This window comes from Silene latifolia, chromosome 5 (genome assembly GCF_048544455.1).
Source record: "Silene latifolia isolate original U9 population chromosome 5, ASM4854445v1, whole genome shotgun sequence".
NCBI classification, from domain to species: Eukaryota; Viridiplantae; Streptophyta; class Magnoliopsida; order Caryophyllales; family Caryophyllaceae; genus Silene; species Silene latifolia.
Window position 1 is genome coordinate 64,044,830 of NC_133530.1, and position 72,089 is coordinate 64,116,918.

General features: G+C 34.4%; 1 protein-coding gene and 2 long non-coding RNA genes across 8 annotated transcripts; 1 reads left to right on the forward strand and 2 right to left on the reverse strand.

Annotated features, from left to right (window-relative positions):
* Positions 1 to 28,146: 28,146 nt before the first annotated feature.
* LOC141656131 (uncharacterized) lies at positions 28,147 to 30,364 on the forward strand. Its single transcript, XR_012548366.1, has 3 exons — positions 28,147 to 28,255; positions 28,367 to 28,439; positions 30,246 to 30,364. It is a non-coding gene; the product is annotated as an uncharacterized LOC141656131 (long non-coding RNA).
* An 8,604-nt stretch (positions 30,365 to 38,968) lies between these two features.
* LOC141657474 (uncharacterized) lies at positions 38,969 to 43,635 on the reverse strand. Of its 6 annotated transcripts, none has more exons than XR_012548769.1 (7): positions 43,407 to 43,635; positions 42,062 to 42,192; positions 41,848 to 41,924; positions 41,404 to 41,438; positions 41,242 to 41,318; positions 40,490 to 40,646; positions 38,969 to 40,023 (listed from the first exon to the last, which is right to left on the reverse strand). It is a non-coding gene; the product is annotated as an uncharacterized LOC141657474 (long non-coding RNA). The 6 variants fall into 6 exon arrangements; XR_012548773.1 differs by having other exon boundaries at positions 40,490 to 40,639; positions 41,242 to 41,335; XR_012548770.1 differs by having other exon boundaries at positions 41,242 to 41,335.
* A 7,540-nt stretch (positions 43,636 to 51,175) lies between these two features.
* LOC141657476 (DNA repair protein recA homolog 3, mitochondrial-like) lies at positions 51,176 to 58,455 on the reverse strand. The gene is given in 10 exon segments (XM_074464721.1): positions 51,176 to 51,984; positions 53,880 to 54,014; positions 54,797 to 54,943; positions 55,456 to 55,589; positions 55,592 to 55,628; positions 56,194 to 56,249; positions 57,142 to 57,229; positions 57,499 to 57,716; positions 58,056 to 58,113; positions 58,307 to 58,455. Coding segments are annotated over 10 exon segments (1,302 nt in total). The 5' UTR covers positions 58,352 to 58,455; the 3' UTR covers positions 51,176 to 51,600.
* Positions 58,456 to 72,089: the final 13,634 nt, after the last annotated feature.

Sequence of the window (72,089 nt, forward strand, 5' to 3'; positions counted from 1 at the left end):
AACGGATTCGAATCTTCGATTGTTCTCAAGGTGGATGTTGTTACCGCGGGCTAGGAGTTGTTCTTCCAAGAGCTTGAGCCTTTTCTCAGTTTCAGTCAAAGGCGGAGTGTTGTGTTCTCCGGTTTCCATGTTTTCTAGGGTGTCGATACGGGTCTCGACACGGTACAGGGTGACCTTAAGAGAGGTGAGTAGGCTGGCTAGCTGAGCAGTTGTGACGTCTCTGTTGTCATTGTTGTTGTTGGATGATGTTGAGCAATGGGCCATGGCTCTGAGGCAGAAAAACAGCTCACGTTACATTCCAATCCGACACGGTTTAACGACTAAACGCAGACAATACAAGGGACGGAAAAACAGATCAGACTCAACAAGATGAGGATGACCGTGTGTGGTGCCTTGGTGCTGACTCGATTTAAGATGTGACAGTGTTGACCGAACTTTGACTCGCATCCAACATAATGGCGTGACGCCGTTGAATGAGTCTCGAGGTGACACGACTCATAAGTAAAGACCCATAAGTACGCTTGCTTCGACTCGATAGACACGAGGCGGAATAGGAATGGTGGACTGAAGTTTTTAGAAAATAGAGATTTTCAAAAAGATTCGTTTGTCGCTTTATGGATGGCTCCCGAAGAATATGGATCTTCGAAAGTTGATCAGTTGAAAAGTTCTCTTAAGTTTGTTTTCAAAAGACAGTTTGAGTTCGAGTTGAGGTGGATCTGAAAATAAAGTGTTGTTTCCAAAGACGGCTTTTTTAAATTCAAAATTATATGTTTTGAAAATCGAGTTTTGAAAGGTTGTGGTCCCGCGGATGGTGTATGGTCCTCGGGGTTTAAAAAAGCTTCAAAAAGGGGTGTGTTCCTTTTCGGGTTTTGAAAGAGCCATTGTGTCGATGCGAGACGGGTTAAAATCCGTGCCTTGATGCGGCGATTATAACGGCGTAAAAAGATGTTTTTGAAATGGTTCTAGAAAATCGGGTTTGAAAAATCATCATTACGACGGCCTAGAAAGGCGTGCTTTTTTAAATGGTTATAAAAAATCTGGTTTGAAAATCGTCATTACGACGGCCTAGAAAGGCGTGCTTTTTGAGATAGTTATAAAAAAACCGAGTTTGAAAATCGTCATTACGACGGCCTAGAAAGGCGTGTTTTTGGAGATGGTTATATAAAAAACCGGGTTTGAAAATCGTCATTACGACGGCCTAGAAAGGCGTGCTTTTTGAAATACGATGGTCGGCGAAAGACCGGGGTTTGAAACGGCCATTATAACAGCACAAAAGGGTTTTTGAAATTTTGAAATGACACGGAAGGACTTATGATTACATAACACATAAGCACTCGGAGTTTCAGTATATTATGCATAATGCTGACAATGGTTTTGGCTTAAGAGGGTGGGTTACACACCAAGGGATCAAACCCCGATTTTCGAAAGGGATACCAATCCAAACAAAATGTGTAAGGAGGGTGCCCTAGCCTCGTACTCGAAGGAAATGAAAGCCTTTTGACGAAACAGAAATGTGTAACGTCAACGGTATGCTTGACTCAATCGGGATTCAAACGCGGGGATGAGAAAACTCACGCCGTCAGGACGAGCCAATTGGTCGAAAAGGGTTATGTTGTGGGCCCGAAAAAGAAACTCGACTTATGACCGTAATATCAATTAATACATTTCAACCAAGACCTCGCTCGAGTCTCACCATCTAGGGATCACAAAGGCACAACTGTCCTAGTTTTCCCCAGCGGAGTCGCCAATCTAGGGACGTAGCCACCTGCACGGCCAGCCGATCTGTGGATATGCAGCGGTCTCGTTGAAAGCCACGCTCGACGGCGTAAAAATGCTTTCGACCGTATCGTTTTAGATCGCTCGGTTTCGTCTCGGCAAGGGTCTCGAAACGATGCAAGAGATGTTCGGGGTCGCCACCAAGCATTTGTGGGATGTTTAGGACCCGTTCGAATCCACTTTATACCTAGGTCAACCAAGTCAAAAAGCGGTGTTTGACATAGGTACTAAAGATAAGGAATCATCCCTCTTTAGCATCCTATCTCTAGAATGGCTCTCGTACGCTCTGGATAAGGCCGTCCACTATCCAAAGTTTCTTAGTAAGAGGTGAAGATACGTATTGGAAAGCCCTTTAGTCGGAAACCCAATCCTTCCCGCGGTAGCGGCCTCTAATGATCGATCTTGGTTGGTTAAATGCAAAAGTTGATAAAACGGGTAAATGCATGAATGCGCATCCACAGATTTATGGTGCATAACGTGATCCATTTATCTTAGTAAAGCGTTTTGCAAATACGGTGTAAAAGAGCAGATTTATCATTTGATCCGTCCTATATTCGGGTTATCCGAAGTCGGGATCGTCCTAGACAAATGCTGGAAGGAATCAAGGTCTGCATCAAGCAGTCTATATAGGCGCGAGCCAACCGGCGATGCAAATAGACATGTCCTGGTTTGAAAGTTGGAAAATGGTTAGCCTATTTAGGCGCGGGTCAGGAGACGGTTGAAGGGACATCTTCTGATTATTAACCGGTTTGTAAAATGGCTTGAAAAGATAGTGTTTGAACCCGTCTTGGTTTGAAAAGGTCGTTTAGACAGCTTTTGTATTAATATGAAGAACGGGACTTGAATAATCATCATTGTTTTGACGATATTCGATGTCGGGTTTGGTTTTGCAAGCTTGACATAAATTGTTTTGAAAATGATTATGAACTAATTGTTTTAAGTTCATTTGTTTGTGATTAGTCAATGTTCATCATTGTACTCGGGTTAAATCCGACATGGTATATGGAACCAAGGATGATTTTTTATTTATGACTAATGCATTTGTTTTGAAAATGTAAAGAAATGAAATAAAAAGGTTTTAAAATACCTTTTAAAATGCATTTAACCAAATATTATCACCGAAACACGGCTTAAACCGTCATGGTATTAGGAACCAAGAATGGAAAATGTTTTATGGTTAAAAGTTTGTCATGAAAATGATTTGAAATATTTGAAATGGTAAAAATCGATTTACAAATAAGAAATGAAATAAGGGGGAAGGTGAGACCAAACACGGCTGGATTAAGGCCTGAGAGAGGGTTTAGGCGCGAGCCACCCTGGTATACAAGCAGCCCCTGTCTCCGGCGAAAATCCGGTTTCGGATCATTTAACACATGTTATGCATGTTTTAGCATGTTATAGTCATAAAACAGATGAAAAACATGATAGAAGAGGATTTTTACACCCCCCCCCCACACTTACATCCTAGGCTTGAGACGGGAAATCGACGAAAGTGTATCAACTTGTTTGGTCGGAAATCTCGGTTTGAAAACCGTTTTAGCAATGTAAAAAAAGTGTTTTAAGTTTAGTGATGGTGTAGTTGGTCTAGATGGTCGGTCAAGTGATTTAATGCATGATGACGATACCAAACAATGTGTAAGGCTTGTGTTTTCGATCAGTAGGTCGAAAACACGTGTCGGTTTGTGACTTGAGAAGTCGAGTCTAGAATTTTAAGGGAGAAATGAGGGGGCGGACACTCGCGTAATCTCAAATGGTGCCATTTGAGGGGTATTTATAGAGAAATGGGTGGTTGTGTGCGTTCTGAGCGACGTGGCCGCATGGGCTGCTTGAAGAGGCGCGAGCCAATTCGCGGGTCTTCAAGGTGTCTTGTCACTATCACGCAATTGTAATCATGATTTGTTCTATCCTAGGTTTTGGATGACATGATTTGTACTTGACCATGAAGCATTCCGGGAATACTTAACATGGAAGCTTTGAAAAGTTTTGTTTTTTGTGTTTGACTCGGTTTGACTCGTTGTTGGAGTCGGGATTTGAATTTTGAGTCGATTTTTGGTCCGGTGTCGGTTTTGACTCTAGTTAGTGTCATTGCGACCCCGTCATCATGCATTAAACACTCCAGGTACTTTTGAAAAGTTTTGAAATGTTTTATTTTCGAAATCGTTTTAAGTTTTTCGACGTATAGTTGTACAAAACTGTCGATTAAACGCTGCGATTCCTAAGCATGTTGTAGTCCGATAATCATCGTGTGTTTTTGGAGACTCGACAGATACTGGTTATCCACATAAGCCAGAAGTTCATTGGCCCTTATGATATTTTGGATCATGTGGGAGAGGTTGCTTATCGGTTAGCTTTGCCACCAGCTTTGGATCGTGTACACAATATGTTTCATGTGTCTCAACTCCGGAGGTACGTGAGTGACCCTTGTCATATGTTAGAAGTTGAGAACATTGAGTTGGATGAATCCTTGTCTTATCTTAAAGTACCAAAAGAAATTCAAGATCGCAAGGTTTGCAAGACTAGAACTGGGGAGACAGTGTTGCTAAAGGTTTTGTGGTCCAGTGACTGTTAGATTCATTAATCTCATTACTTAACATATTCATATATGTGACATTTTAATTTAGTCATAAAATTAAAACTAGATCTTATGCATGCAAACTAAAGCAAGATAAAAGAAGAATCGTCATTCTTATATTGATGTTTCGGATTAAAGGGCACAAGTAAGATCTCCTTCTTACTTGTTCTTGAGCTTCCTTATAATGGAAGAACAAAGGATCCAAAATACAATCCCTCCCAAAAGTGAATACCCAAAGAAATCCCTTAATAACTAATATTATTTTGTACTAGAAATAATACAAGTCTCACTTAAAATTTGACACAAAATAAATTTTGTTCTCTGTTGTGTATTTCGGCCTAGAGAGGAATGATTTAGAGAGGTTTTTATTTCTCTAAGTTTCACAATGTGTAGAGAGAAATTTTTCTATTTTCTTACACTAGAAAATATGTTAGATGAAGTAGTGAATAATGGAGGAAAAACTCTATCTTTTTCTCTTAGAAAAACCGATGGGGAGGGGTGTGGTGAGCCAATGCATGGTGCTCATTTTCTTCCCAAGAAAGTAGGCTTGCATGGCTACAATTAGGTAGCTAATCATTTTGTTCTCCACTTAAATAATTAACACAATTTAAACATTATACTCCCTCCACCATTTCGGCACTTTTAACATAAAATGGATGGTCCATTTTATTTTGTCATTTGTCAATTGTGACATATGTGACATGTTACTTGACTTATGAATTTGTAATGTATTTTTAACATATTAAAAATCAAAATACTCATAAAATATGTCATTTACAAAATCGACTAGTAATTCATAATTACTTGTACCAAAACGGTTTATCAAATTATAAATTACAACGTCTTGTATAATAAATTATTCATTCAATTTCAATTTCAAATTGTTTCGTAAACAATAATTTTATCTAAGTAATAAAACAATTCAATTACTTAGACCATATCTAATTTAATCGAATTATAATAAGACACGTTAAACTCACTCACAAATCATCCATCAATTTTAAGCAATTTAATTAACTCGTATCGGCATACGATTAATTAAATAATCAATTAAGGGTATTTCCCTATAGGTATGACCTAAGCGGATCAACTGATCACCACCGTCGCACGACAGTAATGTCAAACTCTAGTCAGCCAATCATTACCGATATGTGTGGACCAGTTGACTGTAAAATATTACATCCCACATGTATTCTTAAAATGAGATTTAAACATGTGATCATCATGATCAACAGTTGTGATCGCATTATTGTCGGAGGACATATATTCCAACAATCTCCCACTTGTCCTCGACAAGTGTGCGTCACCAATTCTCTTGTCCTATTACTATCTCCCACTCAATGCATGGTGTCTTTCAGGTCGTACTTGCAACTGATCATATCGAGAGTGGTTTTCTCGATCTGGAGAATAACTGATTGACCGGAATTATCTACCATAGATACCTTCCGAGTGTGGCCACGCATTTCCAGTTCATTATTCCTCGAGTGGCCCTGAGATATTGTTATAACCCTGACAAGGGGTGGACAATTCCTATCGCACTTATTCCCTTCGACTAGCCACAGCCATCATAACCCAAAATATGCCCATTTGACCCCATTTACGAAGGTCGTAGTAACATAAATCAAAGTTAATCTGAAACTGTGCCACCTTAGGCGAACAGTCTTTAGTCAAAAGAATCAACTCATTAGAATACTATAGTAGCTCTCGCCACGACCAGGCTATATAAATTTGCCAGAACTCTATAAGCGGTCATTAGCCCGACAAAGTGTTCCTAACAGTCTACCTATGTGATCGACTAGTCATTCTCATATGACTCTATGGCACTTGAACTTGCCATCAATAGCATCACACTCTAGTCACTTCGAGACGTCACCTCATACAAGTGACTATGGGCGATTTCTATGTCAATTTAGTTCACTTTAATGGGGTTCAATCTTGTCTCTACAACCCATTTGAATATGACGAAGTAATGGAAAAATAAAAGACAAATGTGATTATGCATATGAGCAAATAAAACAACTCTTTTATTTCATATCAAAATCTAACATAAAACTGGCATGCATTTAAGTCTCATGGACGCAACATGTCCATCATGCTTAGCCTGCGATAAAGGTTTGGTGAGCGGATCAGCTATGTTATCATCCGTCCCAACCTTACATATCGTAATTTCCTTTCTTTCAATGAAATCTCTAATTACATGATATTTTCTAAGTACATGTCTAGATCTATTACGAGACTTTGGCTCATTAGCTTGGAAGATCGTCCCACTATTATCACAATAGAGAGTGATGGGATCATTGACGGTAGGTACTACTCTTAGACCTTCCGTGAATTGCCTGATCCACACAGACTTCCTTGGCGCTTCCGATCGCAATGTACTCACCCTCCGTTGTTGAATCCGCGATCACGACTTCCTTGAAGCTTCTCCACCTAACAAACACCACCATTGAGCATGAAAACGAAACCAGCTTGTGATTTCATGTCATCTCTATCCATTTGGAAACTTGAGTCCGTGTAACCATTAACACGGAGCTCGGTGTCTCCTCCAAACACTAAGATAGAATCCTTAGTTCTTCTCAAGTACTTAAGGATGTTCTTGATGGCTATCCAGTGACTCTAACCGGGATTTCCTTGATATTTACTCGTCATGCTCAAGGCATACGAGACATCAGAACGTGTGCATATCATGGCGTACATGATTGATCCAACAGCGGAAGCATAAGGGATCAACTTCATGCATTCAACATCATAGGGTTCGGAGGGCGATTGAGACTTGCTCAATATTGTCCCAGTTACCATAGGTACCAATCCTCTTTTTTATTTGTCCATGCTGAAACGTCGAAGAATCTTATCAACATAAGATTCTTGACTTAGTGCCAATATCCTCTTGGATCTATCTCTATGGATCCGGATACCTAATATGCGTGTGCCTCTCAAAAATCCTTCATTTGGAAGTGGTTACCTAGCCACTTTTTAACTGAAGACGACATTGGAATATCATTTCCAATGAGTAGTATGTCATCGACATACAAGATTAGGAACACAAAATTGCTCCCACTAAATTTCATGTATAAACATGGTTCCTCAACACTTCGAGTGAAACCATTCTCTTTTATCACATGATCGAATCGATGATTCCAACTCCTTGATGCTTGCTTAAGTCCATAAATGGATCTCTTAAGTTTGTATACATTGTTAGGATTTTTAGAATCAACAAAACCTTCGGGTTGTATCATGTACACCTCCTCTTCTAAATGCCCATTTAGAAAAGCGGTTTTGATATCCATTTGCCATATTTCATAATCATGAAATGCGGAAATCGCTAACAAAATCCGTATGGATCTTAGCATGGCTACGGGGGCGAAGGTTTCATCATAATGAAGACCTTGGACTTGGGTAAATCCTTTTACCACTAGCCTAGCTTTGTAGACATCATCATGTCCTTCTATGCCATTCTTGACCTTGAAAATCCATTTGCATTGAAGAGGTCTTGCCCCTTTAGGCAAATCCACCAAGTTCCAAACTTGGTTTTCATGCATTGAATCCATCTCGGACTTCATGGCTTCAAGCCATAAGGAGGAATTTGGACTAGAGATTGCGGCTTTGTAGGTGGCGGGATCGTCACTTTCTAAAAGCAACACATCGAGTGTTCCATCTTCTTCGATAAGTCCCACATATTGATCGGGATGGCGAATAACTCGGCCCGTTCTTCTAAGTGGAGGAGGGACAACCGCGTTAGACGACGAAGGAACATCTTCTTGCGTCTCTACCTCGGTTTGTGGCTCTTGAACTTCATCAAGTTCAAAATTTCTCCCACTCTGTCTCCTAGAAATAAAGTCACTTTCTAGGAAGACAGTATCTCGAGACACAAACACTTTGTTTTCTTGAGGCTTATAGAAGTAATAGCCTCGGGAGGCCATAGGATATCCTACAAAAATGCATTTTTCGGATCGTGGTGCCAACTTATTGTCATTTTTAATTTTGACATAAGTATCACAACCCCAAATTTTCATATGGGATAGAACTGGAACTTTTCCTCTCCATATCTCATATGAAGTCTTTTCAGTTGCTTTGGTTGGACTAACGTTCAAAGATTTTATTGCGGTTTGAATCGCAAATCCCCAAAACGAGTTAGGTAACTCGGTTTGACTCATCATAGATCGAACCATATCAAGTAGAGTTCGATTTCTCCTTTCGGCAACACCATTGAGTTGTGGTGTTCCGGGTGGAGAAAGTTGTGATATAATACCACAACCTTTCAAGTGTGAATCGAATTCATGGCTAAGATATTCTCCACCACGAATGGATCGTAGTGCTTTTATCTTTTTGTTCAATTGGTTCTCCACTTCATTTTGAAATTATTTAAATTTCTCAAAAGCTTCACCCTTATGCTTCATTAAATAGATATACCCATATCTACTAAAGTCGTCGGTGAAGGTTATGAAGTAGTCATAATTTCCTCGAGCGGTGATACTCATTGGTCCACATACATCGGCATGTATGAGTCCCAATAGTTCACTTGCTCGTGTCCCTTTAACACTAAAAGGATTTCGAGTCATTTTGCCAAGAAGGCAATATTCGCATATTCCATATGATTGAAAATCAAATGGTTCAATCACATTCGTAGAAATTAATATTTTAATGCGTTTCTCATTTATGTGACCTAATCGACAATGCCAAATGAACGATTCATTTGGATCACTTGGTTTGAGTTTCTTTGTTTGAATGTTGTAGATGTCATTAGTCGGATTTGAGGTTTCTAAAATGTAAATGCCATTAATGGAAGGAGCTTGGCCTATAACCAAGTCGTTCCTTGAAATAATACAACGATTGTTTTTAATGACAAAATAAAAACCGTCCATGTCTAACATAGCGATAGAAATAATGTTTTTAGAAAGTGTAGGCACATAAAAACAATTATGTAAATACAACTCAAATCCATTAGGCAAAGCTAATACATAAGTTCCCTTGGATTCGGCCGCTACTCGAGCTCCATTTCCAAGGCGTAGATCCACATCTCCTTTGCTAAGCCTCTTCACGTCTCTTAACCCCTGTAAATGATTACAAAGGTGAGAACCACAACCGGTATCCAGTACCCATGTCGTAGTGGAAGTATAATTTACATCAATAACATAAATTTCCTTAGGAATTTTACCTTTTGGAACGATGATTCCTTCCTTTATATTTCGCAAATATATAGGACAATTCCTAAGCCAATGTCCCATGCCATAGCAATAATGGCATTCATCTTCAACTTGCTTGAAGTTTTTCCCTTTCTTTCCCTTCTTCTTGAACCTTTTACCCTTAGAAGCAAGAACTTGATTGCTTGAGATCTCACTAGTTTTGGCATCTTTCTCTTCCAAAGATAAAGATCCTATAGATTTTATGAGGTGGTCTTCTTGAGACCGGCTCACAAGAGATCTTGTAGTAGTAGGTGGTTTAGAAGAAGTGATGAAGTTTATGAATCCATCCGAACCTATCCCAAAATGAAGTTCTCTAGTAGTGTTGAAATCATTATTGAAGCAAACGTCGTCAAAAACATTGTGGCAAGACTCAATAGCTATCGGTGTAGTAGCGTTTGATGGATTCATTGTAATGAACTACAAGTATGGAGGAAAAGGAAATATTAACATTTGTCGTTTTAATATCATACTTGTAAATAATTTAACAAGATATGAACATTTATATAGTAACCTCTACCCAACTATAATAAATGATTCCAAGATCCAAATTCATATTAACTTGGGGCACGGTGTGCCGAAATACCCTTTATTAACATGACTCGGTGGATTAACTCTTTAATCGATTCTACTTTTAGAACTCTCGGTTGATAAAAATTACATTAATATTTATCTCTAGCCCGAAACACATCCGGAAATCGTCGTGAATACTTTCGTTGAGTTCAATCCAAATTTCGAATAAATGTGTCCATGATCCAAATTCATATTAACTTAGGGCATGGTGTGCCGAAATACCCTTTATTAACATAAATTCGGTGGATAGACATTTATCACCCACTTCCTCTACGTAACAAGGTTTGTACCCCGGTAGGGCCGAATGCACTCCCTCGTGAAATAGGTTTTCATGGTTTCTACTTTTTGGTAAGGCTAAGTCTCAATTGTTTATTTTAGCGAGAGGTCATGTCAATTTATTATCTATCACGTTTTAAGTGAACTAAAGCGGTTAACTACAATAATTGTAATTGACACGGTCGATAAACTTGATATAAAATGCATGTTTAGTTATGGCGATTTAGCGATGCATGCAACATATAAATAAAATGCAAAGCATAAAAATAAAATCCTAGTATGGCCTTCCTAAAATAGTAAATCTAATAAACTATTACAAATTCGGAAACCAACTCCTTTGGTCCCTTGAGCTTCGTTCTTGTCACGCATTTCGAGGCAACACTTTCTTTGATGGATCGCCTTCTCGAGTGGCACCGTCTTCAAGGTACTCCGGAATAAATAAATTACAAAATGAATTACATAATTTCCTATTATACATTTTTAATTAAAATAAAATAAATCTATTAAATTACAAAACGGTGATACGAGATCACAATAATTACAACCGAATCGATATTCTCATACATTTCGGGTAATATTAATTAAAACTAAGGCCATACTAAGTAAAATTACATAATTCAAAAATTATATAAAATTAAAATTTGACAATCATAAATAAAATGCAGCATTATAATATGTATGAACATGCTCAATTTTATGCTAAATCGCCTTTAAAGAGCCAATATCGTATATTAATCGGTTTTTACGGATTTGCATGATTTAACCTTTTAAAATCACAATAATTACATAAATTCATATTTATGTACAAGTTAATTACCCTAAACATCTTAGGACTCAAAATTAGTATCCACTAACATTTTGACAATAATTAACCTAGATTTCTTAATATTGTTCATAAATGGACCTAAAAATTACAAAATTGCTATAAACTTCAAATTAAATCATAAAAATTTCAAATAATTTCGAAATTTGAAATTTAAACTCATGAACATTCTGGAAAAATACCATGACACTCATAATGTTCAAAACTTAGGTTAAAAAATTTCGAAAATTTATCGAGAAAAACAATGTTGCGGTTTATCGGTTTTAACAATTATGACCATAAAAATATGAGAAAAATTTTATTCATCAAATTTTCACTTTTAGATCTGAAATATATGATAAAATGCAACATGTGACGTTTTTCCTTTAGTCATGAAGTATGTTTTAGCATTACTACTAATTATAGTCACTATTTATGTGATTTTTCATCAAAAATTCATAAATCATGCATAAAGACTTTATTATAGCCAAATATTTTACACATATCTTTTAAAATTGCATGTAACAACATACTAAATTTTCATGACCAGATTAGAAATATAACTCATATTAACCTATTTACCCATTTAAATACGATTTTAACTTGAAAAATCCATACTTCGAGCAAAACAACTCATTTTATCATGAAAATGTACAGGCCATCAGTAGATAATATATGTGAAAACATATCCAAAAACCACTGAAAAAATCGAAGTTTATCTAATTTCCGTCCAAAAATGACATTTTTATCATAAAAATCTCATTTTAATGCCTATATTTGTATAAAATGAACAATAAAATCCATAAATAAACCAAAATATCCTAAAAATCACTTAGGACCAGAAACTTTTAACATGCAAAGTTATTTTAAGGTTTATCTTCATAAATCCAAACTAATTAGTTTTGTATGTTAATCATATAACTCGGAAAAACTGTAAACCGATTTGCATGCAAACAACCTAAGGCGCTCTGATACCGCTTGTTAGACTCATTAATCTCATTACTTAACATATTCATATATGTGACATTTTAATTTAGTCATAAAATTAAAACTAGATCTTATGCATGCAAACTAAAGCAAGATAAAAGAAGAAATCGCCATTCTTACATTGATGTTTCGGATTAAAGGGCACAAGTAAGATCTCCTTCTTACTTGTTCTTGAGCTTCCTTATAATGGATGAACAAAGGATCCAAAATAGAATCCCTCCCAAAAGTGAATACCCAAAGAAATCTCTTAATAACTAATATTATTTTGTACTAGAAATAATACAAGTCTCACTTAAAATTTGACAAAAAATAAATTTTGTTCTCTCTTGTGTATTTCGGCCAAGAGAGGAATGATTTAGAGAGATTTTTATTTCTCTAAGTTTCACAATGTGTAGAGAGAAATTTTTCTATTTTCTTACACTAGAAAATATGTTAGATGAACTAGTGAATAATGGAGGAAAAACTCTATGTTTTCTCTTAGAAAAACCGGTGGGGAGTGGTGTGGTGAGCCAATGCATGGTGCTCATTTTCTTCCCAAGAAAGTAGGCTTGCATGGCTACGATTAGGTAGCTAATCATTTTGTTCTCCACTTAAATAATTAACACAATTTAAACATTATACTCCTTCCACCATTTCGGCACTTTTAACATAAAATGGATGGTCCATTTTATTTTGTCATTTGTCAATTGTGACATATGTGACATGTTACTTGACTTATGAAATTGTAATGTATTTTTAACATATTAAAAATCAACATACTCATAAAATATGTCATTTACACAATCGACTAGTAATTCATAATTACTTGTACCAAAACGGTTTATCAAATTATAAATTACAACGTCTTGTATTTATAATAAATTATTCATTCAATTTCAATTTCAAATTGTTTCGTAAAAAATAATTTTATATAAGTAATAAAACAATTCAATTACTTAGACCGTATCTAATTTAATCGAATTATAATAAGACACGTTAATCTAACTCACCAATCATCCGTCAATTTTAAGCAATTTAATTAACTCGTATCGGCATACGATTAATTAAATAATCAATTAAGGGTATTTCCATATAGGTATGACCTAAGGGGATCAACTGATCACCACCGTCGCACGACAGTAATGTCAAACTCTAGTCAGCCAATCATTACCGATATGTGTGGACCAGTTGACTGTAAAATATTACATCCCACATGTATTCTTAAAATGAGATTTAAACATGTGATCATCATGATCAACAGTTGTGATCGCATTATTGTCGGAGGACACATATTCCAACAATGACAACGTTGAGGAAGCAACTTGGGAGGCGGAAGAAGCTATAAAGGAGCGTTATCCGTCTCTTTTTGATCAGGTATGTGTGGTTACGGGGACGTAACTATGTTTCTTTAAGGGGGGTAGGAGATGATCGCATAAGGTTTTGATACGGTTTTTGGTCAGTTTTGGTAAAGTTTAGTGTATGTTTTGGGTTGTTAAGTTGTGTTTTAAGTTTTGTTTTGAGTTATAGTTGTGTCGTTGCGTTATAGTTGAGTACAGTGAGTTTTTTTTTTCAGTATGGGTTTGAACTTCGGGGACGAAGTTCATTTTTAAGGAGCAAAGACTCTGTCGAGTAAGTCTATCGTGTAATACCTCAGATATTTGAGCTGTTGAGTACTCTATCGTGTAGGCCTTACTCTGTCGAGTAAGTCTTTGACGCATTCTGGAGTGCGTTCTATTTCGTAGTTACTCGATTGAGTAGGGGCAACTCGATCGAGTAGCGGGTACTCGATCGAGTATGTTAGTTACTCGATCGAGTAAGTCGGGTTTTACAGTTTTTCGGTTTGATAGTAAACGCGGTGAGCTATATAAAGTCATTTTGACAGTTTCCTTTTACTTTTTACTTTTATATTCTAAACCTTTCACAAAAGAAAACAACGACGTTAAATTCTCTTTGCTTTTTGCTATCAAATCAAGGTTAGGGTTGTCGGATTTCTGAGATCGTCATACCATTGTGATCGTCATCTTGTGGGTAAGATTTCTATATTTTTTTAATGTCAAATAATTAATGTTGGTTAAACCCTAATTGGATGATTTTGGGTTTTGGGAGTGAGTATGTGTAGATTTGTGATTATGTGATTATTGCTTATAGGAGGTGATTTCGTAGAGGAGCCTTTTTTATCCGCTGCATTGATTGTTGGTGATTCCTTCTCAGGTGGGTTTCCCTACTCAGTTGACTGCGTAAATAAGTATAAGATGGCTTGATTGTTTTTTTGCATGATTACTGTGATAGTTAATTGAAATTGGTAGGTCAACATTGGTATTGTGGTTTTGGTTGTTGTTTGTATGTGGTTCGCGAGGTGCGCCCTCGGCTGAGTGGAGTCACTTCCGGGAGTGTCTTCACGCCCTTGATTCGCCCCTTGTGGTTCCCATCACAAGGGGGATGTGCACATTAATGGACATGGGTTCGTTATTCACTCTATGGTGTTGAGCGGGGCTTAGGTGGTATGGCTGCGGTCCCCACTGGCGGTGTGGAATATCTGTTGCGATGGATATTATGACAGGGCTACACACTTTAGTATGTAGTCGGGTGATTGGTGATGAGATGGAGTTGGGGGAATGTGATTGTGTAATTGGATGTTGTTGTAGCTTATCTTGTTTATTCAGTAACTAACCCCGTTTAAATGTTTTGAAAAATATGGTGATCCATTCGGGGATGGTGAGCAGTTGATTAGCAGGTATTTCCTTGGGAGTACGTCCGGGGATCTAGCTAGGGATTTAGTCACCACTTGTCAGAGTCTTTAGTCTTCCGCTGTGTTGTTATGACACTTTTGTTTTAGTTGGATTTCAGTTTTGAGATAGTTGTATTTCATATTTCAGTTTTGGTTATGTTGTACGCACATTAAACTTTTTTTACTTAAAGTATGTTTCTTTACGGTAGCACCTCTATGTGCTAGGGTGGTCTTGGTAAGTCTCCTTGGTGTATGGGGGTGTTACAAAGGGTACATGGACTCAATTGAAAAGAAAACCGGAATGGGCACAAATAGATGCAATGAGAGTGCACATGCTCCAGGCTTGAATGTCCAATTCTCCATTCTTGTTGCTGAACTTCTGGGTGCTGCTCCTATAAGTCCAAGGCAAGAAATCATGGTATTTGATCGAGGGAGGACATTCCCTCCTACTGTTATAAGAGAATTTCTTAATGAAGGTGAAAGTATGCATCAACAAATCCTCTTGTGCCCTAAGTGTACTTGAGTAAATTCTGAAAACAGTGGCCTGAAATATCAGCAGTGGTTTGATATCCTTAACATACCAAAACTGTTGGAATATGTATCCTCCGACAATAATGCGATCACAACTGTCGATCATGATGATCACATGTTTAAGTCTCATTTTAGAATACATGTGGGATGTAATATTTTTACAGTCAACAAGTCCACACATATCGGTAATGATTGGCTGACTAGAGTTTAACAATACTGTCGTGAGACGGTGGTGATCAATTGATCCCCTTAGGTCATAACTATAGGGAAATACTCTTAATTGATTATTTAATTAATCGTATGCCGATACGAGTTAATTAAATTGCTTAAAAATTGACGGATGATTTTGTGAGTAAAATTAACGTGTCTTATTGTAATTCCATTATATAAGATACGGTCTAAGTAATTGAATTGTTTTATTACTTAGATAAAATTATTGTTTACGAAACAATTTGGAATTGAAATTGAATGAATAATTTATTATAAATACAAAACGTTGTAATTTATAATTTGATAAACCGTTTTGGTACAAGTAATTACGAATTACTAGTCGATTTTGTAAATGACATATTTTATGAGTATGTTGTTTTTTAATATGATAAAAATACATTACAAATTCACATGTCAAGTAACATGTCACATATGTCACAATTGACAAATGACAAAATAAAATGGACCTCCCATTTTATAGATATGTACCGATTTTTGGAGGGAGTTAGTGGGAAAATTGTGTTAATTGTTTTAAGTGGAAAACACAATCATGAAAGCTAACTACTAGCCATGCCACCCTAAGCTTTTGAGAAGAGCAAAATTAAAAGGCATTGGGCAACCTACCCAAGGCCTCTTTTTCGGCCAAAACAAAAGAAAGAGAGAAGGTGTTTTCTCTAGGATTTTTACTCATTCATTTTTACATAGAATTTCTAGTGTAAGAAATTGCTATGATTTCTCTACATCTTTTGAAACTTTTAGAGAAATAAAAACTACAAAATCTCCTCCTCTTGGACCAAAATATTTCAAGAGTACAAATAAATATTTTGTGTCAAATTTTAAGTAAGACTAATCCTAATACTAGATCATATTATTTTAGTCGTTAAGAAGTATTCCTTGGGTATTCACTTTTGGGAGAGATTCTATACTTAAATCTTTGTTCATCCATTATTTGGAATGCTCAAGAACTAACAAGAAGGAGATCTTGTTGGTGCCCTTTTAATCCGAAAATCATATGGTGAGAAAACGATTTCTTCTCTATATTTACTTATGTTTGCATGCATAAGATTTGTATTTAATTTTATGACTAAATTAAATGTAACATATATGAATATGTAAAGTAATGAGATATAGATTTCGAACAAGCGGTATTAAGAGCCTTAGGTTGTTTGCATGAAAATCGGTTATAGTTTTTCCGAGTTATACGATTAACATATAAAACTTATAAATTTGTGTTATATTATGATATATCACGAAATCAATTTTTCATATTAAAGTTTCTGATCCTAAAATGTATTTAGGATATTTTGGTTAATTTATGGACTTTCACTGTTCATTTTGTATAATAATGGCATTAAAAATGTGATTTTATGACAAAAATGTCATTTTCGGACTAAAATTAGCTAAACTTCGATTTTTCTAGTGGTTTTTGGATATGTTTTCACATATATTATTTTTAGATGAACTGTAAATTTTCATAACTTTATGAGTTCTTATGCTCGAAATATGGATTTTTCATGATAAAAATCGAATTTAAATGAAAAATAGGTTAATATGAGATAAATTTCGAATCTTGTCATAGAAATTTATTATGTTGTCACATGCAATTTTACAAGATGTGTGTAAAATAATTGGCTATAATAAAGTCTTTATGCATGATTTATGAATTTTTTGATGAAAAATAGCATAAATAGTGACTTTAATTAGTGAATAATTGTTAAAACATACTTCATGACTAAGGAAAAATGTCACATGTTGCATTTTATTACCTATTTCAGATCTAAAATTGAAAAGTTGATGAAAATAATTTTTCTCATATTTTTATGGTAATTATTGTTAAACCCGATAAACCGCAACATTGTTTTTCCTAGATGAATTTCGAAATTTTTAACCTAAGTTTTTGAACATTATGAGTGTCATGGTATTTTTTCCAGAATGTTCATGAGTTTAAAATTTCAAATTTTGAATTTATTTGAAATTCTTATGATTTATTTGGAGTTTATGGCATTTTATTGTAATTTTGAGTCCATTAATGAACAATTTTAAGAAATATAAGTTAATTATTGTCAATATGTTAGTGGAGACTAATTTTGAGTCCTAAGTTGGTTAGGGTAATTAACTTGTGCATAAATATGATTTTATGTAATTTATTGTGATTTTAAAAGGTTGAATCACGCAAATCCGTAAAAACCATTTAATATACGATATTGGCTCATTAAAGGCGATTTAGCATAAAATTGGGCATGTTCATACATATTATAATGCTGCATTTTATTTATGATTGTCATAATTTTATTTTATGTAATTTTGAATTATGTAATTTTACTTAGTATGGCCTTAGTTTTTAATTGATATTACCCGAAATGTATGGGAATATCGATTCGGTTGTAATTTATTGTGATCTCGTATCACCGTTTTGTAATTTAATAGATTTATTTTTATTTTAATTACAAATGTATAATAGGAAATTATGTAATTTGTTATGTAATTTATTTATTCCGGAGATCCTTGAAGACGGTGTCACTCGAGAAAGCGATCCATTAAAGACGGTGTTACCTCGAGATGCGTGCCAAAAACCAAAGTTCAAGGGACCAATAGAGTTGGTGTCCGAATATGTAATAGTTAATTAGATTTTCTATTTTAGGAAGGCCATACTAGGATTTTATTTATGTTTTGCATTTTATTTATATGTTGCATGCATCGCTAAATCGCCATAACTAAAACATGCATTATCATTAAATCAAGTTTATCGACCGTGTCAATTACAATTATCGTAGTTCACCGCTTTAGTTCACTTAAAACGTGATAGATAATAAATTGACATGACCTCTCGCTAAAATAAACAATTGAGACTTAGCCTTACCAAAAAGTAGAAACCATGAAAACCTATTTCGCGAGGGAGTGCACTCGGCCCCGGGGTACAAACCTTGTTACGTAGGGGAAGTGGGTGATAAATGTCTAATCCACCGAATTCATGTTGATGAGGGTTTCATCGGCTACCCCGTGCCCAAGTTAATGTGAATTTGGATCATGGACACATTTATTCGAAATTTGGGTTGAACTCAACAAAAGTAATTGATAAGGGTTTCATCGGCTACCCCGTGCCCTTGTCGGATGTGTTTTGGGCTAAAGATAAATGTTAATGTAATTTTATCGACCGAGAGTTCTAAAAGTAGAATCGATTAAAGAGTTAATCCACCGAGTTATATTGATAAGGGTTTCATCGGCTACCCCGTGCCCAAGTTAATATGAATTTGGATCTCGTAATCATTTATCATAGTTGGGTAGAGGTCACTATGTAAATGTTTTACTTGTTATTTACAAGTATTAATAAAACGATAAATGTTAAGTTTTCCACTAATCCGTTATCATATTGTTCTATTTCTTTACCACAATTTATATACGATATCATTTCGATTTTAGTTCAAATCTCCATTAAAACATCGTAACGAAAGACAAAATTAGAATTTTCTTCTAAAAACCTCGAATTATCCATTGCAAAGATCTCTTGTGAAGAGTATAGATAAAAGTTATTCGTGATCAAAAGGGTTTTTGATTCTTGACTAACATATCTACTTACAATAAATTGTTTCTCATTTGCTTAATTGAGTTAAGTACTTTGAAACATTACATCATTTTGGTAACTAGATTTGTTGGAAATCAAAATTGACCAAAATACCGCAACCACTTCAATGAAAGTTTTAAGACTAAACAAACGAATGAAGAGTAGTCTTCATGAATTTCAAAATTGACCAAAATAACGCAACCACTTCAATGAAAGTTTTAAGACTAAAGCGATTGAATTGAAGAGTAGTCTTCATAAGATTCAACTTTTCTTCTCTAAGTAAAGATTCTTTGAAATGAGTGGGAGCATTCTCTTAAACCGTTAAGAAAAGGACGAGGTTCAAGAAGTAAAGATTAGAATGGAATTGATACAAGGTAATGTTAAAAGTAAAGTTATTGAGAATAACGATATTAAACCTATCAATCCCGACCGATAAAGTTTCCATTGTCTTAAATGTTGGACACTAGAAAGGAAACTATCCCAAATTATTGAAGAATCAGCAAGTTAGTTGTGGGACATCTAATGAGACCTTCTTCTTTAAATGTTTATTTGATTGACATGAATTTTGCTAGTACTACTTCGTCAATATTAGAAACCAGTGGAGGTTTTCATCATTATATTTGATACATAGGATGATTAGAATATGATGACTAGCAACAATAATGTTGAGAGATAGAGTCATTGTGTACTCAATCTAGTTTTGGGTTTAAAGTTGTACTTAATTATGACTATTAAGTGCATAAACTTTGAATAAGAATATAATCTTGTTAAGATACAAAAGAGGTTTCATTTTTGTGACCCAATACACCATGATTTGATGTATTTCTAGCCCATTATCAAAGTGATTATATTCTAAACCAAACTAGAATGATATATCATGAAGATAATGCAAGACTTAAATTGGTAACCCAAGATTATACCTTAGATTCTGGAATGATGAACGCAAAGAGTTATCGAGTACTCTTGAAACCATTAGATTTTATGGTATATGCGTATCTTGTATTCAAAGCAAGATGTCTCGTGCCTTTTGGTTGAAAAGGAGATCGAGGATGTAAATCACTGATACAGAATAGGTTGATCATTTTATTTTACCAACGATTTCAGTTGACACTAATATATTCACTTAATAAGGTAAAAAGAGAAATCTTTGAAGAAGTTCAAAGAGTTTCAGGAATCACGATTTAGTCGTGATGGGATTATCTAAGTGAAGACTTTGATATAAGCCAAAGGAAATGTGATATAGTATCACAAATTAATCTCTCATAGCACGCATTATGGGATAATGTGTGGTTGGATAAAGAAATCAAAACGCTATTCGATAGGGTTTGAACTTTAATCAAGTTACCTTGAGTTACTTGATCTAATTTTGGGGATTTTATCATTTTGTCTAAGTTGTTTTCCACTAAATCTAAACGATTCATATGAGATATGAAATGGTAGGGTACCATGCTTGTAAGTTTTCACAAGAAACAAATGCTCATTTTTCCTTACAATAATCACGAGTACAACGGGTTTGTGGCTCATGAAGCTGTCTTCCTAGAATACAAGTTTATTTCTAGAAGACGGAGTGGGAGAAATTATTCAAGAGCCACAAAAGAATTGTGTCAAAAATTATGTCGCAAGAAACCGGTCTTTCTTGGCTACATGACGTTGTTTCTTTGAAACCTAGGAGGTTGAACTCATCACTTGTTTCACTTGTTGAATTAGTGTTACTTTTAAGAAAGTAAAGAGCTTACAACTTACAAAGAAATTGTTTGATTCATGTTACTTCTGGAAAGTAATGAATATATGACTTACATGAGAGTGTTTAAGTCACAACTCAATACAAGGCTTAGAGCCATGAAAATCCAAAATCAATTCCGAGTGAATTTGTTGGATATCTAAGAAAGATATCAAAGCTTGATTGGTTGCAAAGGGTTTTGCACTAGTTGAAATGCTTAAGTCTATTTGGATCTTCTTAGGGATTATGTTTCATTATGAGATATATAGCGAGTGAATCTAAAACCCACTTCTTAAATTAGAAGGAATGTATTCAATACATGTCTTGAGTTTTGTAGATTCTTGCAATCCTAAGATAAGGTGCAACTTAAGAGATTGTCTTAAGTAGGACATCAATGAGTTGGAATCAATGTTTTTATCATGATTATAAAACTTTTCTCGATAAGTCGAGAAGTTGTGTTTATACATAGAGTTTAGTGGGAGTTACGGAAATTTTAATTAGTCTTATATGTGGATGACATATTGATCATTGGGAATGATTTAAGACTTTTGAAGTAACATAATACATCTTTAATATCCATATTTATGGAGATAAATCCACATGATATTAGCGTCAAATAAGAAGTCTTATGTTGATAAGATTCATGACTAGTTCAATCAAGTTGAACATATTTGATTGATTCAATTTGCTTCCGCTGCCGAATCATTTAAATAGGAAATGATGTATAACACTTCAAATACTTTGAGTATGATGAATTGTTTCAAATCGAATTTAAGTAATAGTTAACCAGTAAGCCATAAAGATTACCCTTAAGTGCTTGCAGAAGCATTAAGGATGTAATGCAAAGTGTTTTTGATGCAATTTTATGTAAGGGTGTTACACTAATGACAATTGACAATTGAGATTGCACATGGTTTCCGACAAAACCATAATCAAAACACATTAGGATGGTTAAGAAACCATTGTGGCTATGTTATTTAAGAAATAGATCTTCTAGAATCGTTCTAGGCAATAAAGAACAATGAGAAATATTTACAACGGAAATTGAGTACACTTGCAATCATGAGATGTGCAAGAAGGATGAGTCCGCACATTAATCTTTGTGAAAACAAAGTGGGAGCTATTCTAAGGCTAGAGGGCCTATGTCTTGATTGGATCTCGACACGTACTCAGAAATTTTTGTAATGCAAATGTATACATTACAAAGGAAAACGAGTATATAGTAAGGTTGAGTAAGGTACAAGAAGTTGATAAAACCTACTAACGAAAGCCTTCTCATAGGCTTAACATGATGAGTCATGTCATTTCAATTGAATTGAGATGAACAACTACATTCAAGATCAAACTGGATTATAGAATATGAAGTGGTAATCAAGTATTAACTACTCATATGATAATCACATTTATCGTTCGAGTTTTTAAATCTGAAAACTCCTTTATATACTTTGTTACATCCAAACGGGTTGTAGAGACAATGTTGAACCCCGTTAAAGTGAACCCGGGTTAACATGGTATTCGCCCATAGTCACTTGTATGAGGTGACGACTCGAAGTGACTAGAGTATGATGCGATTGATGGCAAGTTCAAGTGCCATAGAGTCATGTGAGATGACTAGTCAATCACATAGGAAGACTGTTAGGAACACTTTGTCGGGCCTTATGACCGCTTATAGAGTTCTGGCAAATTTATATAGCCTGGTCATGGCGAGAGCTACTATAGTATTCTAATGAGTCGATTCTTTTGACTAAAGACTGTTCGCCTAAGATGGCACATTTTCAGATTAACTTTGATTTGTGTTACTACGACCTTCGTAAATGGAGTCAAATGGGCATATTTTGGGTTATGATGGCTATGGCTAGTCGAAGGGAATAAATGCAATAGGAATTGTCCACCCCTTGTCAGGGTTATAACAATATCTCAGGGCCACTCGAGGAGTAATGAACTGGAAATGCGTGGCCACGCTCGGAAGGTATCTATGGTAGATATATCCGGTCAATCAGTTATTCTCCAGATCGAGGAAACCACTCTCGATATGATCACTTGCAAGTACGACCTGAAAGACACCTTGCATTGAGTGGGATATAGTAATGGGACAAGAGAATTGGTGACGCACACTTGTCGAGGACAAGTGGGAGATTGTTGGAATATGTATCCTCCGACAATAATGCGATCACAACTGTCGATCATGATGATCACATGTTTAAGTCTCATTTTAGAATACATGTGGGATATAATATTTTTACAGTCAACTGGTCCACACATATCGGTAATGATTGGCTGACTAGAGTTTGACATTACTGTCGTGAGACGGTGGTGATCAGTTGATCCCCTTAGGTCATACCTATAGGGAAATACTCTTAATTGATTATTTAATTAATCGTATGCCGATACGAGTTAATTAAATTGCTTAAAAATTGACGGATGATTTTGTGAGTAAAATTAACGTGTCTTATTGTAATTCGATTATATTAGATATGGTCTAAGTAATTGAATTGTTTTATTACTTAGATAAAATTATTGTTTACGAAACAATTTGGAATTGAAATTGAATGAATAATTTATTATAAATACAAAACGTTGTAATTTATAATTTGATAAACCGTTTTGGTACAAGTAATTACGAATTACTAGTCGATTTTGTAAATGACATATTTTATGAGTATGTTGTTTTTTAATATGATAAAAATACATTACAAATTCACATGTCAAGTAACATGTCACATATGTCACAATTGACAAATGACAAAATAAAATGGACCTCCATTTTATGTTAAAAGTGCCGAAATGGTGGAGGGAGTATAATGTTTAAATTGTGTTAATTATTTAAGTGGAGAACAAAATGATTAGCTACCTAATTATAGCCATGCAAGCCTACTTTCTTGGGAAGAAAATGAGCACCATGCATTGACTCACCACACCCCTCCCCACCGGTTTTTCTAAGAGAAAAACATAGAGTTTTTCCTCCATTATTCACTACTTAATCTAACATATTTTCTAGTATAAGAAAATAGAAAAATTTCTCTCTACACATTGTAAAACTTAGAGAAATAAAAACCTCTCTAAATCATTCCTCTCTTGGCCGAAATACACAAGAGAGAACAAAATTTATTTTTTGTCAAATTTTAAGTGAGACTTGTATTATTTCTAGTACAAAATAATATTAGTTATTAAGGGATTTCTTTGGGTATTCACTTTTGGGAGGGATTCTATTTTGGATCCTTTGTTCATCCATTATAAGGAAGCTCAAGAACAAGTAAGAAGGAGATCTTACTTGTGCCCTTTAATCCGAAACATCAATGTAAGAATGATGATTTCTTCTTTTATCTTGCTTTAGTTTGCATGCATAAGATCTAGTTTTAATTTTATGACTAAATTAAAATGTCACATATATGAATATGTTAAGTAATGAGATTAATGAATCTAACAAGCGGTATCAGAGCGCCTTAGGTTGTTTGCATGCAAATCGGTTTATAGTTTTTCCGAGTTATATGATTAACATACAAAACTAATTAGTTTGGATTTATGAAGATAAACCTTAAAATAACTTTGCATGTTAAAAGTTTCTGGTCCTAAGTAATTTTTAGGACATTTTGGTTTATTTATGGATTTTATTGTTCATTTTATACAAATATAGGCATTAAAATGTGATTTTTATGATAAAAATGTCATTTTTGGACGAAAATTAGATAAACTTCGATTTTTTCAGTGGTTTTTGGATATGTTTTCACATATATTATCTACTGATGGCCTGTACATTTTCATGATAAAATGAGTTGTTTTGCTCGAAATATGGATTTTTCAAGTTAAAATCGTATTTAAATGGGTAAATAGGTTAATATGAGTTATATTTCGAATCTGGTCATGGAAATTTAGTATGTTGTCACATGCAATTTTAAAAGATATGTGTAAAATATTTGGCTATAATGAAGTCCTTATGCATGATTTATGAATTTTTTATGAAAAATCACATAAATAGTGACTATAATTAGTAATAATGCTAAAACATACTTCATGACTAAAGGAAAAATGTCACATGTTGCATTTTATCATATATTTCAGATCTAAAAGTGAAAAGTTGATGAATAAAATTTTTCTCATATTTTTATGGTCATAATTGTTAAAACCGATAAACCGCAACATTGTTTTTCTCGATAAATTTTCGAAATTTTTTAACCTAAGTTTTGAACATTATGAGTGTCATGGTATTTTTCCAGAATGTTCATGAGTTTAAATTTCAAATTTTGAAATTATTTAAAAATTTTATGATTTAATTTGAATTTTATAGCAATTTTGTAATTTTTAGGTCCATTTATGAACAATATTAAGAAATTTAGGTTAATTATTGTCAAAATGTTAGTGGAGACTAATTTTGAGTCCTAATATGTTTAGGGTAATTAACTTGTACATAAATATGAATTTATGTAATTATTGTGATTTTAAAAGGTTAAATCACGCAAATCCGTAAAAACCGATTAATATACGATATTGGCTCTTTAAAGGCGATTTAGCATAAAATTGAGCATGTTCATACATATTATAATGCTGCATTTCATTTATGATTGTCATATTTTAATTTTATGTAATTTTTGAATTATGTAATTTTACTTAGTATGGCCTTAGTTTTAATTGGTATTACCCGAAATGTATGGGAATATCGATTCGGTTGTAATTATTGTGATCTCGTATCACCGTTTTGTAATTTAATAGATTTATTTTATTTTAATTACAAATGTATAATAGGAAATTATGTAATTCATTTTGTAATTTATTTATTCCGGAGTACCTTGAAGACGATGCCACTCGAGAAGGCGATCCATCAAAGAAAGTGTTGCCTTGAAATGCGTGACAAGACCGAAGCTCAAGGGACCAAAGGAGTTGGTTTCCGAATTTGTAATAGTTTATTAGATTTACTATTTTAGGAATGCCATACTAGGATTTTATTTTTATGCTTTGCATTTTATTTATATGTTGCATGCATCGCTAAATCACCATAACTAAGCATGCATTTTATATCGAGTTTATCGACCGTGTCAATTACAATTATTGTAGTTAACCGCTTTGGTTCACTTAAAACGTGATAGATAATAAATTGACATGAGCTCTCGCTAAAATAAACAATTGAGACTTAGCCTTACCAAAAAGTAGAAACCATGAAAACCTATTTCATGAAGGAGTGCACTCGGCCCTACCGGGGTACAAATCTTGTTACGTAGGGGAAGTGGGTGATAAATGTCTATCCACCGAATTTATGTTAATAAAGGGTATTTCGGCACACCATGCCCTAAGTTAATATGAATTTGGATCATGGACACATTTATTCGAAATTTGGATTGAACTCAACGAAAGTATTCACGACGATTTCCGGATGTGTTTTGGGCTAGAGATAAATATTAATGTAATTTTTATCAACCAAGAGTTCTAAAAGTAGAATCGATTAAAGAGTTAATCCACCGAGTCATGTTAATAAAGGGTATTTCGGCACACCGTGCCCCAAGTTAATATGAATTTGGATCTTGGAATCATTTATTATAGTTGGGTAGAGGTCACTATATAAATATTCATATCTTGTAAAATTATTTACAAGTATGATATTAAAACGACAAATGTTAATATTTCCTTTTCCTCCATAGTTGTAGTTCATTACAATGAATCCATCAAATGCTACTACACCGATAACTATTGAGTCTTGCCACAATGTTTTTGACGACGTTTGCTTCAATAATGATTTCAACACTACTAGAGAACTTCATTTTGGGATAGGTTCGGATGGAAACATAAACTTCATCACTTCTTCTAAACCACCTACTACTACAAGATCTCTTGTGAGCCGGTCTCAGGAAGACCACCTCATAAAATCTATAGGATCTTTATCTTTGGAAGAGAAAGATGTCAAAACTAGTGGGAGCTCAAGCAATCAAGTTCTTGCTTCTAAGGGCAAAAGGTTCAAGAAGAAGGGAAAGAAAGGGAAAAACTTCAAGCAAGTTGAAGATGAATGTCATTATTGCTATGGCATGGGACATTGGCTTAGGAATTGTCCTATATATTTGCGAAATATAAGGGAAGGAATAATCGTTTCAAAAGGTAAAATTCCTAAGGAAATTTATGTTATTGATGTAAATTATACTTCCACTACGACATGGGTACTGGATACCGGTTGTGGTTCTCACCTTTGTAATCATTTACAGGGCTTAAGAGACGTGAAGCGGCTTAGCAAAGGAGATGTGGATCTACGCCTTGGAAATGGAGCTCGAGTAGCGGCCGAATCCAAGGGAACTTATGTATCAGCTTTGCCTAATGGATTTGAGTTGTATTTACATAATTGTTTTTATGTGCCTACACTTTCTAAAAACATTATTTCTATCGCTATGTTAGACATGGACGGTTTTTATTTTGTCATTAAAAACAATCGTTGTATTATTTCAAGGAACGACTTGGTTATAGGCCAAGCTCCTTCCATTAATGGCATTTACATTTTAGAAACCTCAAATCCGACTAATGACATCTACAACATTCAAACAAAGAAACTCAAACCAAGTGATCCAAATGAATCGTTCATTTGGCATTGTCGATTAGGTCACATAAATGAGAGACGCATTAAAAGATTAATTTCTACGAATGTGATTGAACCATTTGATTTTCAATCATATGGAATATGCGAATATTGTCTTCTTGGCAAAATGACTCGAAATCCTTTTAGTGGTAAAGGAACACGAGCAAGTGAACTATTGGGACTCATACATACCGATGTATGTGGACCAATGAGTATCACCGCTTGAGGAAATTATGACTACTTCATAACCTTCACCGACGACTTGAGTAGATATGGGCTCACATACTAATAATAATAATAATAATAATAATAATAATAATAATAATAATAATAATAATAATAATAATAATAATAATAATAATAATAATAATAATAATAATAATAATAATAATAATAATAATAATAATAATAATAATAATAATAATAATAATAATAATAATAATAATAATAATAATAATAATAATAATAATAATAATAATAATAATAATAATAATAATAATAATAATAATTTTCCGTCTTGAGTTGTAGTGGGCTTGAGACGTAAATTCTTGTGTATATCGACTCAATCTTGCATTTTGGGCCTAGTATGACTAATGGGCTCACATACTACTCCTTCCTCCTCATAAAAATCATGAAGGAAACCCTAACCACTTCTTCTTCCTCAAAATTTCAGCACACCTTCAACAACCATCACCATTTTTACATTTTTCTCTTACAAATCTTCAAAACACCATAACTTGCTCAATTCTTATCCGAATCAAGTGATTTTCGCGTCTATTTCTTCCTCTCATCGCCCTCCATCTTTCTAGGTAAGAAAGGAACCAACTTTCCTCCTTAAATAGGGCTGTTGAGCCATTTATACATGGTACCCTTTTTCTAATTTCGATTCTTAGTCTTAATTTGTGTTTTCTTATGTTTAGGAGAAAGATTAGTTAACCCGGAAGTGGATTCTTGAAAGGTAGACGAGTCTATTGTGGATTTAAGTGCAAAAAGGTAATGGTGATGGGTTACTCGACATTATGTCAATTTGGGTGTTTATATATGTTATAGTTTGTTCACATGTGTGTTAAAGTTAGATTCTTTACATGTTTTTACTTGTTTGTTGTTGAATGAGTTTTGTGTGGAATCTCTCTTGGTGGTTTGAAGTAGTTTCTAGTCTTTTGTATACATGGATGAATTAGTAAATAAACCGTCTTATTCATGCTTAATAATTGTGTTTAATTATGTCATGAAGCTGTTAGTTTGGAATTGTTTGAATTTGAATCGAACCTTGTGTTTTAATCCCTCTTTTATGCTTTGATTTCACCCTTATTACTTGCATGAAGTTGCTTGGGTAATATATGGTGCAATTGGGATGGTAATGGCATGATAAAAAAATGATTTGGGGATGAAGATGAATTTGTTGTGTCGTGCAAATCAGTGATTTGCGCAGGCTGCGCCACGGCATGGACCAGTTTTGGTAAAATGGCCATAACTTCTTCGTTACTTGTTTGTTTGAGGCTTATGTCCTACCGTTAGAACTGTAAGAGGATAAGCTATCACTTCCAACTGGTTTCATCTCATTATCATGTATAGAACTCAAGTTATGACCGTTTGAAGTTGACCCTTGTTGTGGTCGAGTACTAAACTTGTTGTTATAGATTGGGTTTTATGTTTCTTATTGGGTATGCATCTTAAACTTGTTTCTAATGCTTGTGTATGGTGTATTGACACTCTTTTATCATGGGAGCACCTGATATTTATTATAATCTTATACTTATACATGCTTCACATGGATTGTTTACGTTATGTTTGTGCAATCATTATTACTCGTATTTGTGATCCAAGTGTGACGATTTACATTGTGTGACGACTTGACATTCCTTATTTACCCTTTCGGACCTTTGGTTACGGACTGTGTGCCATGTTTCCGATTTGGGGTTACTCGACCTTTGGTTACGGTCTGTGTGCCATGTATCGAGTCTTGAATGCGGATAGGTCACCGCATGTCGAATCGGGTGACGTCCATCCCGAGAGTCTGGATCCAGATTTAGACTAGGACCGTATTATGATCGTCGTCCTACCAGGAGGTTGGAGTCTAGGGGTTTGTCTTATGAGTCCATACTACGTAAATGTCTTGCTTGATTATGGTCATTGAGGTGTCCTTATATACGAGAGTTCACGTCTTGTATGATTGTTTGGGAGAGTCTTGGTCCTATCGGATACTAGTGGTGAGATGCAAGCCCCTAGTTGCGATATGATCGTCGGGATCGATGTTCCCATCCGTTCTTATGGTAAGATGCAAGCCATAAGTATGAATGCGACATTGGTAGCCACGTCCCGTGCTATGGTTGTTAATAAGTTTTCAGAGTAATGGCTATGGTGTCCATCCATGCATTTTCTATTTAATTGATCCGTTATTTACCTTCTTCATATGATTCGATAACTAATCTCATATCTATGTTATATTTCCTTGAAATGCGTGTTTTTGTCTAAACGACCGTATTCCTGTCTTCCATATTATTTTAATTATCTCACATGAATAGTTGAGTCGAGTTAATATGAAATTGGTTGACTTAGTTATTCTACTCCCTTGAATGCATATTTAATATAATGTACCATGCCTATCTCATTATAAATGTAATATGCCTATCTCCTTATGATTATCGTTTATATCCCCTTGTTCATTATTATTCAAGTATGATGTATGATCAATATGTTTAATTAAGTTCTTGCTTACTTGTATTTTGACATATTGTGGCTGGGAGAACTCGAGTTACTCCCCACGATCGTATGCGTTCATGTTTACATGAATGATAGGTTTGTGATGCAGATTATATGGGGGAGACGTGTGAGCTAGCGAGAACGTTGACCCTTGGACTTTAGTTATCGTTTTCTTAGACTCACCTATCTTTAGACTTGTGCTTATTCGTGGGATATCTTTTCCCCAACGTATTTTGTTTTTAATTGTAAAACTTAATTATCTTAATTTTCATTTCCGTTTGATCACTTATGGTGGTTTCCGCACTTTAAACTTTTAAAGGTTTTAAAAATATCGTATTTTCCGCTTAAACTTAATAGTTCTTTTGATGCCTCATCGAGGGGTGTTACAGATTCAACAATGGAGGCTGAGTACGTTGCAGCATCAGAAGCTGCTAAGGATGTATGGATCAGGCAATTCACGGAAGGTCTAAGAGTAGTACCTACCGCCAATGATCCCATCACTCTCTATTGTGATAATAGTGGGACGATCTTCCAAGCTAAAGAGCCAAAGTCTAGTAATAGATCTAGACATGTACTTAGAAAATATCATGTAATTAGAGATTTCATTGAAAGAAAGGAAATTTCGATATGTAAGGTTGGGACGGATGATAACATAGCTGATCCGCTCACCAAGCCTTTATCGCAGGCTAAGCATGATGGACATGTTGCGTCCATGGGACTTATATGCATGCCAGTTTTATGTTACATATTGATATGAAATAAAAGAGTTGTTTTATTTGCTCATATGCATAATCACATTTGTCTTTTATTTTTCCATTACTTTGTCATATTCAAATGGGTTGTAGAGACAAGATTGAACCCCATAAAAGTGAACTAAATTGACATAGTAATCGCCCATAGTCACTTGTATGAGGTGACGTCTCGAAGTGACTAGAGTGTGATGCGATTGATGGCAAGTTCAAGTGCCATAGAGTCATATGAGAATGACTAGTCGATCACATAGGCAGACTGTTAGGAACACTTTGTCGGGCTAATGACCGCTTATAGAGTTCTGACAAATTTATATAGCCTGGTCGTGGCGAGAGCTACTATAGTATTCTAATGAGTCGATTCTTTTGACTAAAGACTGTTCGCCTAAGGTGGCACAGTTTCAGATTAACTTTGATTTATGTTACTACGACCTTCGTAAATGGGGTCAAATGGGCATATTTTGGGTTATGATGGTTGTGGCTAGTCGAAGGGAATAAGTGCGATAGGAATTGTCCACCCCTTGTCAGGGTTATAACAATATCTCAGGGCCACTCGAGGAGTAATGAACTGGAAATGCGTGGCCACGCTCGGAAGGTATCTATGGTAGATAATTTCGGTCAATCAGTTATTCTCCAGATCGAGGAAACCACTCTCGATATGATCACTTGCAAGTACGACCTGAAAGACACCTTGCATTGAGTGGAAGATAGTAATAGGACAAGAGAATTGGTGACGCACACTTGTCGAGGACAAGTGGGAGATTGTTGGAATATGTGTCCTCCGATAATAATGCGATCACAACTGTTGATCATGATGATCACATGTTTAAATCTCATTTTAAGAATACATGTGGGATGTAATATTTTATAGTCAACTGGTCCACACATATCGGTAATGATTGGCTGACTAGAGTTTGACATTACTGTCGTGCGACGGTGGTGATCAGTTGATCCCCTTAGGTTATACCTATAGGGAAATACCCTTAATTGATTATTTAATTAATCGTATGCCGATACGAGTTAATTAAATTGCTTAAAATTGATGGATGATTTGTGAGTGAGATTAACATGTCTTATTATAATTCGACTAAATTAGATACGGTCTAAGTAATTGAATTATTTTATTACTTAGATAAAATAATGTTTTACGAAACAATTTGAAATTGAAATTGAATGAATAATTTATTATAAATACAAGACGTTGTTGTAGATACCTCATTTATGCACCTCCTGCAAACCACCCGGTGATGATTGGGCCGCATGTTTGGTACGCGGAATGATTTGTGACAGTTCGTAAGTTTATCATCAAGTGATTTCTCAAACACTGATGTCTACCTCTTAGTTGTCATCTACGCGCCGATACGGTCGTTTTGACAGTAATTAGAGTACATTTGGAGTCTGGGCCTAAAACCGTCTTCATTTTCTGATAACCGTTAAATCCTGAGTCAGAATGTTCTGGAATGTTCCGGATATTTCTATTCCATATTTTATAAATCTTTCACAATCTTTTAATCTTTGGTAAACAATTTCCCGTAATATTCATACAAAATATTAAGAAAAATAAGATAATCCCGTTATTCCATAAATTATGCACGGAAATCTTTCTTCCGCAGGAGGAAACCACCTGGGAACAGACGCAGCAGGTGCTGCGCCTCCTTCCAAGGGACGCAGTGACTGCTGCGCCTCTTCCCAGGTCCTTTTCTGCGTATTTTTCGTATCTTTTTCATATCTTTTCGAGATTCACTTCCAAAGTCTCTCCGAAAACCCTATGCCTTCACGTGATTAGTATAAATAGGAGCCTTCGCTTCTCATATTTCTCACGCGAGTGTCCGCCCTTCTCTTCTCCCTTTGCATTCTAGACCACGTTCTTACTTTTTGGCGTCTATGTGCTTGAACATTCAACCACGTAAGCTCGGATCCTTCTGAGTACCAGCCTCGTTTGCATGACCGACCAATTTGACCAACTCCACAATCAATCAACTTAGTTAATCTTAATCGTTTTCCTCCTACGAGGGCACTTTCGTTACATTCGAGTCGAGCATCACTAAACGTTAACTTAGTTCATCTCGTTTCATCAAACATGTAAGTCTGAGGGTGTAAATCTCTCTTTTATTTATTGTTATTTACTTTTTGTATCATTAATGTAAGATTTATGTCGAAAATACTTGTTAAAACCGATTTATAAAACCATGTTTAAAAACCTTTTTACGGATTACCAGAAGATAACCGTCGAGAAAGGACGCAGCAACTGCTGCGCCTCTTCGAAGGAGCGTAGTATCTGCTGCGCCTCTTCGTGAGGCTGCCGCAGTTCCTGCTTCCTTTCTTCTTCCTTCGTCCTCTGTAAATTCGTTAGCTTTTATTTGTTTTCGTTTGTTTTCGTCAATTCTTTGATATAATAGCATAATAATTTCACATGTACACTATTTATCATTCATTAACGCATATAATTTCATCATTAATATCCGACCTTAAATCCCTTATAATCCAATATTTGCGGGTTTTCGTCATTAAAATCAATCTGGGTTGTAGAAATTCGATTCGTTCATATTGAGTTTATGGAATTCGATCTTTGATATATTTCCATCTGTCTATTGTCATATTCGTCATTAGTTCGTCATTAATTCGTCGTGTTTTAACCTGTTTAGTTCACCCATGTCACTAATCAATCTTTCATCCATGTAAATAATTCGTTTGGAGTCATTTCATCCATGTTTTATTGTTTTTATGACTCATTCATATGTAATTAATGTATTAAATCACTTCTATCCGAGTTAGTTATCATAATTAATCCTTAAAATCACCAACGAACATTAACAATTTGCAGTTCCGGCATCACAGCCAGAACTCACCCTTGGAACAGACGCAGCAACTGTTGCGCCTCTTCCAAAGGGCGCAGTCCTGCTGCGCCTGTTCCAGGTTGATTTTTGTCTCTGAACTTCCGTTCTGCCTTGACCTGATTAATTAGTTTACGTATAATTAACTATTAACCGTATTATCGCCTAATGATTTGTTCGTTAATTCATTCCTTTATTCTTTTTCTTAAATTATCCGTTTTAGAAGTATTTTCGACATAAATCACTAAACCCGATGTAATTATTTTAATTTTCTTTATTGTAATTATTGTAATTTTCCTTTATTGTATTTATCATTGAATTTTTTATCATTTGTATATTTTCACATGTAATTGAACCTTAATTTCTACTTCGACCTAATTGTATGCTAAATTAATTGTTTACCGACTTAGTATTAATTCTCACATGATAGGATCAAAACTTGGATGTTGCATTGCATGCATATAATCGACGATATATCGAGTATGAGCTTACTAATACGTACCCTCACCCCTTACTCCATATCTCTGTGAACATCTGTGTTCATTGGCATCCACGAGAGTCATTCTAGACATAGAATGCTAAGGGTAACCAGTTCTTGGTGTTCATGTCACTACTTTGTGTCTTGACATGGCACGAGGTATTCGAACGGTTTCCAATTTTCCACAATAAATTGGTGGCGACTCCACAAATGCAAACGCTTGTTTCCCAAGCGCCCCCGTGGCCCCATGTCCACAGTTGTAATTTATAATTTGATAAACCGTTTTGGTACAAGTAATTATGAATTACTAGTCGATTTTGTAAATGACATATTTTATGAGTATTTTGATTTTTAATATGTTAAAAATACATTACAATTTCATAAGTCAAGTAACATGTCACATATGTCACAATTGACAAATGACAAAATAAAATGGACCATCCATTTTATGTTAAAAGTGCCGAAATGGTGGAGGGAGTATAATGTTTAAATTGTGTTAATTATTTAAGTGGAGAACAAAATGATTAGCTACCTAATTGTAGCCATGCAAGCCTACTTTCTTGGGAAGAAAATGAGCACCATGCATTGGCTCACCACACCTCTCCCCACCGGTTTTTCTAAGAGAAAAACATAGAGTTTTTCCTCCATTATTCACTACTTCATCTAACATATTTTCTAGTGTAAGAAAATAGAAAAATTTCTCTCTACACATTGTGAAGCTTAGAGAAATAAAAACCTCTCTAAATCATTCCTCTCTAGACCGAAATACACAAGAGAGAACAAAATTTATTTTGTGTCAAATTTTAAGTGAGACTTGTATTATTTCTAGTATAAAATAATACTCCCTCCACTTTTTAATATATGACGTTTTGCTTTTTCGAGGCGAGTCTTTAACTTTAATATTTACAACAAAATATTTGGTAAAAAATTATAAAAATTATACCATTAGATTACTTAAGAAAAACTCTTTCATATGAGTATACATATCACTATATTTAAGCATATAATTTGAGAGATATTGAAGAGAGAAGTGTGTGTCTCGAAATGTGAGAAAGTCATATAAAGAAAAATAGAGGGAGTATTAGTTATTAAGGGATTTCTTTGGGTATTCACTTTTGGGAGGGATTCTATTTTAGATCCTTTGTTCATCCATTATAAGGAAGCTCAAGAACAAGTAAGAAGGAGATCTTACTTTTGCCCTTTAATCCGAAACATCAATGTAAGAATGACGATTTCTTCTTTTATCTTGCTTTAGTTTGCATGCATAAGATCTAGTTTTAATTTTATGACTAAATTAAAATGTCACATTTATGAATATGTTAAGTAATGAGATTAATGAATCTAACAGTCATTGGACCACAAAACCTTTAGCAACACTGTCTCCCCAGTTCTAGTCTTGCAAACCTTGCGATCTAGAATTTCTTTTTGTACTTTAAGATAAGACAAGGATTCATCCAACTCAATGTTCTCAACTTCTAGCACATGACAAGGGTCACTCACGTACCTCCGGAGTTGAGACACATGAAACATATTGTGTACACGATCCAAAGCTGGTGGCAAAGCTAACCGATAAGCAACCTCTCCCACATGATCCAAAATATCATAAGGGCCAATGAACTTCTGGCTTATGTGGATAACCAGTATCTGTCGAGTCTCCAAAAACACACGATGATTATCGGACTACAACATGCTTAGGAATCGCAGCGTTTAATCGACAGTTTTGTACAACTATACGTCGAAAAACTTAAAATGATTTCGAAAATAAAACATTTCAAAACTTTTCAAAAGTACCTGGAGTGTTTAATGCATGATGACGGGGTCGCAATGACACTAACTAGAGTCAAAACCAACACCGGACCAAAAACCGACTCAAAATTCAAATCCCGACTCCAACAACGAGTCAAACCGAGTCAAACACAAAAACAAAACTTTTCAAAGCTTCCATGTTAAGTATTCCCGGAATGCTTCATGGTCAAGTACAAATCATGTCATCCAAAACCTAGGATAGAATAAATCATGATTACAATTGCGTGATAGTGACAAGACACCTCGAAGACCCGCGAATTGGCTCACGCCTCTTCGAGCAGCCCATGCGGCCACGTCGCTCAAAACGCACACAACCACCCATTTCTCTATAAATACCCCTCAAATGCCACCATTAGAGATTACGCGAGTGTCCGCCCCCTCATTTCTCCCTTAAAATTCTAGACTCGACTTCTCAAGTCACAAATCGACACGTGTTTTCGACCTACCGATCGAAAACACAAGCCTTACACATTGTTTGGTATCGTCATCGTGCATTAAATCACTTGACAGTCCTAGCCGTAAACGATGGATACTAGGCGCTGTGCGTCGACCATCTCGGCCAACTACACCATCACTAAACTTAAAACCTCTTTTTACATTGCTAAAACGGTATTCAAACCGAGATTTCCGACCAAACAAGTTGATACACTTTCGTCGATTTCCCGTCTCAAGCCTAGCATGTAAGTATGGGGGGGTGTAAAAATCCTCTTCTATCCTTTTTTTCATCTGTTTTATGACTATAACATGCTAAAACATGCATAACATGTGTTAAATGAGCCAAAACCGGATTTTCGCCGGAGACAGGGGCTGCTTGTATACCAGGGTGGCTCGCGCCTAAACCCTCTCTCAGGCCTTAATCCAGCCGTGTTTGGTCTCACCTTCCCCCTTATTTCATTTCTTATTTGTAAATCGGTTTTTACCATTTCAAATATTTCAAATCATTTTCACGACAAACTTTTAACCATAAAACATTTTCCATTCTTGGTTCCTAAAACCATGACGGTTTAATCCGTATTTCGGTGATAATATTTGGTTAAATTCATTTTAAAAGGTATTTTAAAACCTTTTTATTTCATTTCTTTACATTTTCAAAACAAATGCGTTAGTCATAAATAAAAAATCATCCTTGGTTCCATATACCATGTCGGATTTAACCCGAGTACAATGATGAACATTGACTAATCACAAACAAATGAACTTAAAACAATTAGTTCATAATCATTTTCAAAACAATTTATTTCAAGCTTGCAAAACCGGACCCGACATCGAATATCGTCAAAACAATGATGATTATTCAAGTCTCGTTCTTCATATTAATACAAAAGATGTCTAAACGACCTTTTCAAACCAAGACGGGTTCAAACACTCTCTTTTCAAGCCATTTTACAAACCGGTTAATAATCAGAAGACGTCCCTTCAACCGTCTCCTGACCCGCGCCTAAACAGGCTAACCATTTTCCAACTTTCAAACCAGGACATGTCTGTTTGCATCTCCGGTTGGCTCGCGCCTATATAGACTGCCTGATGCAGACCTTGATTCCTTCCAGCACTTGTCTAGGACGATCCCGACTTCGGATAACCCGAATACAGGACGGATCAAATGATAAATCTGCTCTTTTACACCGTATTTGCAAAACGCCTTACTAAGATAAATGGATCACGTTATGCACCATAAATCTGTGGATGCGCATTCATGCATTTACTCGTTTTATCAACTTTTGCATTTATCCAACCAAGATCGATCAGTAGAGGCCGCTACCGCGGGAAGGATTGGGTGTCCGACTAAAGGGCTTCCCAATACGTACCTTCACCTCTTACTAAGAAACTTTGGATAGTGGACGGCCTTATCCAGGGCGTACGAGAGTCATTCTAGAGATCGGATGCTAAAGAGGGATGATTCCTTATCTTTAGTACCTATGTCAAACACCGCTTTTTGCCTTGGCTGACCTAGGTATAAAGTGGATTCGAACGGGTTCTAAACATCCCACAAATGCTTGGTGGCGACCCCGAACATCTCTTGCATCGTTTCGAGACCCTTTGCCGAGACGAAACCGAGCGATCTAAAACGATACGGTCGAAAGTATTTTTACGCCACCGAGCGTGGCTTTCAACGAGACCGCTGCATATCCACAGATCGGCTGGCCGTGCAGGTGGCTACGTCCCTAGATTGGCGACTTCGCTGGGGAAAACTAGGACAGTTGTGCCTTTGTGATCCCTAGATGGTGAGACTCGAGCGAGGTCTTGGTTGAAATGCATTAATTGATATTACGGTCATAAGTCGAGTTCCTTTTTCGGGCCCACAACATAACCCTTTTCGACCAATTGGCTCGTTCCGACGGCGTGAGTTTTCTCATCCCCGCGTTTGAATCCCGATTGAGTCAAGCATACCGTTGATGTTACACATTTCTGTTTCGTCAAAAGGCTTTCATTTCCTTCGAGCACGAGGCTAGGGCACACTCCTTACACATTTTGTTTGGATTGCGTCAGTTGTAAAGGGCCTTTTGCGTCGGTTTTTGACTAACGTATATCGAGGGGTCGTATTTGATATGCGTCAGTTGTGGAGCTGACGCAAAAAGTTCAGCATTTGCGTCAGTTGTGTCTTAAAAACTGACGCAAAAAAGCACCATTTGCGTCAGTTGTGTTTTAAGAACTGACGCAATTGTATGTACAACTGACGCAAATGCTTCAACATTTGCATCAGTTCTTTATATAACTGATGCATTTTCTTTATTTTTTGCGTCGTTTGTAATCATAACTGATGCAATTGATATTTTGTTTTAGGACCAATTCATTTTACTCATTTGCATCATTTCGTTCAAAAACCGACGCAATTTATTAATGCTTTTTTTTATATATAAAAATTTGCTACCGAAATTACATAAAACTCACAATTCGAATACCAACTTAAAAACCTGCAACAAGAAATCCAACCAACCAATAATACATCACATGTAAAACAACATTACATCTTATTCAACGCAACAAAAACGTTCCAAATACAATCCAAAATACAAATAATCCCACAAACGTCCTAGTTACTGAGCTAATCTATACTAAATGTTCTCTAAACATCTAGTTAACTTACATAAAACTATATTACCTGTGTCTAGATTACAAATGACTGAGTAATAAAGCTAACTTAAGATACACATATGTCATTTAACACCGGCTGAAGCGACCAGGTACAACACTCACTTTTGCGAGCGAGCTCCATGTGAACTCTGATGTGTGTTGCGTGTCCCTTTTGATTTCCTATAGCATGATTTCGTCTGGTGAATATGACATCTAAAAAATAATGGCAGAAAGGCATCACCCATACAACCTATCCTAGTAGTGTTCCCTTAACAAATCAACAGGGAAAACACCTTCTACCAAATTACAATCAGACCGATATTCATTAACAGAACAAACATTGACAAATAAGAATAAGAATCTAAATAAAACCAATACTCAAACACCAGCTCTTCTCTTTAGTCTTCATTCATATGACCATCAAAAACACCCATAATTCTTCTTCTGCAATCATCTTTAACTCCTTGAATCAAACAAGAAGGGTGAATCAGGTAGTGTTCCAGTCTAATTGTACAATGTAAGCTAACTACTATTCACAAGAAACCATCAAACAAGCAATATGTGTCTGGAAAGTAACCAATTTAACCAAACAACCTGTTTTCTGCCATACACCCAGACTGGCTTAAAGGCCAACACTAATTTTTACTCCATCCTCGTACCCTGCTTTACTGAAAAACAGAATGTTTTTAGCTTTGCAAAAGGTTACTGTGTGTTTTGAAAATAACAGCACAATGAAGTTCTCAAGTAGTTGATATGACAGTGCATTCTTCAGCATGTAATGAAAGACGATTTGGGAAATAACATGGTAAAAGTATGAGCTGGAGACATTTTTTTACCCATTTAACCAAATTTTCGTTGGACTGTAGCGAATACGAATATGTGTCTCCATAACAAAGAATCATCATCTTTCGGGAAACCATGAGAACAACTTCACCCTACAATGTTAAGAAATAACAATTAATGTCGGTTTTTGTTGGTACCAACTTTCAGATTCCCAACTTAAAAAGATATCCGAAATAGATTAGAGGCTTGGACCTTAGACTCTAACTCCTAGTAATTTTTTAGTTTGAAATCACATGCAATTTGTTACAGGCATATATTTTAGTGAAATGGTTGCGACGCAATTTTTTCCATAAAGAAGGAGAGTCGGAGAGGCTAGTCACATTTGAAGATAAATCTTGGTTGGGCTAATAGCATATGAAGATAAATCTTATCTTCATACACAACCCACACGAATACCAATATGAAGATAAATTCTCAAGGACAAGGCGGAGGCGGTTGTACCAAGATGTTATTTTAAAACTACAACACTTCAAAATCAAGAAAGACACGGGTGTATCAAAACAAATGCACTGTAAATCGTACTGGAGATCATCATGAAGAACTGATTAGTGAACTGACCTAAGGGTGAGCTGATTGATCAAGAGTCCATCTGGCAAGGAGTACTGGAGATGCAGAGATTAGCGATGGGGGTAATATGAGGAAGCTGTAATCAACAAGTATCATTACTGCAAGGTAATCTGCCAAAAACTACAGCTCAACTGAAGGCACCTGCAAACTAGAAATAAAACATTAGATTTTGACTAAAGTGGGGCTAAAAGAGCATTGGGAGAACAGGTTGCGTAAATTTTATTTGGGATAGGATATTAAATTTCTACTAAACAGTGTGAAATATTCTCCTTTGTTTCGATTTATCTGCTGGTCTAAATCAATATCAATATATTCAAATAATTCAGTTTAAGATCAACAATGGATGAAGCTATTGTTTATCCCATTCTTGTAGTTCTTTATCTTGTCAAGAATCTACTTCAGGTTTGTTCATGACTTTTGGGCTTTGATCATTTGTTGCTTAGATGAACCTCTGAATAGGTCCTTATCGCAACTATTTGTTTTCTCCCATTTTTCTCTTTTTGTTGAGCAGTATTATTTCTTTGCCTATGTAGATGCTCGCGGATATCCGATACAACAGCAAAATAAAGCATACAACCTTAAGAGCATCGTGAAAACAAAAGCAACTGATTTCAGTCCCATACAACCACTATACCATTCATTATTAGTAAAAAGCAATGCTTATGAATTTACCATTATAGTGTAAAAGCACACACAAGTGACCTTATTATAAACATTATAAAATCAAAGCAAAATCATCATACCAGTAGAAAGTGTAACCCAAGCGCGTGTTTTCTTCACCATCGGTCCATCCACTAATTCTTTATCATCATCAATCAACCTGGTTGCTTTCAAGTACTGTTCATTATGAAATATATTATAAGAATCAAATTAAATTGAGTTTGACGATTTTAAGAATGGTATACCTTCTCAATCCTTATTGTGCCCAAGTTTCGAGCTCCTAGTGCACATTAAAGCATTCATTAGAAAAGTTTCATCAGCTCCCCTTGGCTCCATGTAATATGCTTTATAAGAGGTCTCGACAAATATAAGTTCAACATTTTCGTGACAGATATAGGAACAGCCATTAACAAGATTAAAAATAATAACTTTACTAAGAGATTACAAACAATATAATTTATGAGACGAGACTCACCCAAGCTAAAATTTCGTTGATTTTACAACACACTTTGTGTGGTGAAAAACAAGAACAAAAAACTAAACACTAATACTTTTGCAGATGTTTTTCGTCTCCCTAAGCGATCTACAACTCAACCTAGTCGAAAGATGTACACACTATAATAAGGTTTACTAAAGTTTAGCTATCCTGAAATATTGAATGAAACTAGTAAAAAGCTAAAAATATTTACCGGATTAAGTTTGTTTGATGTGAAATAGAGTAAACCTTAGGACCCCATCGCCTCAGTGCATCTTGCAGCTTCTCAAACTAAGTTGGAAAGTAGTGACAAATAAGCATACTATTGAGCAACGCAACACATATAGGCTTCAATGGACGAGACATGCTGGAGTCGAAATTTAATTTAACAACTAATCGTAGCACTAACACCAAATAAGAATCCTAACCTTAGTAGCAGAAGACAAGCTATATTCTTTTTGGAGTGATTGGTGGTACAATGCAACGAGTTTCTCTAGCTCATTTGGAGAATACTCTGTTGATTTTGAATACAGTCCCAAATTGCAACCCTTTATAGTACCTAAGAGGCAAGATTTAGAAAAAAAAAAACATATTTAGATTTCAACCTCCACAATCTTGGCTTATTCAGATGAGAGACATGAATATATTTTAAAAGAAGAAAGGAAATAGCATTAGAAAGCACCTATAATTGTCAGGGTTCATCGAAAGTAACATCAGGTACAGTTTTGCAAGGTCAGTGTTTTTAATCAACATTGGAGGCAACGACTACCTAAACAACTATTTCATGCCTGACCGATATGTCACCATTAGAAACAACTACCTACATTCATATAAAAATCAAGCTGATATGCATATGAATAACAAGGTCGGAACATAGCAAGGAGGAGGCAGCAGGCCTAGCCGAGAAAAGTTTCTACTTTTTTCCAACCTAGTTTGATGATGAAAGATATAAAATGATTCCCTCTTGTAAAAGAGAACACTGAGCACCAGCTAACCAATGTTAAATGGGCAGCAAAATCATGTTTATGAAGAAAATAGTATTGGGATACATATGGCCAGTATGGGTGTAAATTAAGGGGAGTTCATTTAACAAACCTTCGAAATTAATATATTTCAATTCAGATAAAGTTCGTGTTCGTCTTATAGTTGATATTTTTTCGGTTTAAGGATGTATCACACCATTTATACTCGTCCTAAATAAGATCAAATATTCTCATTTATTTGAGATGAGTACAAACCGTGAAAACCAGTAAACCATTACCAATCAATCTTAAAATAGAAGATTGTCTTAACAAATTTCGAAGAGAATCAGGTGTCGAATATGATTGGCAGATATATCGAAACTACTTGTGGAACTTAGTCCCTAGAGTAGGTCTTTGGTTGAGATGACACTCGCCATTAAAGCATGGACTAGACCACCATGGATAGGTCTAGCAGTGTTATATGGGTTCAACTTAGTTCTGGCCTTCTGGGAATCCATACACTTTTCCTCTGTACTCCCTTACCTTGAAATTTGTACTTGAGCTCAGTCAGCAGAAGACACATGAACTTGACAAACCTTAAACAGCATTAATGTAGCAGAAATTAACCCACCCTAACCAACTAATCAAAATAGAAAACCCCCAATTTCACCTAACCCTAACCCTAAAACAATTCTCGATTTACATTCAATTAACATTAACAAATCAATTACTACACAAAATTGTTTGTAAACAACAATAATAAACCCTATTAAAAGAACTTACAACAAAAAAAATCAAGTAAAAATCATACCAATATCAAATTAGGAATTAGATGAGTAGAAGAGAGTGAGACGGCGGCACTGGGGTCGCGGCGAGTCAGCGGCGAGTCGTCAGTGGGTAGGCGGTGGGTTGGCGGTGGGTTGGCAGTGGGGATTGAAAGAGGGAATGTTGGAAAGAGGGTGTTAATGTTTTGTCGAAGGAAGGAATGGGAAATGGAGTGTGTTGAATCTGTTGATGAGTTAATATGTGAATAGGGGGTGTATTTGCATCGGTTACAGGAACAAATGATATAAAAAATCGTAATATTAAATAAGTCGGTTTAGTAAAATAACTGATGTATTTGATCAAATATATCGGTTTTCTTAAGAACTGGCGCATTATATACGTCAGTTTTTTTTCCAAAACCGACGTATTAAGCTTACCTATAGGGCTAAATAGCATTCCCGCCAAAACTAAGTACTTTTTGCGTCAGTTTTTTTAGAACCGACGTAAATTGACTGACGCAATAGATGGTTTTTCTACAAGGCTGATGTGTGAAAGCTGTTGTACAGTTCAGTTCTGACCTGAACTCACTCAAAGGCCTATAACTGAATATCCAGACATGATCTTTGAATGATTCAAAGTGAAGGAGGGATCTAGTTCATTTATACTTCATTTGGTGTATGGGAGGCTTCCTAGTTCCTCCTGAAAATCAAGTTATGGCTCCTGCAATGAAGGTTTGATTCCAAAATGCTGTGAAAAGGTCTGTTTTGCATTTGTGTGCAGCAAGGGCCTTCTTGTCCATTTGTCCTAGCTTGAATGACACGTCCAGGGATACATTTTGACCCTTAAATAATCCCGTGTCTTTGAGCATCAGAAAATAAGAAAAGGAGACGCTTACATGTGATCAAAATCAGTTTACTTTTGAGGAGACACTACAACAGCTTGTCCTCTTCTTCTCTTTGTCTCCTCTTTTATGTTCTCTACTGCAAGGACCAGCTTTGGGCCATAAATGAAGACACTGCAACAACTCTTATTTGTCCTAATAGTTGAAATTCAGATCCTATCATTTGTCCTCTTACTTTATTCAAAAATCAACCCTTAGATTAAAGTACCTTTACATCAATGGTTAAATTTCTTTTTAGGGTTTTATTTGCTGCATTTGTAAGCTCTATATAAAGAGTCATTCTCCTTTGTAATATTCAGATTATGATTGAATGAAAAAAACCTGAGAATTTCTTCTCAAAACCAAATCTTTTCAACTTGTGCTAGTCTGTAGTTGAGAGTCAGGCCTGATAACATCATGTGCTTAGATTGTGGGTGTTGATCAAGGTTTGTTAGTGAAGATAAACAATTCTATTCCTTGACTGTGAATTGTTTGCCTTTGCTGTTGATTTGAATTGGGTTTACCTATGCTTAGTTTGTAGTAAATTTAATTTAAATTGTCCAAATTGTTAACTTATTTTCCTCTGAATCTTCTATGGAAATTAAGTTGATAATTATATCCTTGTTTATTTGTTGCATTTATTTTCAGAAAATCAATTCTCAAAACAAATAGCTTCAAGGTCCCTTGTTTGCTCAGAAACTTGAATATAGTTTGCACATTTGTTAAACTCAGCTTGCACATTTGCTAAATACAGTTTGCACATTTGCTCGAGTTTCTTCAGAAAATTCCCTCTATTTTGAAAATGTTGTTACTCTGATTCTAGACAGCCCCTTAGCTTGTTTGTCTCAACTTTAAATCCTTCAATTTATAAGAAACCCATATCATTACACTGCATATCTACTCACACATACTAGCTATTACTAAAGTAAACATGTTGAAACTTGAAACACAAGAATATGTAAACATGATGTAGATAGAAAACTCAACTAATTGTGAAAACAAATGAACAAAAAGAAGATTAAAACAAAGAAAAGGGAAGGAATTATACCAACAATGGAAAAGGTGCAAGCTTGGATTAATAACGAAGGTGAATTTCTCCAATCTTCAATTACAACCCAAATAACAAAGGTAAAGTATCAAACTTAAGTAGATCTAAACTAATTTGAAGAGTAATTAAAGCTTAATTAGGGAAAGATTAGTGCTTGATTATCAAAGGACTACAAACTGAACAAGGGAAATTCAAGATCTAGGTTGTCCCTAAAAACACTTAACGTGGAGTATTTATAGTGTTCTTCAAAATTAGGTCTTAATTGAGGGGAAGGGGAGAAATATCGTGTCGTACTCCCGGGCACCGGGACTTTGACCAGATCTAGACGCGCCTTTGCCTTGACTTGAATACTTGGGAGAAACTGTTGTGGGAGCCGAGTTCCCGACCGCCAATGTCTCGACCGGCACCACGAACAAAATTTATTTGGCCATATTCTTCAAAATGACTAAGCGTGTGTTCTCAGCCGTGTGACCGGCTGAGGACACGTTTTCTCCGTTTTCACTTTAATCTTTTTGTTGAGGTGTGTTGGGAGCTGGGGTGGCGGTTGCCGGCCGGCTCAGGGCGCTCCTTAACTTCCTTTCCTCCTCCTTCCATGCTAATCATCCAAATATGTCCTTTGCTTGCCCATTTCCTCGTTTTCGGCCTAATACCTACAATTTGGAACGGAAACTCATAGTTTGGGAATAAGGGCACAAAATGCAATTAAGGTGTGGATAAATCGCAATAATTAGGGCCAAAATACATGGTAAAGAAGGGTGAAAATGGTATAAATTAGACACATATTAAATCGGAATAACATTAGCTACCATTATTGTACCACACTTACACCATTCAAATAACACACACTTACACCAACAAATTGCATTAGTCTAAGAAAGAGGCTAATACAATTAGACAAAGCAAGCAAGAGAGAATTACTAATGTACAAGTATAAAGATTGAGCATAAGATATCTACTTTGAATCAAATAGTCATGTTTTCCAAAATAATCATCATTACAGCATTGGTTTATGCATTTAGTGTCAGCTTATATATAACGAGTTGAATCCTAAGATAGAATTTTAGAATCACTCCATATAATATAAGATTACAAATTCCGAAATTGAACGACTTATTATAATCTTATCTTTATTAATACAAAAAAATTTAAAGCATTCTTATGAAGCCACATCACCATATGTATTTTTTTTTTCTCAAAAAAATAAGTAATGGTGGGCTCCACCACTTTTATTTAATTTGCCTCCAATTAGTTTTCTTTGTAAGTTTACGTATATATTTTACTTTTATTTCTTTCTCTGATCTATTGTTGTAGTATATTGAGTTTGAGGTAAAGAACATGAGAGAACGTTGGATTTAACAAACGGATTAAACGGACGAGTTAGGGAGCTGATAAATACAGGAAAAAAATATGGGTTGGGTGTATTTTAGGTCGTGTAATAACATGTCAAATACATGCGGGCTTCAAGTTGGTTTAGGTCTAAAAAAGGGTAGTTCAACGCCTATTTGTATCATCTTTTAAAAACTTTTCTACTATGTTGTTTTAATATAAATCTGTAATTTACCAACTTGAAATTTTTATAATAGGTACATATTCACCTAGATGTTTACATTTATATTATTTTATATTATTTGGTGAACACTATTTTAATAAAACATAAACATCTAGGTTAATAGAAGGGGGACTATTTTGTAGAAAGTAGTAATACTATTTGATATGTAGCTATTGTCGATTTTTTTAATATAATATATAATCCTCACATTTGTGTGCTTGATGGCGGGGCCTAATTAAGAAAATTGATAGTTGTCGAAGTCAATAACCAAGTACTTCGTAATACGATGAAATGATGTGACTTCGTCAACTCCAAGTGTTGGATAAATCGATCGTAAAAACAAAGTGAAATGTGCGGGTAATATAGACGTGAGATCTAATTTCCAAATAATTTGAACAAAAAATAAAAATTGATTGATCTAAATTTAAAATGTAATAATAACTCTAGATTTATGTTTTCTTCCATTTCTTAAAATTTCTTTCGTATAATATGAGAAGTGAGAAGAAAACTATATTATGAAGGGAGTAATAAAAGTTATGACATTTATAAAATATGTTTTATTAAACATATGCAATATCGCGTCTATGTACAGGAATTGTTAATTAGTACTAACACGTACATCGCAAATTTACAATTATAGAAAACAGACTCGTGCAATTTACACGGGTATGAAACTAGTTGAAAAGAAATTGTAGCACCAAATTGAACTATCAGCACCTGATGAGTGCTTTACATCCCTTTATAACAAAAAGAATAAGCCAAACTTTTCCCGCTCAAAGTTTTTAATAAGGAATTCGGCCTTCATAAATTAATGATTTTATGAAAATATTCTGTAGCCCATAAGTGATTTTCATCTTTAGATCTTTGCAATATGATTTTTGTCACACAACAAATCTACCTACATAAAAACAATCAAATTATATTATTATACTGTACAAGATTTAGTATTATTAACATTTATAGTTAAGTATTATTTTTAAGAATCCCCCTATACCTAAGCAATTAAGTCTTATACCAATTTTTTTTCCCTCTCAATGCAATAAACAGTATAACACAAAGATCTTCAACTTCAAACGTATACAAACCAAACATTGGCCGCACCAGAAATATTCACAATTAGATCATTTCCTCTATAATTTAAAATATATCCATTGTTAATATTGCTACCAATAAAATTTTGCGTATATAAATCACCAGAATATAAATAATTTTTTTCACCACAAAAATTCCATCACAATATCTTCAACTATTTGTTTTTGTATTAGTAATATGTAGTACTAGTTTTAATCCCGTGCACGAAATGCACGGGTTATCTTTTTAAATATGTTTTTGAGTATATGGTAGTCGATCCTTTAATAGTTAGCCGTAATTTTTTTTATTAAAATTTGAATAACACTGAATTAAAATGATATATCGTCTTATAGTTTCAAAGTTGTGCAAATCTAATTGAACATGATTAATTGTCCAATTGTTCATCTAAATAAATAGGTATTCAAGAGTTTTGTTATAGTGAATATCAACCGTTTAAATATATTACAAATATTCACATATTTATTTGTAAAAAAGATTTCCTTGTTACTTATTTCGATAATAAACTTGAATTATAATATGCGTAGTCTATTTCTCTATTTGTCCTCATCGTTTGTTTGTTTCTTTTATTCTTTGTGAGGGGTATTTTAAGCAAATGCAAATTTTGAAATGGAGGGAGTATATAATTTTAATGTCACGTCATTGTTGTATGATTAAATTTTTTATAATTATTTTTATAAAAGATTAAATTAACGAAACTGAAGTCTCAATTTGTAAACTGAGTTAATGATCTAGCCTCGTAACTAAATCAGCCCAAATGTCAACACCGTATCCGCTAAATACCAATCAAATAAAACAAAATCATCACAAATCGAGTTAATGAGTATAAAATTTATCCGAACTAAATAAAAAGACATACTCCTTTGAGTAAGTCTCCTCTAAAATGGATACATCTTTTTAATTATTAAAACTGGTAAAATACCATCTCACTTGTGTATATAAGACAAATCTTATGTTATTCCCTATGCACTCTAGTCTCTACTTTTGTTTTATTCTAACTATACTTGACTCGTCTTAAGATAAAAACGGATATTAACCGTATTAACTGAGAAATTTGTGTAAATCTTTCACTCACTAAAAAAGCGCACATATATTTGGGTCAACTCATACATTTACGGTCCATATATTATATGATAATATTTAAGTCGACTCATTCATCTCATATAGGTCCATATTATATACCCTAAATTTTTGCACAATATATATACACTCCCTCATTCACTAATTGCCCTAAATTTAACACTTTCGATCACTCTCTTAGTCTTTCCACCGCTCCCTCCTCTCAATAATCAATTTCATCTCATATTTTCATTTATTTGCTCCCTCATCATTTTTAGTCCTCCCTCATCTCGTTGATTACCATCACCCGTTTTATTTAGAGATCTGCAAAATTCTAATCTTATCATTCAATTTAATAGATATAACTATACTCCCTCTCAATATTTTGATCAATTTTTCATAAAATTATTTTTATCAAATTTTAATCTTATCATTGTTTTGGATGGCCATGCAATTACATGATAAATAAATATTGAAGAACAATATGAAATTGTGATCAAGATTTTAGTATTGTATATTATCTCAACGAAAACCGAGCTTTAGTATTTCCAAGTATTGATTTTTTAATCCTTATTTCTTTTTTTTTGCATGTAGTATTTTATATGATATTTTGGTTTTCTTATATATTTTTTTAGTTACTTTTACACTAATCTTCAATAATTATGATGTCTTTCAGTCTTATTAAAAATTTTATTTTTACATATAATGATTGTTGTTTTTGAATTACTTTTTCACTTTTTTTTTTTTTTTTTTTTTTTTTTTTTGCGTCTTGAAATGTATTTTCTGATATTTTTTCCCAAGAAATGAGTTTTTTTTACCTTTTTCGATTTTAATAATTTTTCACTTTTTATTTAATGTTTTTTTTGCATATATTTCGATTATTAATATTTTAATGTCCTTATAATTATTTTTTTATGCAAGAGTTTGCATATCTACCATTTACTTTATTGTTTGCAAATCTACCATTCAAGTTAAAGACGATTTAAATTTTGTGGTCTAATTTTGTTGTTTTCTACAATTTTCAAATTCGTGGTCTTAATTTTTTTTATTTTTTTTTTACGTTTTTTTTTTGCCAAGGAATGCTATTTTATTTTAATTTTATGTTTTCTACCGATTTTATCAACCAAAAACAAAACGATTTTCGATAACAATTTTTTTTTTTATACTCTGTTCTGATTATATTGGTAGCATTTTAGGAAGTGTAATTGTGTTGCCTATGATTCTACATAGTTTGTATGTGATTATATAATCTATAGTTTTATATAATTCCTATAAATTAAGATCATAAGATGACTTAGGAGATTATGCATTATTTATTACTCCGTAATAATTTATATTTACGTACAAACATAAACATAAACATTTACGTACAAAACACGGTGGTTTTTTAGAAATTAATTCAGATTCTTTCTTTGTGGGTCCCACATTAGCTATTTATAAAAAAAAAAAAAAAACTGTATTTGATGACGTGGGTGAATATGGATGCTTTAAATGTTTCTGTATTTATAAAGATAAGATTACTAATGCAAAAAAGTGAAAACATTATTTTAATAACTCAAAAATCGTCTTTTTAAATGCGGGATAAGTTATTTTAACCTATTTTCAATACGTTTTAATTACATTTTACATCTAATTTAGTTGCATTATTAATGTCATAAATTAGTTGCATGTAATAATATAATAATAATAATTAATTAATAATAATAATAATAATAATAATAATAATAATAATAATAATAATAATAATAATAATAATAATAATAATAATAATAATAATAATAATAATAGTAGGAGGTTAACACAAAAATAACTCAACTTTAAATGTCTTATGATTATAGTGTAAGCTTTCTTTTCTACCTCTTACTAATATTATATTAGTAGAATATAACATCAAATTAAAAATACAATTAATTTATGCAAATAATTTAATTGACGTCTATATATAAATACAAAATCGAAAAAATACCGTACTTTAGTACGGAATCTACACTAGTATAAGAATATAAGATTCTGCGTGTACCCGAAACGAACGAACGCTATGTAGACTATAGTGTACTCCGTAATAGATAAGACGAGAGCAAAGTCAAAAAAACCATGAAAATTCAATTGCTTTGTCGTATCAATCTTTATCATTTCAAATGCTCCCATAAACCCTAAAACCTCAACATATTCAGTGATTTGTGCAAAATCGAAATAAGAACGAGTACCCATTTACATAAAATTAAGAAAATTTTGAACCACGAAAGGCCAATTTCCTGAATCTGAAAAAGTACACAGCCAAAACTGGGGGACTTTCCTCCTCACTAAAGTACAAAATGCAGCTGAACTATCATTACAACATTGTCCAGCTCATAAACCCTAGATTAACTTTACACTAATAACATATGCAGAACTAATATCGACTTCTAGTCCTTAGTACCTAGTCAATCATGAAAATATCAGAAAGTGTCTTGTAAGGCAGTTTTACATAAGTATTATTGTGAATCACACAGCTATTTACCCAAAATACCCCAATAAAGGTTGTCAATACTTGGCAAATCCGAATAGTAGTTTTTTATATTGGTATTTCGGTAAATAACATGCAGTCTTACAATATCTTACTGTAAAACCGTCTCCTACGCCTCTGCAACAGTAACTACTTCTTCATCGGTTGAATCAGGTGAGACCATCTCTTCTGTTGGTGGTTCACTTTCAGAAACCTCCCCTTCTGGAGCCTTTGTCGGGCACATCTTTTCTATAAGTTTCTGTGCAAGTTCATCCCTCACATTCGGATTCTCAGCTAGATACTTATTGATAGCATCTTTCCCGCGGATTTGTATGCCGTTTATTCTGTAAAAACCACCACCACCCTTATGAATCAGCTCGTGCTTTACAGCTAGGTTAAGAAGCTCGGCATCCCGACATATTCCCTTGCCAAACTCGAGTTCAAATTCTACAGTTCTGAAGGGAGGTGCATGTTTGTTCTTTATGACTTTCACTAGGACTTGACTTCCAACAGTCTGCAGAATATCACATTTACATGAATAAATTAAAAACAAGGTAACAGAAAGGTGGTAAGCAGAAAACGGTACATACAGACATTATATTCCTTTTTTAGTTTTGATGAGATATAACAGAGTATAAATCTGTGTGAAATGGTGCCAAAAGACTTGGTATTCTTTAGCTTTGGAGTATGAACTGATCTTCCATTCTATATATTGGAAAGTCGCATGACACAACTCTCGATCGTAAGTTTTATCATGGGTTCTAATCCCCCTCGACTCATCATACATAAGAACCTTTTCAGGCACTTGGGTTCTGTTCTTGTTCATATGAAATATATCTTCTGCTTTGAAATGTAGTACAATTATGCGTCAAAAATGATGTACGATTAGCTATTTACATTGGAAGATGAGATAATTTAACCTTTTTGGTTTTGACATAATCATAATTACCAGGTGGAGTAGTGCTTGTCTGGGATTATATACATCAGAATGAGCACATAGTACACCTGTCAAAAGCTGACTTGACTCGAAAAATCGACCGAAACCCGCACGAAAATAACTCAAAAATAACCCGCTCTTTTCAAGACAAAAATGACCCCACCCGATAATAACCTGCACATCTAGGGTCAAGACCCGTTCAACCTTAACCGTGCGACCTGCTTCCCGGCCCGTAAATAGGTAAATTTATTGAAAGTTTGTACTTAAAACAAATATAAAATGATAAAAATAGTCTAAAACTTTCAAAATTTTGAAATAATGTTTATATTTGTTTTAAAGCATAGTTCTTCCACATGATTAATTACTCAAATGATTATCATGAGAATATAGTCATTGTTCATAATTGCACTTACTAATATGATAAAGTAAACTAGATAATTATAAAAATTAAAAATGACTATGTTCATAATTAAAAATAATGAAAATAAACATTGTAAAAAGCACATTTGACATAATTTACAAACCAAAAATAGACCGGACCCGTATTCTACTGAACCCAAAATGACCGAATGTTAACCCGAAATGACCGAACCTATAATCCGCCCGCCCAATCCATTCGAGAGTTCTAGTAATAAGTCACTTACATGTGCAAACATGAAACATGAGATCATTTAACCTTTTTGGTTTTGATATATAATCCTAATTACTAGCTGAGATAGTGCTTGTCTGGGATTATATACATCAGAATGAGCATATAGTAACAGGGAATTTAAATGTGCAAACATCAACACTTCCAAAAAGTTATCAATGAATATGAACACATACTAACAGGTCACACATAGGAATGGACGAATGGGTTCTTAGGCCAATACCAGCAAGCATAAGAAATATAACCTCACTCTTGACTTCTAGACTGAAAATGCATGCAGATGCAATCAGTGGATCCCACACAACACAAAATCACTTTCGCCATGCAATCAACAAGAATCAAATCAAACACATTCATTTCAAGCCATGATGCTAAATCTTTCTAGCTCATCCAAATCACACAGATACTAAGAAGCCATGGTGCTCTTATTTGCTTTGCAGATAAAAATTTAGTTCAAGATTTGTCATAAAACAGTTGCAGGCAGTCTACAGGAAATCCCCCTCCATAAAATAAAAACTGAGAAATTATTAATAAAATAAGGGTTTTTCTAACCTATGCCCACTAGGCATAGGATAAGAAACCAAAAATAGAAAGAAATAAATGCATTTTCTTGTAAATAAAAGTAAAAGTAATTGATATTACAATTTCCCATAAAAATATCGTTTATTACTTTCCGTTTTGAGTTTCTTATCCTATGTCTAGTGGGCATAGGTTAGAAAAACCGATAAAATAATAAAGAGAAAAAAAAATTGCAGATAATACAAGAAATAGCTAAAGATACCATTTTATTACATCCATATAATAAACAAATTTAGGATTATACCTCTTCTCCTTTTTTTATAAGCCCTATTCTCTTAATGTTCAAGCGCACTGATGCATAGAATTTCAAAGCATTGCCTCCGCAAGTAACCTCAGTAGGACCAGAAAATCCAGCAAAAGTTGATATTTTTGCCCTTACCTGAACAAATATCATTTTTCATTAACTTCAATGTGGCAACTTTGCGAATAAATAACCCAATTGGACAAGACAACTAGTAGAGGGACAAGATTGCCCCCATGTTACATAGGAAACTCTGGGAAAGGGGAAAAGAATTGAAACGTCAATAAATTGGAGGGAGAGAGAACCCACAACGAACAAACAAAAGGAGAAAAGCATTGTTGTTAGCAAGCAGGACAGAGGCAGCAGATTTAACCAACGTTCTTAACAACTGTAACGTTATGTATCATCTTTGTATTGTCAAAGCAAATTACAATTAGGCCTCAATCACATCACAACTCTTAATATGCGTGGACCATGGTTATTAAATACTTTCTATGACAAGGTACGTTACTTCGACTGTTTTATATCCAACCCTTTCCATTCCGACACTTCTCTTTATTACAAATTTAATGTTAAGCATAATATGAACTCACTCAAGGGCCTGGATGACAAAAATAAAGAAGACTATGTACAGAGCATTTAGGATTATGTTTAATTTTATACGACACATTTTTCAAACACCTCTACGTTTCACTTTCAATAACATTATTACAAATTTATAGATATATCTCAATTCTGAATACATGTCCCTGCACCCGCTTCCTGTCAGGAAAATTGAGTCATGGTGAGCCCAAAAATTGGATGTGTACCCGAATAACATAGATGATCAGAGCAGAAATCAGAATATAATTGAATTTATTCTACAATATTTCTTCAGGATACCGAGAAAGACAGTATAATTAGAGACACTGAATCACTACCTGATTCAGAAATAACAATATACACTGTGATTGTGACAAGGAATGGCTTAATTTGCGAAGTGCTTGACTCATCAGTCTTGCTTGCATTGCCATGTGTGCATCACCCATTTCACCATCAAGTTCTCCCTTTGGAACAAGGGCAGCTACCTGCAATCAAGAATAGATAATAAAGATGAAAATGCTGTTGATGATGCGTAAGATTTCATAACTAGACAACTCGACAAATTCACCAGTTATAGAACATAATAATCCTGTAATCCAGAGTGCCAATCAAGCACATAAACAAAGTTGTTTATCAAGAGGTTAAGCCAGCACTTCAAACACTGGACAGACAAGGCGGACAATGCATCACTTACAACTAGACGGGCTAGGCAAAGAATTGTTTTGCCTGATGGGATTGGTACATAAAATCGTAGTATATAATGCAGGCCAGATATTCCCTTAGTCGCATTTTACTATTGGGCCAGGCCAGGAACAGCTAACAGCCAAAATGAAACCTTCATCCCACCACATACTAAATGAAATGAACCTTTGAATGTACGAGTAATTAATTAGGCTCAGGCAAAGGAATTGAAACATCAATTTTTGAAGTCAGCACCAACACCTTTAGTAACAATTATAAACTTAGAAACAACATAGAGAAAAGGATGATTCGTTACACTATCAACCACTACAACATCAACTGAACCACTTCGAATGAGGGTGTCCACGAGGCTAAGGGCCTGTTCACCGCAATCAGGCTGAGAAAGCAGCAAATTTTGCGTGTTAACACCAATAGATTCGGCAAGAGCTGGATCAAGAGCATGCTCAGCATCAATGAACGCACAGTAGCCTACATTGTTAAAAAAGATATTAGAAAAAAGAAAAAGCAAGAAAAAGACCACAGATGTAAGACCTGAATTATTAAAATGCTCGGCGTTTGTCACATACTTTTATTGAATGGTAAATTAGATTAATTTATTACATGTAGATATTTATTATCGGAGTATGTTCGATATGATTAAGCAACTATCTAATAACAAAATTATTTTAATATAACAGGTACATATAATATATTTATACAAATCTGTTATTCAAATAATCAGTTTCTATATATATATATATATATATATATATATATATATATATATATATATATATGGCAAAATCACCACTGGCCAGTATTCATTGAGCAACTAGCCAGCCAAATATGATATTATCTATCCATAAGCATAAGAGACCAAAAGGACAGATGCTGGTATTTGTGGGTAATCAATAATGAAGCGAGCTAGAAGGGACTAAATGTAAGGGGATGAAGTAACTCTAATCTCTAAGTAAGCACTTTTGAGTGAAATAGTAGTGTGATAGAAACAAAGTGAAACAACTGACTTAATCATATGATTTTGGTTGAGTATTACATGATAATTATTGCCATAGTTGACTGAATCAATTAGAGTAGTCAAGAACTTTTGACCTGCAACCAAGAACAGGCAAATTTTTATACTTTTCTTGTACAGTTCGACATGCAACCTGATTATCCAAATGACAAAATCCATCAAACTTGACCCGGCCAGCTTTGATAAGGAAAAAAAAGGAAACGTGTATTTAAAAAGACTGTAGAATTATCATAAATAAATGCTAGTATTTTATTATAGTGCTTGCTTTAATTTAAAACATACAGATAATAAATATAATTAAAATATTAGAATTATATAATATTAAAATAAAAATTTAAGAAAACATGGTACGAGTATTTTTTTTTTTTTTTTTTTTAGACATGGGAAAGAAAAGGTGAAAATGTAGTTTTGACCAGTATACTGATCCTACTATGTGTTTGACAAAATAGTATAACGAACATTTGCTTGATCCATAACTATTATACAAGATCTCTTAAAAATATATCTATATTGAAGGTACAGAAACTTAAGGGTTAAACATCTAAACAAATGCTTTAAAGAAACGAAATAAGGAACTGAGAGGGAAATAAAATGCACTGCCCAAAAACAGAAACATGTGTGTTTTATCACATAAACCTAATGCCCTGAATGCAGAAAGCAAAGCAGAAGACACTGTGGTTTACTACCGACCAGGTACAGACGTACAGTAAAAGAGCTCCTTGCATACCTAGTGTCAACGGATTAAATTACCAAAGCCAAGATATACAGAAACTAAACAAGAATAACGAGGTTACTCAGAGTGAAAAGACAAATTGGTGTTCAAGAGAAGTAACTGTCATCTACAAACTGATACGTCGAACAAATTCCAAGACAGGAATCACAGGACAGCCAAAACAGATAAGAAACCAAAACCTGTTGCTATTGTTTATGACAAGAATTGAAGCAGGAAACTAAATGCTACAAGCAAACCTCCAAGCTTTTGTGCTTCAGCAATTACATGAAGAGCAAGGGTGGTCTTTCCAGAAGCCTCCGGCCCATATACCTCAATCACACGTCCCTGTATAAATCAAAAAAATACGTATAAACACAAGAACAAAAAAAACGTAAAATGAACTCAAACTAAATGCCCCTCATATACAAAGTATATTCATACAAAAGAAGATCTAGAAAAGCAAGTACATCGCCCTTAATATCATCAGAAATTTGGCAAAATCATCCAGGACAAGTTTACTCAATAAATAAACCTACAACATAAGGACAGGAAATCATTTGTTTACGCACAGAAACATTAACAGCGAACAGACCAATGTTAACTTGGCAAAATACCTTGGGGAAACCACCAATACCCAATGCAATGTCCAGGGCAAAAGATCCAGTAGATATCACCGGGACATTTCTAGGGGTCTCAGATCGACCAAGCCACATTATGGAACCCTTTCCAAAAGAAGCAGTGATCTGGTCGATGGCCTGTTGAAGGGCTAGCTCTTTCTTTGACATGTTTTCATCACCTGAATCACTTTTATCTGTTTTTGATTTCCTTTTACCTTCACCACAGAAATAAAGTGTTAGTACTCGAGTGAGCAAAAGTTGATCAAAGCAATTACAACGCAACTGGGCCGACATTATCATCGGTCAGCAACAATAGTATTCAAGAACATGAGTTTAGACACCACATGCTATAGCTAGTACATTCCCCCAAATTAAACATTTCAAAATAAAACTCCCCAAAAATTAATTCTTGAGACTGCACAGTGACTATCAAATAGAGGAAAAGCTACATAGTAAGAGCATGAGAAAGTTTTCTACATTTATCATCTAAACATAAATAACACGGCGACAGTCAAGAAAGGAGTAGTAAAATGAGGAAAGCAAAAGACTTGCACCTTTAGTTGAAAAAGGTTGATACTGAATTGAAGCTCCAAGCATACCTCTCCTGAACCTCTGCAAGCAACAATATTCAAACAATAATACCAAAATCTTCAGTTTTACAAAAGAACATGCATAATAATCAACAATATAGCGAAATTAATCAACAGAACATGCATAATAATTTGTGTTCCTGAAAAATGTTAATCTATGAACAACCCAGTTCATTTTTAGTGGCTTACAAGATTAAAAAGTGAACAAAACAAACCTGAGGGAGTTGCGAGGTGAAAGCACGGCGAAGAAAACTGGACATGGTCGCAGAATAAAGAAGTTATTTTAAAACAAGAACTCAAGAGTTGTTGCAGAATAAGAGGGTTCGAATTAGTAGGTCAGAGTATTTTTGTTGAGAGGGGTTTAAAAACCATTTTTGCGAGGTTAGGGTTTATGTAGCGGAACTAGAGGTGGCAATCGGGTCAGTCGGGTCGGGTTTGGGTCGGGTCACGTCGGATCGGGTTATATCGGGTTTGGTTCATATCGGGTCAGCATACTCTTTCGGGTCGAGTCGGGTCGTTATCGGGTCGGGTCATTTCGGGTCGGGTCGAGTTTGGGTCGGGTCATTATCGGGTCCGGTAACTTAATCGCATTACTATAATTTTTTACCATTAAATTTATTTTTTAACCTATTATTTGGTTTAATTAATTCATTACTAAGTCAAACATATCAATCTAAACACAAAATCACTTACATTTTGATCAAAATTAAGCTTAATAATTATCGGGTCATCAATTTAATCGGGTCAATATCGGGTCGGGTCTGGGTCGGGTTCGGGTCAATGATAGTCGGGTCGTGTCGGGTTACGGGTCGTGTCGGGTCGGGTCGGGTCGGTTTCGGGTCACAATATTTTCGGGTTCGGGTCGGGTTGGGTTTGCTCGAGTTCGGGTCGGGTCAGACTTGCCAGCTCTAAGCGGAACACTCGAAAATTATTGGAAACCGGCCTGCTTTCATTTTTATTTTTTATTTTCTAAAAAGTATTTCAAGTGTTTTCTCCCTCTTTTTATTGAGAGTTGAGAGAGTACAAAATTAAGGTGCGTTTGCTAAACAGTAAATTGAAGGCATTTATAACGAAAGAACTTTTAAAAGCGGGAAAGTAGTGTGATTAATCCTCATAACTTTATACAACTGTGAAATTAACCGCATAACTTTTAATTGGAGTAATTTGGCCTTATAACTTACAATTATCTATACAATACTATTAAAAGGCTAATGTGACATGACAAATTAAATGTGACATGGCAAATGTGACAAGGCAAAATTAAATGTGACATGGCAATATCATAATACACATATTATCAATCTATACAATATAGTTTAAAAGACTATATAAAACATTAAATTTTATTCCATGAGCCATGTTTACAATTAATTTATATTTTGTATTTGATTATATAATATATTTTTAGTGACAAATTACAATACAATATTGACGTCTTGACGGATAATTCTTACTAAAAAAACACACATTAAATGATAATTGAGTTAGTGCCCTACCAAAAAAAAAGTAAAAGCCTATTTGGGGAGGTGTATATCAATTATAAATAATTTTCTATAATAAAAAAATACCACATGAACAGCGAAACTTTTACTATTTCTAATATAACACTGTTTATTTTGAGTGAGACCATTACAAGTAACTAAATTACCCTACAAATTAATATTTACAAATTTTTGCGATCAACTTAAAAATAGTTGAAGCATTTGTGACTTAAAAATTGAGAAAATATTGCGGTCATACAAAAGAACGGTCTCACAAAAAAATTATCTTTATGTAGAATTTAGAACCTAATCAACACAAATACTTATTATAATATTTATGTCATAATAATGAAAAAAATAATGCTCAAAAGTCATGAACTTTGCTCCATATTTATGCCTATATTAAAGATGATAATAATGAAAAAGGATGTTCAAAAGTCATAAAAAATATCCTCAATGTTTTATATATTGTTGATGGATGACAAAATTTGTGAAATAAAAAAAATCTAAAATATTAAATGCAAATAGCATAACAAATATTAAAATTTGGCCTTTTTAATTTTTAGATAAATTAAACAACAATTAAAAATCAAATAATTCACACTAAATTTTAAATTTCTATTTTATTGTTAGAATATTCTAAGCAACAGATAAATAATAAAGAATTTGTAAAGATTAAGGGCAAATAATAAAATACTTAACATTAAACATTGACCTTTTAATTTTTCAAATTAGAATAGGTTAAATGACAAATAAAAATTTACATCTTTCTAATTTTAAACTGTTTATATATGCAATTCTCTCTTAAATCTTATTGCAATAAACTTGCTCAATTTCATTAATTGGATACATATATAAATCTATAAATATAATTTTATAAATAAAAAACAAGGCAGAATATCTACCATCTTTTAGTTTTGTAAGATAACTCCCTAATTAAATAATTCTCGTGCAATGTGGATTAAAGCAAAGCTTTTACATTTCATTTCTCCTTACTCTATATTTACGTCTATATTAAATTTGCTAATAATGAAAAAGAATACTCAAAAGTCATAAAACTTTGCTACACATTTATGTATATATTAAATTGATAATAATAAAAAAGACGCCAAAAGTCATAAAACGCATTCTCATTTGGCTATAAATGTTTGATGGAAGAACACATTTGTGAGCCAAGATAAGCCAATAACTTTTTGCCCCCATCGCCAAAAGAATTGTAAATATGTGTCAATAATCTTTCTTATCATTTTATTAGCATCAAAGTAAGTGTATTAAGGTTTTAAATTAATAATTTATTTATTTATTTTTAAGTTTTATTGGTTATGAAGTATTATTCACATTTTTAACCTTCTCATATATGTTGTTTTGTTCCATTTAGGGGTTATCAAGATTTGTGGAGTTGTGTTATTCAAAGGTAAATACACTTACATCTTTATGATTCAATGCTCTTTTTTTTCATTATTTATGGGAAAACTTAAATTAATAACGATAAGATTAATATTACATAAATCAAATTCCACCATTTTGTTTGTTATTAATCACTTAGTGGTTTTTTGTTTTATTTTTTGTAGGAATATTTCATTGGAGAAAAAGGATTTGTATGAAGAAGAAAATACTAAAATTACATAAATAAATACTCCATCCATTCCACTCAATACTATATTATAAACTAACTACAAGATTGACAACACGAATTGAATATGAATGACTAATTGTTTTTAGGTTCATAATTTTTTTAGGATTTGAAACTTTCAAAAGTATTTTTATTTGGGTATGTGTTGCATTTTTATTCATCATTTTTCCTTTGAATAATAGCTCTCATAGAATGAAAATTATTATGTTGACTATGTGTTGCAAAGATCTCAATCTTATTAACAAGTTAGACAAAAAAAAAATCCTATTGATATGGATAATGGCTAAATGTAAATTATTATCTAATATTTATGCGTACATGTCATATTATCTATCGAATGTATATATAAAAAACATATAATGAGATTGGAATGAAATTTGTAGTAGGCTACTATATATTTAACTCATTTTATCATTTATGCAAAAAATTTAAATTTAGGATTTTTGACAAATCGATATAGATGATATACTAAGACTAGCATTTATTAAACTTTATAACTATGTTTTAAGCTCCTTACATTGTGGGATTTATCATTCTCAAAAAAAAAAATAAAAAAAAAAAGAGAAAGTAATTCAACATTATGCATTAATTTGCCCTTTCATCTTCACTTACTAACTTTATTTATCCTAAATGACAAAGGACTTTCAAACTTTCACATCGAAATTTTAGTACAAAATCTATACAACCTAATTAAAAGGCAACTTTAACCATTTAATTTTGTTTTACATGGGTCCCATGAATTACTTAACTCATTGATGATTTGAAGGTATTTTTTGGTTTTTTTTTTAAACCACATGTTATTAGTATATTAATCAAAACAACAACCAAAGTACAATATATAGTTTAGTTGTCAAATAAATGAGGCGTTAACTAACTGAATTTTATATATTTCAAGACTATATTTTTTAAATGGTTCAACTAATTGCCCGGACAAATATAAACAATACGATAAAAATAACAAAATTAAAGCAGATAAGCCCGTGAATTTCACGGGTCACAAACCTAGTTTGTACTTATTTGTACTTATTTATTTACCATTAATTATGAGAGTGGGTTTTTTTTTCTAGGAAATTATGAAAGTAAATTTTATGTATTATTCCTGTTTTGACAAAAAAAAAAAAAACACATAAACTTAAAAACATACGAAGTAGAATTTAGAAATCATACTATTTAATATTTACCGGAAGGTTCACTTTCGCTTCCTTTTATTACATACCTTGATAATAGTTCATATAAAATGAAAAAGAAAAATATATGTTAGAGATGATTATACTCGTGAATACAAAAATACAAATTCAAATAGGTTGATCGGAAAAGTATAATAGTAAAATTACACCACAATATATGTTTAATAACAAATTAAAAAAAAAAATATTATAAGACTTCTATTTTGAGATCAACAATCATCCATTACTTATCAGTTTCTACCTTACGTTTTTTTACCTTTAATTTTATCTCAGTTTCGTGCCTTTTGTATTTCTTCCCTCTTTAGATTACCCACGTGATGGTTTGCCTTATCTGTATTCACATATGTTTCATGGTGCTTTAAACTTATATAAAAAATATATTGACCAAAAGATAAAACATAAACCTGGTAAAAACTTGACAAACGAATCAATATAAATTATGAAATTTATTAACATGTTTTATTACAAAAATTTCAATTAAAATGTAAATATTAATTATAAATTATGAAATTTGATGTAAATTTGTAAGGGTTATATAAATTTTGGAAGACAATATATTCAATATACAAAATTAATTTAAGAATCATGATAATATCCTTTCATATTATAGATATAAGTCAATTAAATTAATTTATAGATAAATTATTTAAATTAATGTCATGTAATAATAAATTGATAATCCATGTTACATTAATTAGCCATGTCACATTAAAAATATGCAACATCACATTTAAATATGCCACGTCACATTAAATTTTAATCTAGGTGGCTTTTTGGATCCTACGTGACTTTGTCTAGGTGGCGTTTATTTGTCATTTTAGGGTAACCTTTTAATTATATTTTATAGATAAGTGAAATTAAACCCTTTTATCAAAATCTCACCAAAATATCATTATATACCAACACCTATACCAACACTTATACGTATAACATACTAAAATTATACGTATTATAATAAAAGCATTTTTTTACATACGTATGTAATTCAGTATGATTTTTTGAAAAAAAACAATTAACATTTTTATGTGAATTTTTTTGAAATGTTGAAACATAGAAATATTTGAATATTTATTTTCCCTTTTATTAATTTTTTTATATTTTTTATTTATAATGAAAATATTTTTTCGACTTCTGATTTTAACACAACTACCTAACAAAATATTTTGCAATTGATTTTTTTTTTTACGAAAATTGTAAAAAAAAAGTTGAATTGTTTGATTTTCGTAACATATTTTATGCTATTTTTTTATTATTATTTTTAACCTTTTATTTTGTATTTTTCATAAAAACATAACCATTTTTACTTTTATGATATGATAAATTGAATTTCTCGTGAGATTTTGATAAAGGGGTTTAATTTCACTTATTATGTAAGCTATGGAGCTTAATCACTCCAATTGAAAGTTATGGGGGTTAATTTCACAATTGTACAAAGTTATGGGGGTCTATCAGTACTTCCCCTCTTTTAAAAGCGTCTTCAGTGGTTGGACAAAAGAGCCCATAGCTCAACCATTGGAGATTAGCTTTGCTCAAATAATTTTGAGCTAATAGTTTCATGGAACTACTTGTTTAAATGGACTCACAAGTAAAATATACGTAGATACCTCATTTCTGCACCTCCCGCAAACCACCCGGTGATGATTGGGCCACATGTTTGGTACGCGGAACGATTTGTGACAGTTCGTAAGTTTATCGTCAAGTGATTGCTCAAACACTGATGTCTACCTCTTAGTTGTCATCTACGCGCCGATACGGTCGTTTTGACAGTAATTAGAGTACATTTGGAGTCTGGGCCTAAAACCGTCTTCATTTTCTGATAACCGCTAAATCCCGAGTCAGAATGTTTTGGAATGTTCCGGATATTTCTATTCCATATTTTATAAATCTTTCACAATCTTTTATTCTTTGGTAAGGGTTTTCCCGTAATATTCATACAAAATATTAAGGAAAACCAAATTATCCCGTCATTCTATAAATTAAACACGAAAATATTTCTTCCGCAGGAGGAAACCACCTGGGAACAGACGCAGCAGGTGCTGCGCCTCTTCCAAGAGACGCAGTGCATGCTGCGCCTCTTCCCAGGTCCTTTTCTGCGTATTTTTTCGTATTTTTTCATATCTTTTCGAGATTCACTTCCAAAGTCTCTCCGAAAACCCTATTCCTTCCGTGATTAGTATAAATAGGAGCCTTCGCTCCTCATATTTCTCACGCGAGTGTCCGCCCTTCTCTTCTCCCTTTGCATTCTAGACCACGTTCTTACTTTTTGGCGTCTACGTGCTTGAACATTCGACCACGTAAGCTCGGATCCTTCTGAGTACCAGCCTCGTTTGCATGACCGACCAATTTGACCAACTCCACAATCAATCAACTTAATTAATCTTAATCGTTTTCCTCTTACGAGGGCACTTTCGTTACATTCGAGTCGAGCATCACTAATCATAAACTTAGTTCATCTCGTTTCGTTAAACATGTAAGTCTGAGGGTGTAAATCCTTCTTTATTTATTGTTATTTACCTTTTGTATCATTAATGTAAGGTTTATGTCGAAAATACTTCTTAAAACCGATTTATAAAACCATGCTTTAAAACCCTTTTTACGGATTACCAGTAGATGACCGTTGAAAAAGGACGCAGCAACTGCTGCGCCTCTTCGAAGGGACGCAGCACCTGCTGCGCCTCTTCGTGAGGCTGCCGCAGTTCCTGCTTCCTTTCTTCTTCCTTCGTCCTCTATCAATTCGTCGTTCGTTATTTGTTTTCGTTTGTTCTTCAATTTTTTGACATAATAGCTTAATAATTTCACATGTATGTAATTTATCGTCATTAACACGTTTCATTCATCATTAAATCCCGACTTAAATCCCAAGTAATCCAATATTTGCGGGTTTTCGTCATTAAAATCAATCCTGGTTGTAGAGATTCAATTCTTTCATATTGAGTTTCTGGAATTCGATCTTTGATATATTTTCATCTGTCTATTGTCGTATTCGTCATTAATTTGTCATATTTAGCCTATTTTGTTCACCTATGTCACTAATCAATCTTTCATTCATGTAATTAATTCGTTTACATTTGTTTCATCCATGTTTTATCGTTTTTTATGACTCCTTCGCATGTAATTAATATGTTAAATCACTTTCGTCCGAGTCGAATATCATAATTAATCCTTAAATTCACCGATTGACATTAATGATTTGCAGTTCCGGCTTCACAGCCAGAACTCACCCTTGGAACAGACGCAGTAACTGCTGCGCCTCTTCCAGAGCTGCGCCTCTTCCAAGATGACTTATGTCTCTAAACTTCCGTTCTGCCTTGACCTAGTATAATTAGTACGTATTTAATTAACTATTAATCGTATTATCGCCTAATTCCTGTTCGCTTATTTGTTTATTTCGTTCTTTCTCAAATTATCCGTTTTGGAAGTATTTTCGGCATAAATCATTGAATCCATTGTAATTATTGTATTTTTCATTATTATTTATTGTATTTTATTTCTTTTATTGTATCATTTGTATGCCTTCACATGTAATTGAGCTTAAATCCCTACTTTGACATTTATTGTATGCTAAATTAATTGTTCACCGACTTAGTCTAAATCTTCACATGCTAGGATTAAAACTTGGATGTTGCATTGCATGCATATAATCGACAATATATCAAGTATAGATGATTTTCCCTAATCATTAGTAGAGGCCGCTATCGAGGCGGGCGGGATTAGGTGTTCGATCAAAAGAGCTTCCTAATACGTACCCTCACCCCTTACTCCAGATCTCTGTGAACATCCGTGTTCATTGACATCCACGAGAGTCATTCTAGACATAGAATGCTAAGGGTAACGAGTTCTTGGTGTTCATGTCACTACTTTGTGTCTTGACATGGCACGAGGTATTCGAACGGTTTCCAATTTTCTACAATAAATTGGTGGCGACTCCACAAATGCAAACGCTTGTTCCCAAGCGCCCCCTTGGCCCCATGTCCACAGTTTGGAGACTCCACTGGGATAATACACTTACGTGTAGCCAAAAGGATGAAACTTGAACAAGGTTAGGGAATAGTTTGTATAAGACAATTGTCGGTTCTCATAACTCGGTCCTCCTAGACCGTTTTATTCGGCCTTCCTAGGCCCAACCCAACCCATTCGACCAATCGTCCCGTCTAAACGTTCCTAATTCTTATTTGGGCCTAAGGATGGATAGTGATTGACGTCATCCATACCATGGTACTTACTCTTGTTTGTATCAAGGACTTTCACTAGCTACTTGAGGAAATGGACTAGGAATCGACCTTACTCTTGTTTGGTACGAGCCTCTCCACAGACTTCGGGTTTGATTGTTCGGTATGGCAACCCACCCTTTAAACCAAAACCCTTTTAAATGCACTCAACATCCCGTTATAAAGGTTGTATAAATGTATGTACCTTACGTGATCACCATTTCTAAACGAAACCATGACGATTTTTGTAAATTTCGAAAAAGGCCAATGATTAGCACAAAACCGAGTCAAAACTCTGTCCATTTGTCGAGTCAAATTTCGGGCCCAAGCCCATTTCAAAACCTCACTTCGAGTCCACTCCTACAACTACACTAAAGTTGACTAGGACCAACATTTTTCAAACCTTGTCATTTCTTCAAAAGCTCAGTGACACAAGTGGCACACACCCATTTCACGAGTCAAAACATTTCTTTCTTAGTAAGTGTGCTAGAATGGTCGATCGTGTTTTGATTCGTCGTCGATCTTTTATCCAGTGTCCAAGATACCTGAAACAAGCGACGTGAACTTCAATCAACTCCAATATGGTAATGATCGAATCCTAACCACGCTAGCTCAACTCCAAGTTACCCAAGACCAAGTGTATGATCGCCTTGACACTAGGGGTGTAAACGAGCCGAGCCGAGCCGAGCTCACCTATGATCGAGCTCGGCTCATATTGGAAAAGTCGAGCCCGATCCCGAACCCGAGCTATTGAAATCAAGGCTCGGGATCGGCTCATATGATATTTTACGAGCCCGAGCTCGAGCTCGAGCATTGTTCGAGTACCATTTTTCCGAGCATTAATTTAAATATAGCGTATTTTTCAATTAAATATTTCATTTTAAGCTAGAATTTTTTTCCGTTTATTAGTTTGAAATAAGATTTCTTATGTTATTTTCTTTTCCAAGCTAATATTATGATTAATTTATCATAAAACAATATATTTTAAGTAAACATTATTGATAAAAATTAAGTAATTTTAAAAATAACGAGCTCAAACGAGCTTCCGAGCCGAGCCTTAGTGTGCTCGGGCTCGGCTCAGTTTCGGCTCAGCTTGGCTCGAGCCCGAGCTCGAGCTCAGTTTGACCGATCTTGAGCCGAGCTTTGACCGAGCCGATTCCGAGGGCTTGCCGAGCGGGCTCAGCTCATTTACAGCCCTACTTGACACCATCGAGGGCCGGATCTATGCCGTAGAAGCAAGGTTGCCTCCTCGAGAAAGTGAAATCGTTGATGATTTCGTGAATGACTTCAGGGACGAAAACCCTCCCATGGGTATGACTGCAGCTGAGAAATGACTCCAATACTTAGAGGAGCAATTGATGTATCTTAAAGGGGATGACATTTATAGGGAGAATAATCGTAAGTATGAGGCCATGAGTTCCAAGTTGCCAACCAACTTCAACATGACGGATATCCCTAAATTCAAGGGGCATGAAAACCCTTTGAACCACATCCGTGCTTTCAAGGATTATATGTCTATCAAAGGCATCAAATCCGAGATGTTCTTAAAGATCTTTCCTTCATCTCTTGACACCATCCCAAAGCAATGGTTCTACTCTCTAGAACACAAGAACATCGCTACTTGGGAAGATGCCGCGGTCGATTTTGCTAAGCAATATGCGGATAATGCTGAGATCCAAGTTAACATGCGCACTTTAGAGGTTCTTACCCAAAATGACAAAGAAGGTTTCACCGACTTCCTAAGTAGGTGGAGGAAGACTAGTACCCAACTAGTTGAACCCCCGGATGAGGCTACCCTTGTGGAGAAATTCGTGGACAACTTAAAGCCCATCTATGCCAATCATTTGAGGTACCAAAACATTAAAACTTTCAAGGACTTAACCGTACTAGGAATGTGACACCCTCATTTATTGCGGAAAAGTAAACACATAATTCTAGATAAAAATTGCATGGATATGTTTGTAATAGGTTCATTTGGGTAAAAACCTGTAATTTTTAAAACCTGAACCTGTTATATAAAAATATCCAAATGGGAAGGTGTCAAGCATGCAAGGTCTAAAATAAAACTCATGAATGAAACATCGCTAAAGTCGCGAAACAAAGTTATACAACCCAAATATGAGAAAGGGAGACATATGTCCCTAAAAAGAATATGACATAAAAAGTATATAAGGGTCACAATATAATAAAACCAATCTAGGTCCCAAGGTTACTTTGCTCGCTAGCTCGTCCATGTACCCCATATAAGCATCACCTACCTGTCGATCGCATTTTATACAAATACGAAAGCCACAGTCAGTGGGGAGTAACTCCGAGTTCTCCCAGCCACGAAATGTCATAATTAATATAACATGTAAACATAAGAATATGAATACGAATCACACATAGCCTTAGCATATAGATGCTAGACAATCGTGCTTATCATGTGAACAGCAATATAACAACACCTAGTCCTAGCATGTGAATACTAGACCGACTCATAATACACTGTCATGTGAATCACATAACATCCAGGAATCCAAACTCTATCAACCATAGCAGGCTTGCATCTCACCTTCTATGATTCATAGAATCATCAAACAAGAAAGGACAATATATCTAGAGACAGGCATAAGTTCCTAGTACAGTCAATAGTCACTCTGTAACTCGAGTCTATACCACGAGGTAAGGTAAACACCCTAGTCCTAAACCTGCGCAGACCTAGCGACATGCGGAAAATACCGCATCCAAGACCCATGATCACACACATGAGTACCCCTAAGGAGTCCACCAAAGAGTTGGCTAGTACTTAAGCTGACCACATACTTCTAAGAGTACGTCAGGAGGTCATGCCCTAACTTGGATATAAGCCCACCAAGCTAAGACACAAAGGCTATTAAGCTGTGAACATACACTCGTCAAAGACTATAAGGGCCTATCTATGACATCGACCGAAGTCACTCACCTAGGACCTAGTCCCAACTGAATGCTTTAGCCTACAACACTTAAGACAAGTAGGACACCCACTTAACCATAAGAGGGGCAAAGAGTCCAACTTTCAAACGTAATGCTAACATTCTATCATGTGAAAGGCTATATAAATGTCTATTCAGCAGACAATCCAACCATATCCTCAATGTCATCAATAACCAAATTATAGCTAACCATCAACATCATAATCCATGAGAATAAGCTAAAATGGCAACAAGACAAGAAGACTCAAGTATAAGGCAACCAATTCATCCAACAACCAACATGTGAAATCATAATTACAAATATCAAGGCATAGCATAAAACCTCCAATAACAACCAATCTCACCTCAAAGACAAACCCTCGACCCTAGTCCCGCGACGGGTCATCGGTCAAATCGAGGCTGGCCGGTTTAAACCTAGTTTGACCAAACTCATTCGGTCAAACTGGCCCAGCTCAGAGTCTTGGCCTACCTTGGCCCAAATCACAAAATGTATCACAATGTCATTCTCATGCTATTTCCAATTTCTATCATGTGAGAAACGAAAGTAATACATTATCACTCTCCTAAACACTTAACAAACAACAAACACAACATCAATGTGACATTAAATCGTCGAGTAACTCGGAATAGTTACCTTAAGCTAGCAAAGAGACAGGTAATAACTTGAGAAAGCTTCTAAAACCCAAAATTACTCTTCATCTTCAACCACATATGAGTCACCTAAAATATGTAACACCCCGTATTTTATTAAGTTGGATAAAATTCTTTTAATTGCTATTTTGAATTTAATTACATCATTTAACGATTTATATATATATGCTTAGATAATTAATTAATTTCATCATAATTCTATACGTTAATTTTAATAATCATTAATAAGTTTATTTAAAGTTAGTTCGAGTTTATTGAAGTTAGTTCGAGTTTATTTATTTAATAATTTCCGTTTCTTTACGAGTCCTTATGAAAGTTGTTTTAAGTGAACCCGAGATGGATTTTGGGAACAAAACCGTCCAATTAGCTATTTTGAGCTTATTTCACTAAATTAGCAATTTTTATAAATATTCGTTAGTTTCGTAAAAATCGCTAATAATTCCGATTCAAGCTGATATTGTATTATTTACGTTAACTAGCTGAGTTTATTTTATTTTCACTCACTAAATTTATTTATTTTGATTACGTGTCGTTTATGAAATTGTTACTAAAACCAGTTTAATTTAACTTGAACCGATTTGTAAAAACTAGCTAGAATTCTTAACGATGAAGAAACGTACGTATAATAAATAGCAGTGAGCAGCAGGCGCTCCCTCATTTCTCACGCAACATTCTTCTTCTCCCTTCCTTTTTCTTCTTTTTCGTTCTTTTCATTTTTTTTTAATTTTAAATTGATTCCGCCACTCCGTTTGTCATCCGTTATCAATGATTTTCGTTCCATAGTTTCGCTTTCATCGTTCTGTCAATCCGTTGTAAGTAAAATTCATTTTCGTCATGTATTTTTACAAACCCATTTATATTTTCAGCTTTATTTATTATAAGACGGTTGTATGTACTAAAATAGACGGTCTGGTAGAATATTTGTTAGTCATGAAGGACTAGTTCGATCGGAAAAAGGTAACGATAACGGATTACTAAATATTACTTGTAAAATATGTTTATTTCGAATCTTTGGTTAGTCTGTTTTATAATTGAGACGGTGTATAATTATATATAGGGATCCTTATGGATGTTAATTAGTCAGTTGTATAGTTGAGACGGTGTATACTGACCTCTAGGGATCATTTGGGATGCTAGCTAGTAAGTGGTATATTTAAGACGGTGTATACTGACATGTAGGGATCGTTTTGGGATGCTATTTGGGATCTTGTTTAGTTGTGGTATTGTGCAGTAAATTAGGACATTTTTGAGTCCGCTTTGAAGGTACTTTGGGACATTTTTGGGACTGTTTTGACTCGGTTTAGGACTGGTTTAGGATTGATTGAACTCTGTTTTGGTACCGATTTTGTGCGACCTTGACGATTTTGGGACAATCGAAATGGAGGCCGTGTGGGCTGTTTTGGCCTCGGTTTTGGGAGCCGTGACAGACTGGTTTGGGCTCGATTTTGGGACGGATAAAATGGTGCTTTATGGGACTGTTTCTAGGGCGTAAAAGTTGTGACAATTTTCTTGGTATGCCTGTCAAAAGGGAGGGTCATAATGGTTTATGAACATAAGACAGTAGCTAATGAATATGTTTACATGTTTTGATTTAAATTAATTTCCGTCTCATATTTTATATAACGATAATTTGTTAATATCGTCCCTTCACATAATTATTTTAGGTGACTCATATGTGGTTGAAGATGAAGAGTAATTTTGGGTTTTAGAAGGTTTCTCAAGTTTATTGCTTGCCTTTTTCTAGCTTAAGGTAACTATTCCGAGTTACTCGACGAATTAATGTCACATTAGTAGTTAATGTTGTGCCTGTTGTTTGTTAAGTGTTTAGATGATTAATAATGTGTTACTTTCGTTTTTCACATGATAGAAATTAGAAATAGCATG